Below are 72,089 nucleotides of genomic sequence, written 5' to 3'. Positions count from 1 at the left end.
CCCTAAAACATAGGATAAATTTCAAGAGTCGTTCCTGAACTTTACGTGTTGTAACAGAATTGTCCCTAAACTTAAAAATATACATAAAACCCCCTGAACATTAAAATTTTACACAGTAAAATCCTTCTAATTCTCAATAGTCAGTTTATGCAATCCAGAATAATAATAACATGAATAATTCTTTCTCCTTTATGTGATAGTGATAAAACCATATTGACAAAAAAAAAATTTTAGCCGTATGAAATAATAAAGCATTTGATGTATAACAGCTTATTAGAGAGACTTTGCCTTAACAAAACAACAACAATCGTTCACGTTATCGTTACTTTGGATTATCCACATTAGTGTGTTACTTATAAACCGGTTATTAGGAGCCAAAAGGATTTTACTATACAAAATTTTAAAGTTCAAAAAGTTTTATGTTACATTTTTTAGTTTAAGGATGACTTTGTTACAACCTCTAAAATTTAAGGACGGCTATTGAAAGTTATCCATAAAACATAACAACTCAATTTATTTTCCACTTCTTAAATTTATTACCATAAAGTTAGTATCATAAGAAAAAACAGAGCTACAAATGGTAAGTTTAATGGAGTAAAATCAGTTTATGCTGTGTGATTGCTTGAAATTTTTCTGCACCTAATGTTCTTCAAACTTTGTTCTTCCTAGCCATGGAAAGGAATGACGAGGGTTTCATGTTAACAGGGCTTCAACCTATAGAAAAATTAACTATCTTAACGTGTACCACTTGTACTTTGTTTGTAGTTAAGAATAAATCCTGCCCTGAACATACTTGTCTTGAATCCTTTATAACTGAAGACATTCTTCTTAGCAGGAAAGGGCTCCAGATAAGAGAATTGAATTAAGTTCTTCACAGGGACTCCCCAAATGGGCGTGGCAAATGCACGGTCAGGTTACTGCTACCCCAATGACATTGTTCTCTACTGCAGCATCATCAGGATTCTCATTTTCGGCTACGCCTCCCTCTGCTGCCATCCTTCCATCGAAACCTCTCATCCCAGCAGCCCACAATCTATGTTTTACTCCACCTGCCACCATGACTACCAGTGCGACTCACTTCTATTGTCCAGTGAAGCCCCCACAGGCTCCGCCATAACCCATTCCCTCTGCACTGGGTGGAGGTAGAAAAAAAATAAAACAATGGCATTCAAATTCATAATAATCAATTGAAAATATTGATTTGATATATGCTAATTTGTGCATTTTTCCTCTTTAATGAATTGTTACTCGGTTAGGTATGTGAAAAATACTATAATCCCATTTGCAAGTTTTTATGGAGCAACGGCAATGATCAACTTTTTTATTGTGTGATTTTATGTTCCTGAAGGAGGGGGAACTTTAAAGTTTGCAGCTCCTCTTGTGTAGTGGTGTTTGAACTCGTTTTCCGTATGCTTTTTCTGCTTTGTTTTGGTGCCTGTGTGATATTCTGCAGCTTGTATTAGTACTAGGAATAACAATGGGACGGGTCGGAGGGCGGTATTGCTCCTCCAGTCCCTGTCCAACAAGAGTTTGAGGTCAGGGCCTGGATTTCCCCACCCAGGAGGAGAGTTTTTTTTCAATATTTTCATTTTAATAGTTTTTTAACATTTTCATTTTAATTTACCATTTTTAAAAATTATAATATTTAAATACTTAAAAACATAAAAATAAATTAATTTTTAATAAAAAATAATAATAAATTATTGTGTGGAGGTGCCCCTGTCTTTGCCTCACACAACATTAGAAATAAGGTATGAAAAAAATTGATCGAGTTCAGTATGAGTTGAATTAGGTTAAGGAACTTTTTCCATCCTTACTTGGTATTATACAGTACCTCACAATACCTCATACTCGTAACACTAGCAAAAATATGCTCATCTAACTATGCAAAAAAAAAGTTTAAAAATATTATAAAAATTAAGGTATTGTTGAGAAAAATATTATATGAAACAATACTTTCCCAAATCGAGGGAGGTTAAAAAATTTTACTTTCTGAAGTTGATAGATTGGAAAAAGGCTCTCTCTCGTTTTCAAGACAGAGAATTTTCTCTTTCTTTTTTGCTTTGTTTCGGTTTTCTCTCTTGGACTTGTTGAGTGACTTGCCTTCCGTAGGCTGTCATTGCCCTTTTTGAGTAGGGAAAGGCTCTTCTCCGATCTTGTTCTCCCTCCCCATCTCGGGTTGGATTGTAAACAACCTTTTGTTTTGGTCTTTGGTTTTCAAATCTTGAAGCTTCACAAAGAGAGGACCTGTAGAAGATTTGCGTGTGTTTTCATCAATCGAAGGAGTCTCGAAGTCGACATGGTTGATTGCTTGGTCCTGCCCCATGGGAGGGTGCATGTAGCTACTGTGAGGAAGGTTACCTCAGAGGTGGCCTAGGGGTATGTGACCGTAGACTTGCTGTATTGGGTTGGTTTCTTTAGGGCCTGGGCTTGTATTTAAACCCATTTATAATGAACTTTTTATCTTTGACAAAAAAAAATTTAACAATTAGAAAATTTTGAATTCCAAATTAGTAGTTTTTTAATATAATATTTAAAATGTGACATTGGACATATTTAAGTCATTTGAGTTCAAATTATTTCAGATTACGAGTAATTTGAATCTCATCCTTTTGTATAATTTTATATCGAGTTATTTCTGATTGCATTGATAAATTAACTATTTGAAAATAACTCATATTTATAAATTAAAAGAACATAATGACGTCATATTTGACTATTGTTTGTTGTAGAAGTAATTGACTGGGTGGTAGCTTGAATTTGTGAGGGTACTAGATATTAGTATATAAATTATATTACACTTTTTTAATTTCTTAAATATACAATTATAAGAACCAGTTACAATAAAAGCAGTTTCACCGTAAATGAAATGTGAATGTAAAAGTAAATATGTTCTAGAAAAGAGGGTGTATTGATTGCTGAAAGTAATTGCAATGCTTTAAAAAATTAAAATGAGCTTGAGAATTTAAAATTGCCGGAATCTTGGATGATTAAATTGATTGATTGAGAAGTTGTGGGCCTTTTACATTGTAGAACATCCTCTGTTTATAAGCTCTTTAGAAATAAATGAATTGTCTCATTTTTCTTTATATGTACTGGAAGTAAGGATGGCAATGTGTAGGGCACTCGTAAAAATTACTCTATTCAAATATGATTAATATTCTCAAAACTCAAATTTGTCCCGAATCCAATTAAATTTTATTTTTAACTATCTAAACTCGTCTTAAACCTAATTATTATTACTCGAAAAATAACCGAATTCGTTTAATTTTACATATTTTAATTAATAATCTACATAAAAAGTTATTTTTTATTAATAATTTATATTTAATAATTTAATAATTTCATAAAATATTTAAATTCTATTTTATTTAAAATAAAATATATAAAAATTTATAAATATTATTATAAAATATATATATTTTTATATTTAATTAAGTGTTTACATAAATGAATTTAGATAATAGATACCCAATATTTAAAATTTGAATCCTATTCGAATCTATTATGAGTATTATTTTTTAAATTCGAACTTTTCTCAAACCCAATTATATATTATCCGAACTCGTCCTATTAAAATTCGATCGGATCAAATACCTGCAAAAATTTGACTTATTAGAATTCAATTTAGTCGAATATCTACAAAAATTCGACCCGTTAGTGTCCCAAGCTAAAAGTTACTGCCCACCACAACCATTTTTAACTCCCCACCTTTAGCCATCCGTCACATTCCACTTTCTCATAACTCCTCTACATCCTTATCTTGTTAACCACCAATAGTTAATTAAATAATTTTCAGGCATGTAGTAAAATTAATTATATGCAATGATCATATTATACATAAAGGTTTTGTTTGGTGTGACAAATAAAATAGATTAAAAATAGAATATCTATTCTACGATCATAGAATAGTTTAGATCACAATAGCTAATTTAAAAGTGTTCATTTATTTAATAATTATTATATATTTGAAAATTGAATGAAAATTTTGACATTATACGATAATTGTTTTATAGAATAGTGTATCATTTAAAATTTAAATAAAAATTTTTGAATGGTCATTCAGTATTAGGGGTTGTAAATAAGATAACTCCATGTTATTCAAATTATTTTAGGTTGCAGATTGATTTTGATTCACTGTAAAAGAAAATGTTAAATTTAGCAGCAATGATTTTTATTGTCAAACATATAAAAATTGTTGTTATCATCAGTTTATAACAGTAATATATGAATTGCTACATGTTGCAGATATAAAATTGTGACCGTACGTATTTTACAATAAAATTATAGTTGTCGCAAAAAAAAATTAATTAAAAAAAGTAATAATTATTGTTGTAAAAATTTTTTAATGTTAATTATAATCGCTGTCATATCTTTTTTATATACATCAACAGCTATTGTTCATGTCACTACTATATATTAAGTTTGTAAGTGACAAAATTAATATTATAATAAAATTTTTACTGTTAATTTTAATGTTTATTATAGTGATTATATATAAAATAATAATTTTATTCATATAGATTTTAGATCGAAATTTGGGTTGATTAAATTTGGAACATATCATACTGTTGGTTCAATTAATCCTCAATTGGATTCTTAGTTTTGTGAATCTTTTAATTAGGGTTGCCAACAAAGTGAAAAGGATGAAAAACACACTATGAGTGAGCAAGACAAACAACAAAGTGAATGGAAGGAAGCTTCATGCCAAAGCTAGGGCAAAGCACACGTCCAAAAGGGGCGGGAAGAACCTCTAGAATATGCAGAACTTAGATGTACTTATCGGAGTGTTAAACAACCAAATTAGGGCTGCCAAGACCCTTCCCACGTTCAGCTATGCTTAGGAGAAGTTCAGCCACCATTCTTGCTTCATAAGAATGAGTTTATGTGCTTTTCTTCCCTTGGAGCCCAAATACGAGTGAGAATCTGCCCATTTAAGTCTCCCAATTGCCTATGGAAAGCATTAATTTTCACTAGGAAGTAACAGAATAAAATCCTGCTCGAAGTCCTAAAAGTACCTTTGAAAAGTCAATCCTTGTAAAGTAAGGAGAACGATTTAATTAAGCTAGACCCTTGCATGCCACCCTAGCTGTTGTGATGTCATTGTGCATGCCACCTCCAATTTAATATTTTTCTAATTAAAAAAATTAAATTATAAAAAATAATAACATATATATATATATATATATGAATAATATGAACGTATGCTATTTATTTAATATATAATTAAATAATAAAGAATATTTTTATAAAAAATATTTTTAAAATTTTTTTAAAAAAAAATTATTTTTCATATATAATTTTTTTTTCTTAAAATAAACAGAGATTTAATGTACTTTTTATACCTAAGGTTCATTTAATACACTATATTGATATTGCTATACTAATGAAATACATTAAATAAATATTAATGGATACATGTTTACATCCATCGGAAAAGCCTTTGTTTCTTTTATCAATATGAGTCACCATTGAGTGGAGCTTAATGGTAACACCCTAGATCTCAATAGGGTATGGGACCACATGGTGGACCCAAACCCAGTTGGATTTATCAGACACCACCTTCATAACATTTCATAGAGGACCCACCTGCACTGCTATGCATGGCTATAGGAGAGGAATTTGGAGCTTGTGTTGTGAACTTGTGATTGAAAGTTTTTGGAATATTTAATATATGTGGCACTAAATGAAACCACTCCAATTGGTTGAGGATGTTTTGGGAGTTTGAGACAAAGTCTGCAACTTTTGTCTGCACCTTTGTCTTTGTCATTAGTCATAAATAATAATAATAATAATGGGTCATTAGGTCCCCCTTTCTAATGGCCACAACTAACCCAAATGGTATCTTTACTAGCTGGTAGTGACAAACTTTCAAGGATACCAAAATCCCAAAGCTATTGTCTAGCTGATTTGGCGCGTTTGCCATTGAGTTTGAAATAGCAAAACTGCCTTTTTTTTATTTACGTGTTGAGAAAAATGGAAAAAAAATTATTTTATTATTTTATTTTTTTTATAATTAAAATTTAATAAATTAAGTTTTAATTATTTTTAATACTTTATAATTAATTAATTTTTTTTTATAACATGTATTGCGTGTTTGGATTTGTTTTACATACGAAGTGATTAATTTTTTAAATAATTTTTTATTAGTTTTTAATAATAATAGAAAAAAATTAATAAAATTAAAAATATTAGCAAAAGATCCAAATTCTTGAGTTGATTACTTATTTTATCTAAATCTTTTAATTTTAGACAATTAAACTCAAATTTTTGTAATTGAAGAAATTTTATAAAATTGCAAATTTAAATTTTTGCCTTAAATATGTAGCTTAATTTGTATTTCTCAAAATATTGCATGACAAAGATACATGTAATTTTTCCAATTATAAATAATAAGTATAAAATATCCCATAAAATATTATGAGTCTATATACTTTGATGAAATTTCTGACATTAGAAATTTATGACAAACCAGTTCACTCGTTGATTTTTATTGATTTCATTATTTTCTAAATTTTTTTGAGGTGATCAATTCTTATATTGATCAACTAATAGTAAATTCGTGCCTTTAAAGAATATAAAGTGCAACAAATAAAAAAAATCAAGATGACTTATTATTCATGTTATCCCTATTTACACATGTTGTGTGTAACACTCTTACTGTAGGTAGTCCATACGTTCTACTGTTCGGACGATTAACGTCTGTTCGGATAGCTAGAATGTCTGAAATTATACTTAAACTAGGGTGATGAGACATAAATTGATTAAATAGAGATCAAGAAAAAATAAAAGAAATAGAATGTAACTAAGTTAAAGGAGCCAGAACCACGGCGATGGGTGACCATACCGGAAAGTCACTGCATAGACAGTTGACGATCCCAGACCTGTAAGGAATCCTAGGAAATAATTTTCGGGACTTAATTAAAAGTTTGCTGAGGTACAAATGACATTGAAAATGTCAAAGAAAATTTAGTTAATCGGTACAGATAAAAATAAAAATGAAATAGACAACATAAAATTAAAGGAATCGTCGGATCGAGAATTTAATCGGTATTATCAAAAAATGTTGACTATAAACAGAAGAGGGGCATTTTGGTCATTTGGAACTTAGAGTCGACTTTTGACCTAAATGTCCATTAAAATGAGTGATATTTAAATTTTGAAAATCCCATGAAAACATGAAACTATATGTAATGTAATTAAAGGAAACATAAGAGGGAAATATTAGGAATATTAAAACTTTAGGTATTGAAAGTAATAAAGAAAACTTAGTGGGATATAAATAGCCATAAGGTGACAAGATTATCCACTAACTTCATCTTTTTCTTCAATTGCTCTCAAATGGCCAAACCTTGTATTCCCATTTTCCTCCATGGATGCTTTCATGCAAGCTCCAAATCTCTCCCATTCACCATAATTCTCACAAGTTTCTTCACAAAAATTAATCACCACACCTTGGGAAGACTATAGGCAGCCAAGAAAGAAAGGATTTGTAACAACTCTGAAAAAAAAAAAAAAAAAAAAAATGATGCTGATGGGATTTTTGGCGTGTGGCAGTGGGTTTCCCACTGTCACAGCCAGCTTTTCTTTAAAAAAAAAAAAAAAAAAAAATCAAAACAAAAAACGGGAGGAAGCGCCCCATTTTCTCTTCTCTCCCTTTCCTTCCCTCTCTTCTTCTTCTTCCTTTCTCGCCGGCGACGTCCCAGCAGCTTCCACCGCCGGCGACCCTCGGGACCACGGCGGCAAGAGAGGAACACGAGACAGAAAACGCGCCTGATGGGCGGCGCGATTCCGACTTCGTCCGACGTCCGATCGAGGCGATTCCGGTGGCGTTGGAAAGCTTGTTCCGAGAGCTTTCTTTTGATACCAATTTTGAAGCAAATGGAGGTCGGATGAGTGAGATATGGAGGAGAGAAGTTTCGGGTTTTTCAAGCTTTTTCATCAGATCTACGACGATCCGAGACCACATATGGACTGAGGAAGAGGAGAGGAACATGGTGGTATGATCAGATTCGGCAAATGTCTGAGCTATGGAGATGGTTCAACTTTCAGAGGCTTCCTCATAAATTTTTGGAATTTTTGAGACACAGATAAATTTCGGGTAAGACAATTTTTATTATTTCTCTGTCTGTGGAGCATAAATACAGTGTTTCTTAAACAGGAAAAATTGGAGAAAAATTCTAAGAAAAATATATGATGAAAGTAAAATTATTTGGAGATATTCTATGGTGTTAGTTGAATTTTTGAGTGATTATAGAATATTTTTGAGAAATATGGATGGATTTTAATTAGATTTTTAGCATATGGGCATATAAGATTGTTTGAAATTTAGATAATTAAATTTTATATAATTGGTTGAAGCTTGAGGATGGAGGTTTAAATATGTGAATATTTAATTGTGTTGAATTAAGAATATGTTAGATGTTGGAAACTTAAGGAATCGAATAAAATTCTTGAATAAAATATTCATGGGTGATTAGAAAATTTCAATTCATTTTGTAATAGCCTTATAATATTATTAAGGATCATGGGCAAAATTTTAGAATTTTTAGAGCTTGTTTGAGTGGATTTTTGAAAAATGTCAATTATAGGGACTAAAACGTAATTTTTAAGATTTTGAGTATTGTCTGATTTGGAGGGCCCAGGAGGGGCCATGTGATATTGATGAGATGTGATTGTGGGAATTGAGAATTTAGAAGTGTTATTTGAGCATTTTTGCAGGTTGGGTAGGTCCCAGGTATAGAGGAGAGGATTTTCGGCATGAATTATCTATTGCCTCTTTAGAGTTTTATCTTAACTTAGTACTAATAAATTTATAATTTAATTATTAGGTGATCGAGGTCACTATTTTACAATAGTCATCGTGAGTAGAATATTAATTTTAATTGTAATTTCGATATTATTATATGTTCAAGCATGCCCATGCATCACTTATATGCATATATTTATGTAGTTAAACTCTAGGCACGATTTATGTTGCATTCATAACTGTTGATGTGCCATGGATGTTGTTGTGGTAATTTGGAGCAGTGTGCGTGCGTTGGCGTGCGTGTGATGTGGTGTGGACTATGGATAGGACGGGTAGACACGGCTTGAGTTCTTCGCTGGGACCCGGTCCTTCGGGGTAGACACGGCTTGAGTTCTGGGACCCGATTTGGTATTTAAGTGGAAGTCCGAAATGAGTTCTTGTTGGATTTAAGAGAGCTGTATAGGGGATCAGCTCCCATATATTATGATTGATGTTACAGGGTGCGTGAGTGCTCCAAATTACCTTTTTGATGTTATGATGTGAATTTATTGCTGATGTTGCATTTCACTCTACAGGGTGCATTAGTTTTAGATAGTTATAGAGATTATGGTTAAAATTGATATTTTACTCTCTGAGTCGAACGCTCATTCCTGTTCAATATTTTTTTCCAGGCCACAGGAGGAGTTATTTTACAGAGCAACCTGTTTTCTTCCTCGCAGGTTTAACGTCGATTATTTAATTGTTTTACTATCTTTTTTAAATTAAAAATCTAGAACTCCGCATGTGTTAGTAATAGTGTGGACCTTGTTAGAGATTGTGTTAATTTAAAATTTTGAGACTAATAAATGAAGATTTATATGGTATTTAAACAGTTTGTAAATGAGGTAACAGGGTTGAGCGAGGCTCCCCTTATTTCAGTTTTCGATGGCTATCGGGTTGGGTTGACCCAAATAAAAATATTTTATTTAATTGTATTTACATGTTGGACCTAAGTTTTTGGGCCTTGGTTATGGATTTGAGAATAGTAAGGCTTACTACGGGCCTCGGGGGCTTTATGCCGGCCTAGGTCCTAGTGTCGGTCCGGCCCATAGGTTGGGTCGTGACAGGATTGGTGAAGTTTTAGTAACTTGAAGAATTATCCATTCAAGGTTAGTGCAAGTTTTTTTCTCCTTTCCTTGTTAAATCTTAAATTTAGGTTGAAAAGAGTAATTATGACATGAAATTGGAAGAAAATGATTAGTAATCTAGAACCCTAGATTTCGGCAGCTTTGAGATATATGAGAGTTTAATATTTTCATGCATGTAAATGGTGTTTAGTGATGTTAATGGATGTGTAGATGAAGTTATATGTGTGAGAAATTGATTGCAGGTATATATTGTGATTGATAAATTGGAGTTAAGGTTTTGACCTAATTGTTGGAGACTCATGTTGTTGCTAGAATTTGATAGTGTTAAGATGAATTGATGATATTAGAAGTGCCATGAATGTTAAATTGTAGTTTGGGAGTTGAAGGAATGAAATTAGAAGTGTAAATTTCTTTGCAAGTTGAGAATTATTGAATCCAGTATGTGTTTTAAGCCATAACCGAAATTGTGTTACTCCAATTGGTATAAGGCCAATTGAAAATGAAATTAGACCTAAAATGCTTTATTTTTCATGAAGAAATCATGCTCAAATTCTATCCAAAACTTAACCTAATTGTTATTCCAATCCGGATGACCAAATGATGAATATAGAAAATTGACCAAATGAACTGTACACATTCATTTGGCCATAACTCCCACTAGACAGGTCCAAATAACCTGAATTTCATACCATTGGAAAGCTTAGATATAGGACTACAACTTTCATGAAGACCACAGAGCCCATAAATGACTTAAACTAATCCAAATTATTAGCCCAAGTTAGGTCATAAAACTGTCCAGAACCATATTGCCCAGAAATTGTTAGATATAGACTTACTTGACCAATTATGGCAAAGAGGTCATAACTTGGTCTACAGAAATCCAAATGCAATGAAACCAGTGGAAAAATGTTCACAAGACATCAACCTATAATATTAGTATTTTGACCAAAACTCAGAAAGTAAGAGAACTAGGTCAATTGGCTAGGTCAAGTTAGCATACCAATTCTGGAAATTTGCCTAAGTGACCATTGACTATAGAACAGTCTTCAAGTCATATCTCCCACTAGGAAACTCCAATTAGGATGAGTCATATTGTTCTGGTAACCTGAGAAATAGAGCTCCAACTTTGTTTTAGACACTTTCCTCAAATTATAAATGTAAGAATCTCAAAGGTTGAGTCAAATCTACTGACCTGAACTAGGATCCTATTGGCATAGGGCACTTGAGTCCAGGCCAGTGATTTGATTATAAGTAATTCTACAAAACTTAAAAAATTACAATCCAAAATTCTAAGTAACCATAAGACATAGGGAAATAAACTCTATGAAGAATACTAAGCCTAAAAGTGACTGTAACATGTCCAATTAAATTAGTAAAGTGTAATTCCAAAATCTGCCTAGCTAAGGATCCAGAATTAGGAAATGAACCAGTTATGGTTATTTGACCATAACTTGAGTTCCAAAAATTCAAATGACATGATTCAAAAAGGGAAAACAAAGACAAGACATTGAGAAACAACTTTCATGAAGAAAGTATGGCCAAATAGTTGCCACAAGGTGATCAAATTGATAGGTAAAGTTAAGACACTAAAACTGAACCTAAAGAAAAGTTCACAAAACAAGCTATTTTATGGTAGGGTTTTAACCCTAATATATTACTAAACACTGAATTATATGAAATAGGTATGTGGAACCACTTTTCCACTATAAAGTGACATGAAATTTCAAATAAGTAATTGATAATGCTTAATTGCCCAAAGTAAACCTAGGCTTATGTATACAGTTTGGATCGATTGGTATACCAATTAGGGACTACAGATAGCAGTACTGCCTACATGAATAATCATTGATTGATAAAATATGTCTGATATGATTATTCTATAGGCTATATGTCTACCCGTTGGCCATTGAGCCTAATTTCATTTCCGGCTTTGAAAGCCTGCCCGCTGGCCTTGTGCCTGACATGACAATTGTATACAGGGTAGACATATGGTTATCTAATCAGTATACTCCTGTGTATCCAGGCTTTATAGTCCGTTATAGGTTACTTGAGCACTGATATAATTTTAAAGAGACTGAAAATGAAATAAATGCACAGAGAAGATCCTGATAAATAAATTGATCCAAAAGTCAAATAAATCTGTAAAGACTTAGAATTTATAAAATTAGTCAAGAATTATTATTTTTAATTATTCAGTTATTTTTTTCTTTTAAAGTTATGCACCACTAAGCAATTCGCTTAGCACGTTGGTTTTCCATTGCGTAGGTACTGGAGACCGTGCATAGCGCGGCGGCAGCGACAATGCCACGGCAGATTTGATCAGATCGGCGATTATGCGCTAGTCACCTCAGCAGAGTAGTTTTGTTAGGGCCTATGTATATTTAGTTTTACATTTTGTTTATTGTACATAAGTAAATAATGTAAATCTTTTTGAGATATGTAACTTATTTTGAACTTTATAAATAATTTGTAATTATATTTTGGATTGTAAATAAAGCTGTAAGCTTTTGTATGTAAATTTTCATATGAATGAGTTTTATTATTTTCTTGAAATTATATGAAAATTTGTGAATGATATGATATAATATATAGATATATGAGATACATATGAAATTGTTTTTAACAGGTGAATAGTGAAATCTGTCAGATGTTAATAAAACAGAGGAGGCTCTGTCCGGGTATCCACATAAATGAATTGTGATTAAAAAAAAAAAAAAATTTTTTATCACATGATTTCTATGAAGTTTAAAAGTAACAATGAACAGGATAAGGTAAGATAGGGTGCTCCGGCACCGAATGTGGCATGCTTTACTTGGCTACACTGTAGACGGGTAAAGGTTATCACATTTAGTGGTATCAGAGCAAAGGTTTGGGAAGTCCTAGACTTAGATAGATAGAAAGAAATAGTTTGCATCACATGCATGGGCCTTTAAATAGAGTCGAGGTGACACTAATACATATCTGTTCTTTGTTTGTTTTATAGGATCAATGGCATCTGATCCTTCAGAGCACGGGTCTCCTGGACCTATTGAGGAGGAGGTAGAGAGTCACGCACCCGCACCTGCTCTTAGTAGGGAGCGAAGCATCATAGCCGAGTCATCTATGAGTGCTGCGGGTAGAGCCCAACAGGCCTTCCTGGAACAGATGACACAGCTGCTCCGTTAGGTCACCGGAGCCATACCTCAGCCACAGCCTTAGCCACAGCCACCGCCACTTGTACAGCCACCAGCACCCCTACAGCCGCAACCCGTACACAGGTCCCCATTTCAAAGACTGTGAAAATATGGGGCAGTTGACTTCAAGGGTAAGAAGAAGGATGATCCAGCTGCCGCAGAGTATTGGCTGGAGAGGACAGAGAGGGTTTTGCAGTAGCTCCACTTCACCCTAGAGTAGCAGTTGGAGTGTGCTATATCATTACTTTAGGAAGATGCATATCGATGGTGGGTGACAGTATCGAGGGTAGTATAGCCTGCACAGATCACCTGGGATTTCTTTTTAGCAGAATTCAGAAAGAAATATGTCAGCTATGTGTATTTAGAGGCCAGAAGGAGAGAATTCCTAGCATTGAAACAGAGGCAGCTTACAGTCTTCGAAAATGAGCTAGAATTCGTGAGACTTAGTAGATATGCATTGGAGATAATGCCCACAGAGGTTGATAAATGTAGGAGATTTAAGGATGGATTGAATGACAACATCAGATTGATAGTTACTTCTCATTGCTTTACAGACTTCTCTTTGTTAGTAGCATCAGCTCTTGATGTTGAGAGAGTCAGAGATGATGAATAGTCTAGGAGAGACAGACAACGTAAGAGAGGTCCTGGACAGGGCCTGTTTAGTGCACCAGCTACTAGTAGTAAGAAGCCTAAGGGTTCACAAAGTCAGACACAAGGCCAGAGGGGCCAGTCTGGAGTATCTATAGCTAGTTCCCCAAGTACAGTAACAAGGGAATCAATTACAGTGCCATAATGTACCCACTGTGGTAGGAGACACAGAGGGGAGTGTCGATTATTGACTAGGGGATGTTTCAGATGTGGATCTACAGATCATTTCTTACGAGGTTGTCCACAGAGGAGTGCTCCCACTGCTCTACCACCGACTGAGAGGTCTGCCCCGACAATGCAGAGGGGTAGAAGACCTGTGAGGCCTGAGACAGTTGGTACATCACAAAGGGTTTCTGACACTATAGAACGGCCCAAGTCTGGAGTAGCACCTCGTGTGTACGCTATGGCTCGGGAGGAGCCAAATCCGGTAGACGTTATCAGAGGTACATTTTCTATTTATAATACCTTTATACATGTATTGATAGACCCTAATTATATTCACCCCTATATATGCATTGTACCTCCTATTGAAAGAGGATACTGATAGATGGGTTAGAAGATAACATACTTGTTAGCAACCCTGTAGGCCATAAGGTGATGGTAGATTATCAATCGAAAAGGATCGTATTAAAGATAATGGATAAAAATAAGAAAGAGACTGTATATGAGATGAAAGAAAATGGGTGCAGAACTGATTGAGGATAAGTATAGGAAAAAAAATCTGATCTATTGGGATATACTGTGATAACTACGCAATGTTCTCAATGTTTATGATGTAAGCTGCAGATTACAGTACCGACTTGAGACTATTGTGTAGAGCTATGTATTTTCGATAGTAAATCAAGATGAGGATATGATTGTAGAGCTAGATCTACTAAGACAGACTAAAGAGAAAGTGAAGTATTATAACACGAAAAAGCGGAGAGACAAGGAGATAGTGGTTCCTCGATTATTTACACTGGATAAATTTTGAGGATGAAATTTTTATTTAGAGAGAAAGAATTGTAACGCCCTCACTGTAGGTAGTCCGTATGTTCTACTGTTCTGACGACTAACGTCTGTTCGGACAGCTAGAATGTCTGAAACTACACTTAAACTAGGGTGAGGAGACATAAATTAATGAAATAAAGACCAAGAAAAATTAAGAAAAAATAAAAAACTAGGTTAAAGGAGTCGAAACCACGGCGATGGGTGACCATATCGGGAAGTCCCTGCATAGACAGTTGACGATCCCAGACCTACAAGGAACCCTAGGAAATAATTTTCGAGACTTAATCAAAAGCTTATTGAGGTACAAATGACATTGAAAATGTCAAAAAAAATTTAGTTAGTCAGTACAGATGAAAATAAAATGAAATAAACAGTATAAAATTTAAAAAATCGTCGAATTGAGAATTTAGTAGGTATTACCAAAAAAGGTTGACTATAACCCGAATAGGGGCATTTTGGTCATTTGGCACCTAGAGTCGACTTTTGACCTAAATGTCCATTAAAATGAGTGATATTTAAATTTTGAAAATCCCATAAAAACATGAAACTATATGTAATGTAATTAAAGGAAACATAAGGGGGAAATATTAGGAATATTAAAACTTTAGGTATTGAAATTAATAAACAAAACTTAGTGGGATATAAATAGCCATAAGGTGATAAGATTATCCACTAACTTCATCTTCTTCTTCAATTGCTCTCAAATGGCCAAACCTTGTATTCCCATTTTCCTCCATGGATGCTTTCATGCAAGCTCCAAATCTCTCCCATTCTTACCATAATTCTCACAAGTTTCTTCACAAAAATTAATCGCCACACCTTGGGAAGACTATAGGCAGCCAAGAAAGAAAGGATTGGTGAAGTTTTAGCAACTTGAAGAATTGTCCATTCAAGATTAGTGCAGGTTTTCTTCTCCTCTCCTTGTTAAATCTTAAATTGAGGTTGAAAAGAGTAATTATGATATGAAATTGGAAGAAAATGATTAGTAATCTAGAACCCTAGATTTCGGCAGCTTTGAGATATATGGGAGTTTAATGTTTTCATGCATGTAAATGGTGTTTAGTGATGTTAATGGATGTGTAGATGAAGTTATATATGTGAGACATTAATTGCATGTATATATTGTGATTGATAAATTAGAGTTAGGGTTTTAACCTAATTGTTGGAGACTAGTGTTGTTGCTAGAATTTGATAGTGTTTAGATGAATTGATGATATTAGAAGTGCCATGAATGTTAAATTGTAGTTTGGGAGTTGGAGGAATGAAATTAGAAGTGTAAATTTCTTTACAGGTTGAGAATTATTGAATCGAGTATGTGTTTTAAGCCATAACCGAAATTGTGTTACTCCAATTGGTATAAGGCCCATTGGAGATGAAACTAGACCTAAAATGCTTCATTTTTCATGAAGAAATCATGCTTAAATTCTATCCAAAACTTGACCTAATTGTTATCCCAATCTGGATAACCAAATGATGAACCCAGAAAATTGACCAAATGAACAGTACATATTCATTTGGCCATAACTCCCACTAGACACGTCCAAATGACCTGAATTTTATACCATTGGAAAGCTTAGATATAGAACTACAACTTTCATGAAGACCATAGAGCCCAGAAATGACTTAAACCAATCCAAATTATTGGCCCAAGTTAGGTCACAAAACTACCCAGAACCATATTGCTCAGAAATTATTAGATATAGGCTTACTTGACTAGTTATGGCAAAGAGGCCATAACTTGGTCTACAGAAATACAAATGCAATGAAACCAGTGGAAAAATGTTCACAATACATCAATCTACAATATTAGTATTTTGACCAAAACGCAGAAAGTAAGGAAACTAGGTCAATTGGCTAGGTCAAGTTAGCATACCAATTCTGGAAATTTGCCTAAATGACCATTGACTACAGAACAGTCTTCAAGTCATATCTCCACTAGGAAACTCCAATTGGGATGAGCCATATTGTTCTGAAAACTTGAGAAATAGAGCTCCAACTTTTTTTTAAACACTTTCCTCAAATTATAAATGTAAGAATCTCAAAGGTTGAGTCAAAGCTATTGACCTGAACTAGGATCCTATTGGCACAGGTTACTTGAGTCTAGGCCAGTGATTTGGCTATAAGTAATTCTATAAAACTTGAAAAATTACAATCCAAAATTCTGAGTGACCATAAGACATAGGGCAATAAACTCTATGAAGAATACTAAGCTTAAAAGTGACTGCAACATGTCCAATTAAATTGGTAAAGTGTAATTTCAAAATCTGCCTAGCTAAGGATCCAGAATTAGGAAATGAACCAGTTATGGTTATTTGATCATAACTTGGGTTCCAAAAATCCAAATGCCATGATTCAAAAAGGGAAAACAAAGACAAAACATTGAGGAACAACTTCCATGAAGAAACAATGGCCAAACAGTAGCCACAAGGTGATCAAATTTATAGGTAAAATTAAGACACTAAAGCTGAACCTAATGAAAAATTCACAAAACAAGCTATTTTATGGTAGGGTTTTAACCCTAACATATTACTAAACACTGAATTACATGAAATAAGTATGTGGAACCCACTTTTCCAAAATAAAGTGACATGAAATTTCAAATAAGTAATTGATAATGCTTAATTGCCCGAAGTAAACCTAGGCTTATGTATACAGTTTGGATTGATTGGTATACCAATTAGGGATTACAGATAGCAATACTGCCTACATAAATAATCATTTATTGACAAAATATGTCTGATATGATTATTCTACAGGCTATATGCCTGCCTGTTGGCCATTTAGCCTAATTTCATTTTTGGCTTTGAAAGCCTACCTGCTGGCCTTGTGCCTAACATGACAATTGTATAGATGGTAGACATATAATTGTCTAACCAGTATACTCCCATGTATCCAACCTTTATAGTCTGTTATAGGTTACTTGAGCACTGATATAATTTTAAAGAGACTGAAAATGAAATAAATGCACAGAGAAGATCCTGATAAATAAATTGATCCCAAAGTCAAATAAATCTGTAAAGACTTAGAATTTATGAAATTAGTCAAGAATTATTATTTTTAATTGTTCAGTTATTTTTTCCTTTTAAAGTTATGCACCACTAAGCAATTCGCTTAGCTCGTTGGTTTTCCATCACGTAGGTAATGGAGACCAGGCACAGCCACAGCAACAACCACAGCAGTAGTGCCCTAACAGAGATTTGATCAGATCTGACAGTGTCTGCTAGTCACCTCAGCATAGTAGTTTTGGTAGGGCCCATGTATATTTAGTTTTAAATTTTGTTTATTGTACATAAGTAAATAATGTAAATCTTTTTGAGATATGTAACTTATTTTGAACTTTGTAAATAATTTGTAATTATATTTTGGATAGTAAATAAAACTGTAAGCTTTTATATATAAATTTTCATATGAATAAGTTTTATTATTTACTTGAAATTACATGAAAATTTGTGAATGATATGATATGACATATAGATATATGAGATACATATGAAATTATTTTTAACATGTGTATAGTAAAACCCGCCAGATGTTAATAAAACAGATGAGGCTCTGCCCGGATATCCACAGAAATGAATTATGATTAAAAAAAAAATTTATCACGTGTTTTCTATGAAGTTTAAAAGTAATAATGGGCAGGAAAAGATAAGATAGGGTGCTCCGGCATCGAATGTGGCACGCTTTACTCGGCTACACTGTAGACGAGTAAGGGGTATCACATTGTGTATATACAATGACTAGCATAAACATTAGTCTACAAGTTCACAATACCATCTCATCCTCCTTTCCAATCTTCTCTCATCATTTGAAAAAAAAATAATAAATGATAAACAACTCTAAACTATAATGTGCATTATACATACAAAAATCACCATTACCTCTTTAACCTCCACATTAGGGCCATATCTTCCCTGCATCTTCTTTGATGGCCTTTCAACGCCTCTCTTCTCCACGCTCTTTTCTAGTACCTCTTCCCATAGAGTTCATGGAACTATAGCTTGGAGTTCACAATCAGCAAGACTTTCTAGTGAAAGTTTTTTGCACAAAATAATTGCATTGTTAATCTCCAAAGAATTTTTTTAATACAAATAAAGTGGACCCCTTCATCAAGCTTATATTGAATCATTTGATAAAAATTTATATGCTACCGAATCACCCTCTTGCACCTTTCAAATTCCTACAAAATAAATGGTTTATGTAAGCATATAACTGATTTTCTAGCTATAGTTCTATTTTCATAAAATTATTCAAGTTTTCAAAAAAAAAATGCAATTACTAGAAATAAGTTTAACATTTAAGATCTTTTTTCCCTCAAAAATTTTTTTGAGCTCTCTCTCTCTCTCTCTCTCTCTCTCTCTCTCTCTCTCTCTCTCTCTTTTTTCCCTCAAAAATTTTTTTGATCTCTCTCTCTCTCTCTCTCTCTCTCTCTCTCTCTCTCTCTCTCTCTCTCTCTATATATATATATATATATATAAAGCAGGAAGGTATTCCCTTGGTGCTGACATGTGGCATTGTGCTCCATTATATTGCCACATGGTGTCCTCTATTTAATTCTTTTTTCTTCTCCTTTTAATTATATTATTATTATTATTATTATTATTATTATTATTATTATTATTACTACTAAATTTTTTACTATATAAATGATTATTTTTTTTAAAACTCAAATTTTTTTATTAAATTTATTATTTACAAATTATCATTTTACTTTTTAATGAAAAATAAAAATAATATTATTTTTATTTAATTAAATCTTTAAATTACATATTATCATTTACTATTAATAAAATTGTTTATGAGTTAAGATTTTTATCTATATAAATATTTTTTGAAATAAGATTTATAATAAGACTAAGATTTTAATATGTTATTTATTATTTATTTTAAATTAAAAAATTATAAAATAATTTTATCATTTCAAAAAAAAATTTATTCATATTATTTATTATATAAATACTAAAATTAATTTAAATAATAAAATATAATTATAATTAATTTAAAAAATAAAGAATATTTTAAAAAAAAAGCCACTTTTTTCTCTTCCCACATTTACATAAATTATAAATATATTTAAAAAACCAATAACAGTTTTAAGCAATGCCAAATATTTAAAGGAGGTGAAGTGATCTTATGTACTTCTTTTCTTTGTCTTTCTCTTTTTTTCACTTATCTATGAAAGTGAAGGGTTGTTTGGTGGTCTCCTTGTTTTTAAACATTGAATTTAAAATAGCTTCAAAGAGCATAGTACCATGTTGCAGCTTTCAAAAAATGTCTTTGTTGGGCTTTTCCCAATTCAGAATATTGGGCTTAGCAGATTTTTATTTTAATTGAACAAATCAAATCAATTTTATTTTATTTGTTTATTTTTTAATTTTTTATTTTGGGTAGGGCTTAGCAGATTTTTTTTTTTTTTTTTAAAGAATATGTGCAAAGTAGGATTAAGTATTATTCTTGCATTTTTAATGAGACAGAATTGTTTTGCAGTTAAAATTCAGCTAGATTTTTTTTTTTTTAAAGAATCTATATATTTTATACTAAAATGGACCATTTTTCTTTTCAAAAACGACAGAATCCAATCAATTTTTTTTTTCCGGATTCTATCCTTAATTTTAGCTCGGTTTAGTTTTAGTTTATATATTTTAAAATTTTAATTATTTAATTTTTACAATTTTAATTCAGAACCAAATATATTGTTATGATAAAATACAATTTAATTTTATTAAAAAAATTAATTGAAACCATTTTATAACTAAATATATTTTTATAATAATTTAATTCCATTTAAAAAAACTAATTTAATTAAGTTCATTAAAAAAAATTCATTCGCTTGAAGTATTTTTTGTTGCTCGTATCTTCGAGGAAAAAGAAGAAAAATTTGGGCTTTTGCAGCATATCATCCATCATATATGGTTGAATTTTCAAATGTAATTAAGAATAATTAAACAATTGACAATTTTTTTAATAGCATCAATGCCATGAAAAAATGGATTAAGACTTCCCCCTCCCCCTCAGACCGATAGAGCCTTTTTTAGCTTTTCCTCTCCTTTATATAAACTCCAAACAAAGATCTACCATATTTTTTTCATAATGAGAAAACCGTATAAATGACACTTTCTAATAAAAGATCGACGGATCTACATTCCACCGTAATAATTTCTTTATTCTCTTTTTTTTTTCACCTTTTGGTTTTTATTTTCAGGAAACAAAAATGTATATCACGTACCAAAAAAACTTGGAATCATATTGAATGTAACAAACTCATTGTAATTTTCAACTCTAAAACTTCGTTCATATGAACACTAAAGAGGCAGTAGGCAGCATCGGAATCACCCAAAAGGCAAAATGAAGAAATGAAAAAGGGACAAGGACGTTTCAAACTTCATCTATTTAGCTGTGAGAGTAGCAACCAAAATTTACTCTTTCCTATATAACAAGGAGCAAAACAATCAACCGACTAGAGGATCAACCCGCCAGTTTCACATTATACATCATTTCACAATACAATCTTCATATCAAATGTAGGTTGCAGCTTCGTCCACCTGTAAAGGGCCAATATACACAAGAAAAGCAAAACTAATTAATGATGCAATCTTGTCCCCATTTTGACAAGTACATGCTTCCCACGCATGTTACCTTTCCCTTTCCCGAGTCACCATGCAACTTCTATTTTTTTTCACATACATGCTTGTATAAGCAATTACAAGTTAGCCAAAGCTCCAACAATTATTTCCACAATGCACTAGAAACTACTAGTCACAAGGAAACACACAAAAAGATTATCATTACCTGCTGCCTTCAAGACCCCGATTTTCGGGAGTTTATCCTTCATTAGGCTGCCCAAAGAGACCATTGATGAGTCCGTCCCATACTTCAGTACAAGGCCACATAATTGCATATAGATCATTTATGCTTCTCGATTGGCCATTGCTGCCAGGTACAAAAAATGTCATTCCAACAGTGTTCACATCTCAAATGTTCTGTTATACAAGTCTCCTGAGCTTGGCATTCGAAACTTAGAATCTTCATACCCAGCATTGTAGAACTCGTTCAATCCCAGTCTCTCATTACGCAGGAGTTCTGCGACACCAAGATTGTTTCCACCCTGAAACTCATTCCAGCCATCCCAGTGCCCATTTGACATAAGCCCATTCCTAGAATGCTGAAGGGACATTTGCATGAAAGGAGATAGATTGCTTATTTGTGATTGATCCACAAGCCTAGAGGAAATGCCATAAGAATCAGTAAGAGCAGAAAAGCTATTCCCAATTTCAGTATATCTCAGGTTCTGGTGTGGTGAGAGAGATCGTTGCATCAATAACTGAAGCCTTGCCTCATTATCATAGGCACTTAGCTGTTGTGGGAAATTCGGTCTCATGTCTAAGCCTGGATTGTTAAGCCCACCTTGAAGTCTCCCTTTACCAACTGCCAGAATTGCAGGATCCATGAACTCAATATCCCCACTGCCACTAATATTTCCAGTTGAAGCTGGCTGATATGAATTTCTCAGCATGGAAGAAGAGTCGAACAAATGACTCCCTACGAAAAGGGAAAAAAAATTGATAACTATGATGTAAACCAAGAATCTTGCTGGATGATGAATATGAAACTAACCAGATATGGTATCAAAGATCTGGTCCATCCTCTCATGAGAAGAAAAGCCTGGAGGTGGAGCTCTGTTGGGAACAGAAAATCCAGGAGGGGCAGAAATTTGGGCTCTTGAAACTGCTAAATAGCAAAATTAATGTTCAATATAATACCCAGCACAAAAAACCAATTTGTTCAATCCAAAAGGCGAATAACAAAAAAATAGAAATAAAACCTCCACCCTTTGCAGAAAGATGAAACTAAATAAGTGTTCAAGGAACCAGACATGATTGCATTTGAATTTTAAAAAACGATGCTAATATAGTATATAAATATTAATTAAAAATATTTAGTTCCAAAACACCTAATCACCTGTCAAATTATAATGGTTTCCAATCAAATGTCCTATGTAAATAATACTTCAACCTATGAACTTGAAGCATCCATTCTGCCAACTAGGTCGTAAGTTGCCCTCAATTATTGGATATAGCCCAGATTTTCACATTACCAACAACACCAGAAAACCAATACTAATTCATTCCAGGGAATTCAATGTCCTCACTTTCCCAACTTTTCCATCCCAGAAAGGAAGTTGAACAAGTATAAAAGACAAAGAAGGTTAGCACAGGTTATCAGCATTCTGGGCTTGCTACCAAAAGTGTTCAAAAAATATTAACCCTCCAACTCCAGCCAGTAGTAAACAGGAATGTGGCACAATGATGTAGACAACACAATAGAATTAAAATCCAACTGCCTACCCAATAAAAATGACATTAAAGTTTGATGAATCTCACACAACCAACCAAACTCACCCCCATTACCATTGCATATATTAATGTTATACTAAGGTCAGTAATCAAATTTAGCAATCAAGAAATGAGAATGGGAATAGTCCCTGTTCGTAATTTCATATCTCATGCACAAGCTACATATACAGATGAAAATCAAGTAATGAAATTTCTTATTTTCACTGGAGTTTACAAGTTAACAAATATACCAATGCAAGAGAAATGAATGCCTATACTCGGTTCAAGAAACCCAGTAGAGCCTATACTCGGCTCAAGAAACCCAGTAGAGCTTTAAACAAAAAGACAAGTTAGACAACTCAGTAACTAAATATAGAAAGAAAACATATACTCACCAGAAGGCTTATTAGAAGAGAAAACCGAAGGACCACTAGTGAAATTTTCAGATTCCTCAAAATTACTGGTAGAGAAACCATTACTCATCCCAACCCTACCCAAATACGAATTTCTTTTTTCTGAAAAATCCTGACTAAATGAAAGATTCTCTGTCAACTTCCCAAAAACATTAAAAGATGGATCAACATCAACTAAATGACTTCTCGATTCCTCCTGTCTTGCAAAAGAGAACCTAGACTGACTGTTATTTTGAACTTTCCAAGAACCCGACATTTTGATAGAGTTAGGCTGTTTATCAGTTTCACCCAACAGATTAGCCAAATTCTGAGGTGAAGTTAATGGGTCATCCCATCCATCAAGGTCAAGTGATAATATATTTGAAATTATGCTGCTCTCACCCACATCCAAGGCTGCTGTATCTTCTTGAAATCTTCCCATTTGTTTCCCCCCGTCCCCTTCATTTAGAAGAGAGAAGGAATGCTCCATGTTTCTGTCCAAACCAGCAGAACTGCTGTATAACTTCTCTGGATATCCATTTGGCATTACATTATAGTTAGACGCATGCACAAGTGAGCGGTCACCAACTCTATTATCCATGAATAAAGGATCCGAATTTACATTAACAGCACTGAAAGGCTCATTATGTTGCAAGGAATGAGACCTAGAATGATTTGAAACATGGAGTGAATTAGCTGAATTTGGAAGATATGAAGTACGATTTACAACTTCTGGATCCTTGAGTCTCTGATTATCAAATGATATTATATCCTCCTCCACTTCAGAAACACTATTTGTAACTGCTTGAATTTGACGATCAGTTCTCCAATCAGGCTGTTCTCTTGGACCATAAATTTTTTCACTTCCTGGTGAGGCTACAGGTTCTCTAAATTGATCAGGATATGATTGCTCTAATCCTAGACTCCCAGGTGACAAAGCCAATTTTATCACACTATGATCTGTAAGTGAACTACTAGTTCTCATTAAACCAGAAAGTTCGCTTCTAAAATTATTGTCAGCATTTATTGATTCTTTATCAGTAGCAGTAATTCCCACCTTTTCAGGCCCAGAAGATGGCACAGCATGAAGAAAGGTGTTTGGACCATTTGACACCAAAGCAGGGCCCCAGTCACTGTGCTTAGATGGAGGACTACATGACTGATTACTCGATGTTTCAGTAACAGTACAATCAATTGTGGCTAGCTTATCTGGCACATTGGCTTGAAAATCTTCAGCATTTTGCTTAAAATATTTCAATGGATCTTGTTTGCCTTTACCATTGGTAGTTTGACCGTCTCCATTCCATGTTGCCCTTTTTCCGACATCACTATGCAAAGTAGAAGACTGAGTTGTACTTGCAACTGTTGTTGAGAATCCCAATGTGCCATTAACCGTGTCTGGTTTTGGTTTAGTAAGTCCATTCAAAGATGCTGAACTAGCAGCAGGTTGAGGTTGAGTAGCAGGACGCATCCCCCTGATACAACAGTTACTCAGGAATGCTGACAAACAAAAAATTAAAACTACTTACAAGTGATTGACATACCATGAAGCTGCTGCAGGAAGTGCAATAGGCCTACCAGAGCTTCCATTTGGTGGAGAACCCTTGCCTGTACTCATTGTACCCTGCAAGATAAAAACAAACAGTTAAAACCACTGCCAGCTACAGGGATGTGTATCTCAGGGTTTTGTCATGCACACAGCCTTTCAGTATCTATTTTTTCTTAGTCAAGAAAAAGGTGAAGTGGAGAGGAAATTAATAAATCCCATTGTGCACTTACTTAAATGCAAAAGGGAAATGGAGATACTATAAGAGGAACTATCAGTTATCATCCCACTATTTATTTCTTCCCAAAAAAAGAGACCTGTTGCATAATTTATTTCACAAACAACAAAATCTTACATTTGAAGTATTTTTGACAATAGGTTTTGCGACGGAAGCAGAAGTATTGCTGCTATAATCATCTATAGGTGGAGGCAACATACTCCCTGAACGCCGCAGCATATTGTTTGTTGCACCAGTAATTTGTTGAACTCTACTCCTTGAAAACAATAATGAGTTAATTTCAATTAAAAAAAAAAAAAAAAAAAAAAAACCTAAGCAATACAATGCCAACACATCAGTCATCAGCTATAAGCAAAAATAATAACACAGTAAAAGCAATGCACATTCACCATTTATTATAGGAGAAAGATAAGGGTAAAGCAGACAAACTGGAAATTTAAATTTCATTTAGAAAATAAACATCAACTCACAAGGGCCCAAACAAAACAAAACAAAACAAAAAATAGGCTGCAATTTCAAACAAAGAACACAAATAACATCTATTTGCTTACTCAACTATTAGGTATAACAAATCACAATATTTCAATGTTCTACCTACTACATGGGATGGAATATTATTGAAAAAAGGGAATTACAACTAGTGATTATATAAGAAGAAAGCCCAAGAATTATCCTTCTAAATATCTATTCTCAAGCCAACAGAAATCTATTTTCCCATTCCTAACAGAGTAATCAACTGAAAAACAAATATACCTGGTGTATGCTGATATTATCTCATCCTTTGTAAAACTGTCTTCTTGAGAACCTATCTCATGCAAGTATAGACAATCCGGATTGGTGCAAGGCTGAAAACAAAAAAAAAATTTCATTCCCAATTAAAATATATTCTAATAATCTCTTTTCTTCCAGAACATATGAAAAAGCAATCCATACATCCAATGAAAGAACAAAGATTTAACCATGGACCATACCACATTTCTCAGCCATGCATGACAATATTTTGTAGTCCCAAAGCATGCCCTGACATTCCCCAAAATTATTAGCACATATAAATCCTTGAACCTATAAGTCATAAGAAGTTTTTACAGATGTAACGTTGCACATACTTCAAAGATCTACCATCCAAGACAAATCCATGTACAGACTGAATACAACGAACCGCTTCTTCCTCCTTTAAGTAAGTTATATATCTGCAAATAAATTTTAAAAAAATAATAAAATAAAAGTGAGAAACCCTTTAAGAAAGAGGGACAACAATAGCATCAACTGAATAGGAAAGTATAAATAAAAACGAGAGGGGGAAAAAAACCATAACTTTGTAGAATAATACATAAAATAAACAAAGGAAAAAACGAGGTTAGGAAAATTGTCAGTACTTCTACTGTTCTTAAAACTCACAAGAATCAATAACTTAAGATTAGGAGTCCAACTGCCCTGTAGGAATTTCAATGAAGAAGCCCCATCAACCATGGTAAAAAAAAGCATCAATCAAACAGTCAAAAAGACTTAAAGCAAGGACATGGTGTAGGCATTTACACTTACACGCTACAAGTATTGTTTGGAAACTGTTGAATGACACCAGCTGCTGTTCGAGACATAGACACTTTCAGGACCTTCCCATACTGACCAAAATACTCTCTGCGCTGGAGAAGCTGTCCAAAAAATTATAAAAAAAAAATAGAACCTTCAGAAAGTGATCTAGATAGAGAAAGATGAAACAATTAACCCAGTGAGTGATTGAGAGAGCAGGATTACATCTTCATCTGCCATATTGAGAGGCAACCCAACTATGTACACAAGGTTCCGTTGGATCACCCGCACACTGCTGAGTTGCTTTCTTCCTTCAGAAGGTTTTGTCTTTGCCTTCTGTGACTTCTTTCGCTCACTATTAATTTCAGCCACCAATCTTTGGAAAGGAAAGTCGGATATCAATATAATCTTGTGATAAATAACCAATAAATAGAATCAGTTAATGCAAAAACAACCTTTCACAGCTAGCAGCCATCCCTACTATCTTCTCCTTATCATAAGGAACCCGACATGCTGGGCACCGCCCCTCTGTATCATCCTTCTCTGCCATGTCCATGATGTGATGCCAACACCAAACGCATATCTGCCATGAAGCAAAAAGAGACCGCAATATGTGTAAATCAGCTATTCAAGATTAAAAAGAGCAACGAAGCAAATGCCAATGATTCGCAAATTAGGACATTAGAAAGCTAACAAAAAGAACAAAAACAGTATAATAGCATCTTTTCCCTCTCTCATTCTCTCAACGCAACATATAGACCACCAAAAGATGGCTTGTAACACTTCCTAGCGGAAGAGTGACAAAAATTAGGCAAAATGCAACTAATAACACATGCTACTCCTACAGCAAATAGCATTGATCAAAATCAAACCATAGATGTCATATTACACAGTGCAACATATAGAAATAATACATACACACACAAGAGGACAAACTATGATTGTCCTAAACTGCCATAACAATTACCTAAGGCTAGCCTGGACTAAAAAAAAAAAAGTCACAGACCTCGTAACCACATTTGCAAGGCTTCAATTGCTGATCAGTCAAGTCCATCTCCTCTGCGCAAAGTGGGCAGGTCTTTTCTCCTTCGTCGCTCATGGTTGCCCTGAAAAGAACAGTTGTAGAGAACAACAGATGCAAAATTTAGCGAAAAAAATATAGGTCCAAACTAGCAGTTGTTCCCAAAACCAAAAAGAAACCAAATACACAATCAATCCAATAAACCAGACAGCAAACAAAAGTATAAAACCCTTCACAGAACTTTTAAGTGAACTCTAAACTTTAATAGCTTAAAAACAATTGATTCAATAGTTCTATTATATCTTACTGTTCTTGTTTTTGACAATAAACAGCAACCCGACAGCCATCACTATAATGTGTGGTATAAGGGTCCCGCATTCACGTTACAGCGATCGCAACCAACACAAAAATAAAAATAAAATTTTTTAACAAATTAAAAACATTTTCATAAACCTGCAAAAATGCCCAATCGAATCGAGTGCACTCAATTTCAACTAACAATTGTCTCGACAAATCAGAGAGATCAAACGCTATATAGCCCTATTTGCTTCAATTCTATCTATCACAAATAATAATAATAATTACTAACCCAAAAAAATGACAAAACGTAATCCGCAGCTCAATCGCAGATCAAGATAATCGATTCGCACAAAATCAAGAAAAATTAAACCTCAAAATCCAAATCGGTTGCATGCAACACATAAAAATCAAAAACAAACATATCAAACAAACACATCAATAACAAAAATGACAGGAAATTATTTAGATTGGACGCAAATATTAGGGATCAAGAACATAAGACGAAGATCGAGGGGTAAGATTGGAAAAATAAGGGCTTTTCGAGACTTACAGTTTCGGGATCGAGATGAGAGAGAGAGAGAGAAAGAATCTGTGACGATGAGGTAGAGAAATGAATAAACGCAAGGCAGAGAGAGAGAGAGAGAGAGAGAGAGAGAAAAGAAGAGAAAACCACAAGGGAAGCTTTTAAAGGTGCAGAGAGAGAGAAGGCTCTGTTGTTTGTTTGGATGGCTTTTTTGGCTGCTGGTTTTCGCTTATCTCTGCGTCGCTGTCGTTTAAATATTATCCTCTTCCTCTCGCTGCCCTCTGATTTTCATTTATTTGCCGATATTGCCCCCTCCAACTCCGAGTTGGGGCAACTTCTCCAAGTTTATGGATTCTCTCTCTCCAGTTTGGGAATCATCTGTGGCAGTTCCTGCAAGTGCCGCGTGGATGGCTTTTAAGATCCTACGGTTGAGATTGGTTTTTGTGGTCTTCATTTTCGGCCTTTGATTTGCACCTGACTCTTTGTCATTGGGGCCTGTGGTGGATCACAATGCCACGTGTGCACTTCTTTCTGAATCGGATGGCTGATATTGAAAAATAAAAGAATCTTGTCATATGAAAAATAGTACCCAACCTTCCAAATAATCAAAAGATTAATGATAAATTAGTAGAAAATCCAATTATGATTATACAATACATAATTAATCAAATAAATTATATTCTACAAAATAAACAAGTAAATTAAAAAATCAGCAAACAATTAAATATAATCAAAATTATATTATTTACTTTTAAAAATATGTTGTATTAATTTTTTTATTAAAAATTTAAATTAATAATGATAATTTTAATTTGATAATACTAAAATAATCTATATGATTATGAGATTTCAACTTTAAATTTCAATTGAAGTTAATTTATTAATAGATACTAATATTTTTTATATAAAATATTGGCATGATAATATTTAATTTGTTTGCAATATAACTTTTGTAACATCCATAATTTTCAAATAATTATTATATATATATATATATATTATTCTAATTCTGGTATTGTGGATTTCGCGTATATACTTTAATTTCATAGAAATTCGATCGTCGGCCGAATTTGTAATTTTGGGCCGAGCAGATAAGCTGTTAGAACCAGTTCAAAACCGGATCAAGATTATAGGCTACCTCACTGTTGTCAGACGTCCCGAACGCGTTCCCGAGGTCGGAATCGGCATAGGTAAACTCGAACCTTACTTTTTCTTAATTATCTAGTGATTGAATGGGATTAAAAATCCATAAAATATTTGTGGTAGCTTAGAAAATTATAATTCATTTTACATTAGCTTAGTAATAATGCTAATGACTGCGGGGCAAAATTTTAAAATTTTTAAAACTCATTTGGGTAATTTTTGTAAAAAGGGTTAATTATAATGACTAAATTATAATTTTTCATATTGTGATTATTGACTGTTTGGATGGGCCTAGGAGAGGCTATGTGATGTAATTGAGTTGTGAGAGTGTGGTTTGTGGATATAGAAGTGTGTTTTAAGTCATTTTACAGGTTAGGTAGGTCCTAGGTATAGGGGAGAGTCTGCTGGATTTTCGGCACGACTTAGGACATCTTTGATCTTTTCTTAGTTTATATTGAGTCAAATGTATTAAATAATTGTAATAAAATAGTCAGTGAGCCGAGACAGCCTTCCTCCTCCACCCAGCCACCACAGTGACTTCGGTTGAATTTGTGAGTAAAATATTAATTTTAATTGTAATTTTAATATTACTATATGTTCAAGCATGCCCATGCATCGCTTATAAATATGTATATATGTAGTTAAATACTAGGCACATTTTATATTGCATTCATAAATGTTGAAGTGCCATGGATGTTGTTTGTGGTAATTTAGAGCAGTGTGTATGCGTGGCGTGCGTCTGATGTGGTATTGCATATGGACAGGACGGGTAGACACGGCTTGAGAGACACTCGCTGGGACCCTGTATTTGATTTATTAAGCGAAAGTCGGGCTTGAGAAACACTCACTGGCAGAGGTTGGATTAAGAGGGTTGTATAGGGGATCAGCTTCCATATATGTATTGTTTGACAGTGTTGGGTGTGTGAGTGCTCAAAATTGCCTCATGAAACTTATGACGATGTTGCATTTCACTTCACATGGTGCATTAGCTTTAGATAGCTATAGAAATTATAGTTAAATTTGATATTTTACTCTCTGAGTCGAACTCTCACTCCTGTTCATCTATTTTTCCATGCTATAGGAGTATTATTTGTTGTGACTAACCTACTATTCTTCTTCGCAGGTCATTTGATAGTATTTTGTATAATTGAGTTAAATTTTTAGACTCCGCATATGTTATAAGTACTTATTTTATTTGGGTCTGTATTATAAAAGTTATGTTGGACCTATAAGATTAATAACTGTATACATAATGGAATTTGATGAGGGAGCTGGGCTCCCATTTGAGTTATGACTTTTTGATCATGTAGAGAGTGAGCTGAACTCTCCAATTTATTATATATTGTGTTTACAGGTTGGGCGAGTCAAAAACTCTCTGTTAAATTGTCCATTTTATAGTCGGACTCTATCCGATTGAATTCTTGAAATTGGGACCAAATGAGCCTTAGAGTTGGGTTGAGGAATAGTTAGGCTTACTACAAGTATCGAGACCTTTAGGCTGGTTCAGGTCCTAATGCCGGTTCTGCTCATAGGTTGGGTTGTGACAACTTTTTGAAAATATAACATAATAATTTAATTTTTATAATTGATAATAATATTTTTTATTCTAAAAAATATATTAGATTATATATGTGTCAGATTTTATACGATAATAGCAAAATAATAAGAGGATAAAAAATAAGAAATTAAAGATAATTTATTGCATTTGAAAAATTAAATACGATAATCATGAAAAAAAAAACATAAATGTAAAAATAAATAAATTGTCACATTAGTAAATAGAACATTTTAAATAAGTATTTTATTTAATTTTTCTTTTCCTTGATTTTGATGTTTTGCAGTAAGAAAAAAAAAAGTATAGGGGAAGGAATAAAAAAGTAATTTTATTATTTTATCAAAAGAAAAAACAAAGAAAAATTAAAAATTTAATTCCCTTATTTTGTAACAATAAAAGGAAAAAAAATTTGTGATGATTTATGTGACAAATGCTCTGAGTTATTTTATTTTTTTAATCAAAATTGCTAAAAAACTGGAAAAAATGTTAATTTTTTTAAAATATCTTTTGTCCTCAAATAGTTATTTCTTAATATAATTTTATTTATTTAATATAGTATAGTAATAAATGTGTAATAATTTTCTCTTTCAACTTTCCTTTAGTTTTTCTATATAAAGGATTTACAATGAAAATAATAATTTCCCTTTTCCTTAGACTTGTAAAAAAAGAAAGTTGAAGAAAGAAAAACGAATAAAATTATAAATAAAGTAAAAGCTCGATAAAAAGAAAAAATATTATTGTTTTCTCGAATCTTTCTTATAAGGAAATAAAATAAAATGAAGTAAACTATTTATTTGTATATTTTTAGGAAAATAAATGAAAAAATAAAAATTATTATATTTTTATTATTATGTTCATGTTAAATAAATAAAATTTATTAAAAAAATAACTATTTGAGGCTGAAAATGGCACAAAGAAAAATCATAGAAGTTAACATTATTTTTCTACTATTTTCTACCCAATTTGGATGGAAAATCATAAAAGTTAACATTATTTTCTATTATTTTCTACCCAATTTAGATGAAAAATAAAATAACTCAAAATGTTTTTTTCCATACAAATTATTACAATTTTTTCCTTTTTCCTTTCCCCTTTTTCTTTTTTACAAAACGGAAAAATTAGACTTTTAATTTTTTTTTATTTCAACAAAATAAGGGAAATTATTTTTTCTTTCCTTATAATTTTTCTCTTCCTTTTCCTCAATATAAAACAGGTCCATAGGAATTTTACTTTCTTTTATAATTTCACCCGTTTTTCCTTTTTTTCTTTCTATAAAATAACAAATTATATAAATACAAGTAAAAAGTAAAAAGAAATTTTGATTATTTGTTTTGCACCCACTTGTAATTTTTTAGAGGAAAAATTATTATTTAATTTTTATATTTTAATAAAATTAATTATTTAATTCATATATTTTAAAAAAATATACTATTTAATCAATGCATTTTACTTCAGTTAAACTATTTAGTTATTTCATCAATTTTTTTATTATTTGTACTATTTATTTTTTTTATTTTAAGTAAATTAATTAGTTGATCCTTATATTTTAAAAAATAATATTATTTAATTCTTCTATTTTAGTGAAACTAATAAATTAGTCTATATACTATTAAAAATATAGTATTTTAAAAATATATTATTGGATAAAAATAAAAATTTTGTATAAATTTATATTTTTTCAAATTTATAATTCTTTTGACATTATTTTGGTGTTTTCTCTACTAAATTTTTTTTTCATTTATTACTTAGAAATTTAAAAAAAATTAATTTTTTTTGTGTAAACAGCTTGTGCCATTTTATTAGCGAATGAAAATAAAAAAAGAATGAAGAAGAGAAGAGTGTGAGTGTAAAAGAGAAAAAATATAAAAAGCAAAAAATAAGAAAAAATAAGAGATAAATAAATGGGAGAGAATTATAATAGTTTATATATAAAAAATAATTATGAAATTAAATAGTTAATAGAGTTAAATTATATATATTAACTAATATATTTTTTTAAAATATGAGAATTAACCAATTATTTTTATTAAAATAGATGGACTAAATAATAATTTGATCAATTTATCAATAAAAAATTTGATAAAAATATTAAATAATTTAATAAAAATAAAATATAAAAATTAAATAATATATTTTTAAAATATAAATATTAAATAATTAATTTTGTTGAAATTCAGAAATTAAATAATAATTTTTTTATTTTTTAATATCCAATCAAAAGACTTCTTTGGAAATAGTAAAATTTGAGCTCCAATCTATGCAGATAAGATTTGAATAGTGTATAAAAAATTAACCTGTGACACACTAATTTTTTATTTTTATGCAAAAATTAATTTTTCATATTAAATATCATCTTTTATTTTAAGATTTTTAAATTTCAAATCTAAATTATTATCTCAGAAATAAAAATAATTATTATTTAAAATTATATTTTAAAATTTTAAAATTTAAAATTTAAAATTTATAATTTCAAATATTATAAAACACTCGATATTTTATATATCCTTAAAATAATCATTTTTTAATTAACTTTTGATTAGATTAGAATAATAGTGAATTATTTTATAAATATTATATTATATATATATAAACAATTATTTATAAAATTTATTTGTAAAACATTTTTTATATTTAAAGTATAAAAATTTTAATAATGATATTTTAAAAATCGCCATATTTGTATTTTTTTTCTATTTTTTATTATTTTATTAATATATGTCAATTAATTTAAAAAATATTTTATCAATCAATTTATTTATTTATTATTATTTAAAATAAAATTATAATTAATTAAAAATTTTATCATTAACCTAATATGATTATAAAATATAAATATATATATATTATTAAAATAAAATAATAAATAATTCACGTAATATATGAATAAAATAACTAGTTAAAAATAATAATAGAAGATATCTTTAATAGTATTCAGCTTTAGTTTAAATTTAATTAATAATTTTAATATTTAAATTCAATCTTAACCTAATTAAAGTTTATTTTCAATTATATTCGTTTCAAGTATAATTATTATTGTCTTAGTATTATCTATATCTATTTAATTTTTTATTATATAAAAATAAAAAATTTATACTTTAAAATTTAAATAATTCGATAGAATGTCTAATTTTTCTTTATTTAAAATATAATATTACAAAAAATGTGCAAATATTTTAAATAAATAATATTTTATTTATATAATTTATTTTAAATAAATAAATAATATTTGCACAGGTGCCTGGTCAAGGATCTCTTCTTGCCTTCGGCTATGGAGTAGAGTACCCCACTGGGGGTTGCTGTTGTCAGAGAGTAGCGAGATTGAGGCTAGGGTTTTATTTTGTTGGGTTATGGGCTCTACATGGGGGCTTTGAGTAGAGTAGGCTACTGCTTGCCTGTTGGGCTGACCTTGTGGGCTTAGGCCTTATAATGTAATGGACTAGACTCCTTATCAATGAATAATATTTGACAATATATATATAATTGATTATTATGAATATATTTCCTCCCTTATGGATGGAAGAATGGGCCAATTGATAGACAAGGGCCTAGGCTATGACCCATTAAGGCCTGGCCCAGAGTATCTATGGGCCTTAGCTCAACTAGACAATAATGAAAATTGGTACCTTTTTTGTCACTTGGTATACAAGCTACACTAACTACCCATGAAACCAAGTTCATGGATTTATAGGAGATTAAAATCTTAAATTTCAATAGTATATTTTATTTTAAAATTTAGGTGTTTAACTTGTGATGTAAGATATTTAAATTAAAGAATTATTATAGTCTTATTATCTTTATCAAATTGTATGACAATATATTTAAAAATAAATATATTTTTTTATAATAATCATATCAAACATCAAGTGAAGGACAAATGTAATTGTCTAATTATTTTAGAGGTAAAATTTTAATCATGGGTGCAATCAAGTGTAAAGAAATAACCTAGATTTTAAAAATTTAATTAATGCTCCCTAAATTATATTACTTTGCCTAAATTAAAATTTAAAAATTTGGCCATTAACCTTGCCACAAATTTTGAAGAGTTAATATTATATATTCAAAAATACCATAATAGAGTATAATTAAACTGTAATAACCTGGATTTTTTTAAAATATAAGATTTATAAATTTTAATAATAATTTAATATTACTTTAATATTATTTTAATTAATTTACAACTTCATAATATATTAGTACTATTATTTTTATTAAGGTTTTAGTTAAATTTAATTTTTAAATGTGATAAATTAGATTTGGATTTAGTTGAAGAGAATGTTGGACTTAGTTGGAAAATTTTGAAAGTTAAAGGACTTAAATGAAATTTTTATTAAAAGGTCAAAAAAGGACAGGGTACACTGATGGGACGTCCAAGGAAAAAAAATATTTTAATAAAATAATATATTTATTTTAAAAGAATTAAAAGTATTATTTCCCTCTTCTCTCCGCACCCGTTTCTTCCCTTTTCTTCTTTTTCTTTTCGGCGATCACCTCCTCACGTCAGCCAGTGACTCCTGCACTGATCGGCGACATCACCAGCGGTAGGGGGGTCCAATATCCGGCCAGCAGTAGGCGGCAGAAAGGGAGAGAATATATATATATATATATATATATATATATAAACAATATATTAAATTTTATATTATTATATTTGTAAAGTTAAATATCTCCATTAATTATAATCCAAAATATCGTTTTTGTTACAAATTTTGACACGATTAGCACAAAACCTCAATTTTTTGTGATGAACAACACTATTATTAAAAAAAAAAAAAATTATCCCACAAGGTAAAAAAAAAATATATATATATTAATTTATATATTATTAAAAAATATATATTAAAAATATTTTTCTCAAATATTGACAATAATATCAAATAAATTCTAACTTTTTAAGTGGAATTAACGTCGATTAATCTTTTTTTTTTTTGGATTATTGAGAATTGAATAGGCTGCTAGCAAACATTTTTTTTAAGTGGATTACAACGCTATCTTGAAATTTTATTTTTGTTTTTAGAAGCAGAAAAAGGCATTGGATCTTCCTTCGCCACCTTTCACCATGAATATTTTGAAAATTATGAGGCTAATTACATGCATATTTATTTAATTATTTTGTTAATTATTCAATTCTTTCATCTCAATATGAAAAATTTACCAATAATTTATAGACTTAATGATTAATGATAAGGTGGGTATGAGAAAGATCCCGAATTTAAAATTGAGGGCCGTAAGTGTATCATTTGACTCGAAATTTTATAACTCGCTATCTGACTTTTGTGATTTACAGACTATTACGAAAATTCACAAAGTGATTAGTTTGATTGGCTTAACAATTAGAATATACCTCTGCCGATAAAAAAAAAAATTTTGAAAAATTTACAACAGAAATTTTTAAAGCACCTCTTAAATCACTCAAAAGGCCAATCTCAAATGAAAATATTCAAAACACATGCCAAAGATTTTAGTCTCCATTGTCCATAGTCAATCAACCATCCATGGTCTATGCTTCTCCGAGGTCACCTACCAATTCGGTGACAAAAAACGTAATGTGAATGGGATAAAAGATGCCCGAAGACAAAATTTTGGGATAGATTTTGCTATTAATTTAAGGGGAAAAAAATCAAATAAATCATTTTATTTTTAATTGAGAGTCTAGTAAATCTAAAATCAAGTTTTTTATTAAATTAGGATGGAAATTTTTAAAAAGGTCAAATATACTTGATTTTTAATAAAAATAAATATTATTTTTCTAATTATGTTTTTTATTTAAAATCATATTAATATTTAAAATTTTAAAAACAATATTTTGTTATTAAAAAAATATTTTATTAATTGAGAACTTATTCAGCTTTAATTAAATAATTTTGTCATTATTTGACAAAAATTTGTTTTTAAATTTATTTGACCATCTACTAATAATGCATAGACCTATTTGATATTTTATTCGTTAATTTAATACTAACTCATTTGATTAAGCAGGGAACAACATAGTTTAATAATAATTACATATTTCATATAAAATTTAAAATGGTCAAAATTCAAATAATTCAATTTACATTTAACCTGTTTAAATTAACTTAATTAACTCAAATTTTGATGTGAATATTAAAATAATAAAATATATTTTAAATAAAAAATATTATTTTAATTTGCAAACATTGGTTTCCTCGTTCAATTTTGTAATCCTTGGAAAATCGATGCCTTTTTGGTTAGAGGAAACCTGCCTAACTATGTGGGCCTTTTAAGATAATTAATTTTATTTTCTTGTCTTGGAATTTCTCGTACGTCTTTGCAATTTGAATTCAATATATAATGTATGATAAAAATTATATATATAAATATGTTAAGATTTTCATTCAGTTTAGTGGACTTTATTTGTTTATTTATTTATTATAATTAAAAAAAGAAATTACATTAATTAAAAAATATTAGGTGCAATAATACAATTAAAAAAAATTCCTAAAAGAACGTCAAGTTCCCTTTCACTTGTTTTTTGTTGGATGTTGAGGGAACATAAAAGGAAAAAAAATATTTTTAAATAGTATAATTATTACAAGATAAAATAGCAGATATCTATAGAGATGTTACAAATTATATATATATATATATATAATTATTAATGAAAATTACGTGTTAAAAAATTTTTGTGTATAGCATTGATTATATTTATATTAGATGTAAATTATAATTTAATTTTTTAATATATTTTTAAAAATTAAAATATTTATTTATCTCTAAAAATATTTAATTAAATTCTAAAAATTTGAAAATTTTATTTAATATTTTTTAAAAAGTTAAAGAGTTTAATTAGACCTCAAAACATTTTAATCAATAATTTGTCAGCTTCAATATGTGGACCATAACCATAGAAAAAAAGAAAATCTTTCCTCATATCGTACAAGGTCATGAACGGAAGCTTCTAACACTTATTATTTTCTTCTATTTACTTCAATTAATTGGTTTATATTGAAATGGGTTTTCCTTTGTTTGATTTTCAATTCATTCCTGGGACTTGGATGATTGGTCGATGAAGTTGATTTGTTCATTTTAATTTTGATAGCTTTATTTGTATATGATTTATGATTTTCCATTTCTCTTGAAATGGATTTGATTATTGTTCGAATAATAATAATAATAATAATAATAATAATAATAATAATAATAATAATAATAATAATAATAATAATAAAATTTAAGTAATTTATAATAAATTTTAATTGATTTATAATAAATTTTAAATTAAGGGATAATAATTTTTATGATAATAATTAAAATTTATTATAAATTATTTAAAATTATAATTTTATGATAATCCATTTATTGTTATCCTTTAGGGCTGTGCACGATTCTAGAGGAACGAAACCGAACCAAAGAACTGTACCGAATAGAATTTATTTTGATAATTTAGTTCGGTTCTAATTATTTACCAATAATCGAACCGGAATTGTATTGAAATCGAATTGAGAATCGAATTTATATATATATTTTCTATTTTTTATATATATTATATATTTTCAATATAAATATATTTTTAATAATTTTAGTTACAAATATATTAAATTATCTTATAATTCTTAATTATAAATATACTATTATCTTATATATATATATATATATATATATATATTCTTAATTATATTTATATCTTATAGTTAAATATTATATGATTAATAAATAATTAAAATATATAGTATATGATATACTTATGATATTATATTGTATAATATATTTAATCCTAAATTATATATACACTTTAGGTATAGCTAAAAGATGTATTATATGATATATTATGTATTAATAATCTAATTTAAAATTTAAATACTAATTTAAAAATGACTTTTTAAGGAAATAATGATATAAAATTATTTTAATAACTGAGAATTGAATCAGAATTATACCAAACCAAAATTAAAAATTAGTACCGAACCAGAACCGAAAAACAATACTAAATCAAAATCGAAAATAATGAATAACTAAATTGAAACCGTACCAAAATTTCAATTCTATTTGGTTCCAGTTCCTATCAAAACTCCGAACCGAACCGAAACCGAACACCTCTATTATCCTTATCATTAAAAAAAAAAAAGGAAAGAATATATAAAATATTTTGTAAGTGAAATCATATCAATTATTCATAGGAAAATAATATGCTGTCAAATATATGCTGAAACATAAAGAGAAAACAATTAAAGAGAAAAAAAAAAAGTTAATTTAGAAAAAAAAAATTCATATGCACATGTATCTTAATTTTCTTTCCATAATTAAATGGATTAATTTGAAGCCACTCAGAAACACCAGCTAAGCTTTGCACCTGCTTCTTGTTTCCATTTGGCTTAATTATTCATTAATTGGCTATTAAACCTAGGTTGTATCATTGTCTCCGAATAAGTCAATTCTGACGCACTCTCTAACTCAACTCAACTAAGCCTTTATCCCAAAAATTTGGGGTCGGCTATATGGATTCGCTTTTTCCACTCTGAACGATTTTGGGTTATTATATTTAAATTCTCCTTTTTAAATTTAAATTCTCCTTTTTAATAAATATAATAATTAAATTAATTATTTATATAGCTTGAATTTGGCAAATTTTTTTTCAACTTTTGAAATAAAAAGTGAGATTAGATTATCCCAATTTTATCATACAGAATTTTTGGATATTGAGTTTAATATATATATTTTTTTATAGAATAAATTGCTATTTAGTTTATTAATATTAAAATTAACAATTTTATTATTATATTTTTAAAAATATTCGTTTTAGTCTCTCATATTTTTCATTGATATTTGATCACTCCTTCCATTTTTTTATCAATTTAACTATTAGTCAAAAAGGTTAAAAGAGGTTTAGTGAAAAATACTTAGGGATGAAAATGTTTTAATGGTAAAATCTTAAGAACGAAAATATTTATCATTAATAGAAAAAAAGTTGAGGAAATGGATAATGAGATGAAATGTACGACATAACTAAAATTTAGAGGTTAATTAATTAATTTAAAAAAATATAAAAAGTTAAATTATTAATCTCGATATAATATAAGGGTTAAATAGTAAGAGTTAGCAATATTTAATTTGAACATAATAAATCAAATTGAACTTTTTTAATTTGATAATTCTATTTAGTTTTTAAGATAATTTAGTTCAGTTCGATTTTATATTTTAAAAATTTTAATCATTTAAGTTTGGTTCGATTTTAGAGAGAAAAAATCGGTTGAACTAAACTGAATCGAATTACTTTATTAAATTTTCAATTGATTTAATTTTATAAAAAAATTATAAATTATATGTAATATATATATAAATTATTTAATTTCATTAATTAATAATTATCATATTCAAACTAAGACTAAAATCAGATCAAATAACTTGAAAATCAAGTTTAAATTAAAAAACTAATCAAAACTAAAAAACCTATAGATCCAAACCGAATCAAATCGAAATAGAATGATTTGATTTGATTTGATTTTTTATTTAGTTCGGTTTGAATCGAAAATTCAATCTTACTAAATAGTACTTTTTGAAAAGCTACTTTATATTTTTTATAAAAAAAGTTTATATGAATAGAGACTATTTAATTCATAAAAAAATTATAATAAAATTTAAGTAAAATTTTCTTTTGAGAATGCAAATGGACAAAATTTACATATCATTAATTAATAAAGACGATTTTAAGAATCAAATTTTTAATTTAATAAAAGTATTGATTGAATTTTATCCACTGAATTAACTCTCATGCCAACAAAATAACTTTCTTAATTTTGAATAGAAATCCCTTGTTGATCTAAAAAAGAAATTATTATCTTTGAGTTAAAAATTCTTCCTTTTAAAAAAGGCAAGACCCCATTTATTTAAAAAAAAAAAAAAGAAAAGACCTAATTAATTTATTAACAACCTTTTATTTAGGGGTGTGCAGTTTTCGGTTTAAACTGAAAAATCGAACTGAACCGATTAATTCGGTTCAATCAATTCGGTTTTAAAATTTAATCGGTTCGATTCGATTTATAATTTTGATAATTTCGGTTAATCGGTTTGGTTTGATTATTTTCATAAAAAAAATCAAAAAAATTAAATCAAACCGAAATTATTAATATATATAGGAAATCAAAAAAATCGAATCAAATTGAATCGAACCGAACCGAAATAAAAAAAACCGAACTGAACCTAAAGATTTTTAGTTTTGATTTCTAATTTTTTTTGTTTTTATGTTTTTATTATTTAGATTTAATGTTAAAAATATGAAATTTTATAAATCTCGATTTGATCGGTTTAAAATCAAACCGAATCAAAATTTATCGATTCGATTCGATTCTATTTTCTCTTATCAATCAGTTTAATTTTTAAAATTTTCAATTTTTAATTTTCAATTTTATCAATTCGATTCGATTCGAAATCGAACCGACCATTAGCACACCACTACTTCTATTTTTAATCAATGGAGCGTGCAAGTGGCACAGAACAAGCGCTAAGTGCGTTGCTAGTTGCAAGTTCCCCATCCCAAAGAAACGTCAGTCAAGTTCTGCGATTCCACGTGGTAGGTTTCTATTGGCTTGTGTTAGCTCCGCATCCAATGAATTTGCAAATTGCAGTTTAAATAATCAAAATGGGACGGGGAAGTTGAGCATGCCATGTGCCTGTGCGGACCAATCAGATCAGGAGGGTGAAGAGAAAATACCATGCTTTGACAGGTGATGTTATGATAGCTCAGCATGGAATCTTCGGTTGCGAAATGCATTCACACAGGGACGTGGACATTTTTGAACGTTTTCAAAAGTTACCCACACTACTGATCGTACATCTAATTGCGTTAACTTAATCTTAACCGTCCATTTTTAAAACTATTTACAGCCACACGATCAATCAACATCCAACGGCTTGAGAGAAAATTACGATGACCTTTTCATCCTCCAAATCCCCTATATAACTTTCTTGCTCTATGAGCTTGTGCTAAGCTCGTGGCTGTCTCGCGCTAGGGTTTTAATTCTCCCATTTCAAGTTTCTAAAAGCTCAGGTCAATTTCATACTCTTGTTTCTCTGATCTCTTTGAAATCTTCCGCTTTTGATATTTTTTGGCTTCGATTTTGGGGTCAAATGCCGTATCTGGTTGGAAGCATAGCTTCGTAGATCTGTTTCTGAAATATGGAAATGTATTTGTTTGATCGATATTTAGATCAGTGTTATTCATTGATTTTCTGATCTGCGATCTGATATTGAAGTGTTTTTGTTCCCTGTTACAGAATCGCAGAAGGAAAAATGACGAAGAACTACCCAAAAGTTAGTGAAGAGTACCAGAAGGCCATTGATAAGGCCAAGAGGAAGCTCAGGGGTTTCATCGCTGAGAAGGGCTGTGCTCCTCTCATGCTCCGTATCGCGTATGTTCTCTCTCTTTCACTTTCTCTATGTGTATTAGATGTTCATACGCGAGATATTTGAATGGAAATGGTATCGTGATGTGCAGATGGCACTCAGCTGGAACTTACGACGCGAACACCAAGACTGGAGGTCCATTTGGAACCATGAGGCACGCAGCGGAGCAGGCCCATGCTGCTAACAATGGGCTGGATATTGCTGTCAGACTCCTTGAGCCCATCAAGCAGCAGTTCCCTATCCTCTCCTATGCTGACTTCTATCAGGTAATGTGATAAAATAATTATATGATTTTAGGATCGGTTTCTTACTGATTGATTGATCGGTTAATTTGTTGATTTTTGATTTGATGTCGATATGTGTAGCTTGCTGGTGTTGTTGCCGTTGAGATCACTGGTGGGCCTGAGATCCCATTCCACCCTGGCAGAGAGGTCAGTCTATTGCTCTAATCGTTGCCCTTTATTTTAGATATTTCGATTTATGCTCCTTTGCCCTTTTTTAATGCAAGTTTTGCTGAATAACGATGTTGGCAATTAGTTTTACTGGGTAATTAGGAACACTAAGAAGAGGCAAAAAAAAGTGTTAGTTTGGTTATGCCCATCCAACCAGTGCTGAAAATTGAATTGGAGAAAATTTTAAGCCTTCGCATAGTGGATTAATTGTGTTTTTATCAATTTATGTTGTATGATTTTTTTGTAACCATATGTTGCAATGCTTTATCCTTGAAAAAAAAAAAGGCCAATGATATGCTGAATTAAGATTCACAAAACGGGCAATGTTGGTATTGTCTATTTTGCTTGATGATACTCGTTTTGAGTTGTGTCGGCTCCAATGTGTTTCCCTTATTTAGTTTCCCCGGACATAGAGAATCTGATGTCTGTGTTTTAATCACTTGAGTTATGCTGGATGTCAAAATTGATAATTTGAATGAATTATGTTTTAATCACAATGGTGTTGCTACCACGATGTCTAATCTGATGTAGGACTGCCTGTAGGTCTTATAATGAATGTTAAAATTTGAGGATAAATGACCAGGAATTTAGGTGGAGAATTAGGGTTTGTGAGAAGACGGAATTAAGAAGGGAATTGAGTTTTTGGCTTCACATCTAAATTTTCTTGGGCATCACTGTCAAGGTTACATAGGCACCGCACCTAGGGTAAAATTGCATTATAGGAGTCAAAGGATAATTGTTAGAAGTTGTGCTAATAAGAAACTTGGAAACAACATTAAACCATAGATTTTTATAGATTCAAGTAGTGCTATAGGTTCAAATCACGATAACACCCATCATCTTTACGAATTTCTGAAGTACCAAAAAAGAAAAAAGATCCATATATCGATTTCCTTGTAGAGTTTTCTAAAGTCATTTCTTTCTCTCTCCTTCTGTGTGCGCAAGTGTATGGATTTTATTTTTCAGCTGTTACTAACAGTGACCTCACTATCTCAGGACAAGCCTGAACCACCTCCAGAAGGTCGTCTGCCTAATGCTACTAAAGGTTAACTTCTTCCACAATGATATGTCTATAATTGAAATTAGGAGCATGTTTGTGGTTTGGCTGTTTATGTATGGGGTTGATTAAACTGAGGAATTGTTGTTTCAGGTGCTGATCACTTGAGGGAGGTCTTTGGCAAAACCATGGGTCTCAGTGACAAGGATATCGTTGTTCTCTCTGGTGGCCACACCCTGGTTAGTGTTGAATTTCGAATCTACCTGGTTCTGTTGTTGATAATTGATAAATATCTGAAGGCTGTTCCCAATATGTTTTTCCTCTGATTCCTACATGTCTTGGCGGGAATGTCAATTGCAGGGAAGGTGCCACAAGGAGCGCTCTGGTTTTGACGGGCCCTGGACTGCTAACCCACTTATCTTTGACAATTCTTTCTTCACGTGAGTTATCTGTCTTGTTAGCAGCCATACTTACTCTGCTAATAGTAACTAGAAAATTGTGTTGTCTTGTGTTGTGTTTATGGTTGAATTAGTAATTGACACTCTGCATTCTTAAATATGATTAGGGAGCTCTTGGCTGGACAGACGGAAGGCCTTCTACAATTGCCAACTGACACGGTTCTTGTTACCGATCCTGTCTTCCGCCCATATGTTGAAAAATATGCTGCTGTATGTATTTTTATTTTAAAACCAAGTTGAAGTGCTGATGATGCTAAAAATCAAACATTTGACAATTGCTAATTGCTGGGAGCTGATACTATCACTAATTCTGTGCGCAGGATGAAGATGCATTCTTTGCTGATTATGCTGAGGCCCATGTGAAGCTCTCCGAGCTGGGGTATCTTCAATTCTGAATTCTACAGTTTCTACCTCAGTCTGCTTGACTACATCAATCTGTTACTTGTTGGACTTCTTCACTGTGCTTATCCTGTGTATTGTTGTGCAGGTTTGCTGAGGCTTAAGCCTTTGGATGTAGAGGATGGTGCTGACAACCTGCGCGCTTTTCAGTTTTTGTGTATTTTTCATTACTGGGAAATTTGCAGTGGTTTGGTTGTTGATGGAATAGGTGTGGTCTTTGCTTCTTTAGTTGCGTGTGATGATGATCGGAAGTTGGATTAGAATGTTCTGTGCTTGTCCTTTTATGATTAAATAATAGCAGTTCATTAAACTGTGCATGTAATTCTGTTTCCCTCGTCACCCATCTTCTGCATCATCGACTGTACGTTTTTGTAACCTCTATGGTTGGTAAGTTACATTTTCTAACGAATATGCGGCTGTGAAGTCGGGAAACTAACTTGTTAATCTCCACATGTTAATGATTGGAAGATTGCATGATTTTTAATGCACCAAAAGGTGCATTAAATAATATCTGGGACCAAGTTGGCATGTCGGCCTCAGATTTGTGGTGGTGTTGCCTCAATTTTTGAACACTTGAAACCTGCCATGGGTATCTATGATATTTCTAATTTCGAACCTGTGGGAGCAATTTGACCCATGTTGTGTTGGCAAATCGATGTTATACGGTATTGCGGAAGCTTTTGAATCAAATAAAATTAATATATAAAATATTAATAATTATGTGGTTCTTGGGCATGCCGGCTTTCACTTTTATCACGCCGGCTTTCACTTTCATTTGAGTCATTTCTTTCACTCGTATCATTTGAATAATAAATAAGAGATATTATTCTGTGTAACTGGGTAAAAATGTCTATTGGGAGATATTTTACTAATAGTTTCTATAATTATCACTTAAACTAAGTAGTTTTGTGTATGTTGCTCGAATTATTTAGTATTTTATTATAATAATATAATTTAATATATATATTTTTTATTTTTTATATTTTCATAATTATATTGTAAAATTTTGTTAAGGAAAAAATTTTTAATTGTAATTTTATTTCAGTTATTAATAAATAAATAAATTAGTTATTATATTATTTTCATTATTTTCAAACTATTTAATATATACCAGCAAAAGCATAAATAAGGTAGAAAAAAAAATTCTCCCTTTTTCTAGTTTAATTGAAAATTTAATTAAAAAAATTGATTTTTAGAGATATAATATGACAAGTATAGTTTTATAATGAAAAAATTTTAGATAATTTTTTTAGGTAAGATTTTTATAGTTGAACTTTAAAAATATTAATTTTTTTTATTAAATACATATTGCACATTTTTCATACTCGTTATATGTATATATAATTTAATATTTTTATATATAATTTTATTATAATATATTAATTATTATTATAATATTATAATATTTTTCATTTTTCATTATATGCACGTTATATGTGTATTATTTTTAGATTAAGTTAATGAAAAAAAAATATCAATAAAAATAAGAAATTATAGAAGTAAAATTTAAAAAAATTTTACCGTTATAATATAATTTTATAATTGAAAGTATTTTATAAATATATAAATTTAAATATTTGTTATTTGTTGATTCATATATTGTCATGTTAAATACTTTAATATAAAATATTAAATTTATCGAGACATTAATTATTAGCATTTTATAATTTTTATAAAATATATATAATTAGCGTGAAAAAATTAAATTTTTTCTAATACTATTTAAAAGTTTATACATATAATAGTAAAATAAATTTAATTTGGTATAGTTTTATATGGTATTGATCTTTTTTATTTCTAATTATTATTTATTTATTTTTTTAATTTCATTTAATAAAATTAACTATGCACTCTCATATCAATAAGTATCAATATTATTAATTTTTATTTGACATATAATTTACATAATTTCATATTTTTTAATGATATGAAGAAAAATTTTAAAAATAAGATTAATAAATATATTAATTAATAATTTATTTATAAATAATAAATTAATAACTAAAATTTTCCTTTTATATAAAAAATAGAAAATATTGGCATTCATATCTTATTATTTTTTAATTGGAATAATTATAGTAAAAGCGTAAAGAAAATTATTTAGTTTATAGTAAAACTATTTGTCAAATTAATATATAACGAATTTTTAAAGTTTTTATAATTATTTTTATGAAGTAAATATCAAATTTCAATAGAAAATTTATTAGACTATATTATGCTTGCATTCATATGAAAATTGTAGTATTTTTTAAATTAAAACATTACTTTGTGTTTATATTTAAATATAAACTTTTAAATTGAAAAAATAATTTTATATTCAAAGTATAATTTCTAATTCCTTTTGTAAGTATTCACTATATGTTAAGTCAGAATAATATTAAAAAATCAAAATCATTATATTTTTATATATATATACAAATTAATATTTTTAAACTTTTAATAATATACCATTTTAAAATAAAAAATCAATATTATAAATTCTAATCATTATATTAATTATATTAATTTTATAATTAATTTCAAGCCTGTTATTAATTTTTTAAATATCATATATTTATCTATTTAAATTTTTTATCATATATAATTTATTTTATATGCTTTGTATAATAATTACGTATTATTTAAAAATTTTATATTTGTATAATTTTATTATATATTGCATATTAATTAAATTAATATATATATGTGTTAGACTTACAAATTTAATTTTAATTAGAATTAATTTATATATTAAAGCAATAATAAAGAATTTTTTAAATATATATAACTAAAAAATATATTTATTTTATGAAATATTTTTTAATAAAAATAATTTAAAAGAAAGCTTAAAAAAATTAATAAAAAAAATTCATATATTTGGTTAAAAAAATTAATTTTTCTTTCTTGTTTTTCCACTTAAATTCAAATATAATAGTTTTAAAATATTTTTACATAAATAATTATGAGTAGAGATAGAAATAGAAATCCATTATAATTAATTAAAAAAGTAATTTATATAAATAAAATGCCTTCTGATTTTTATAAATAATATAAATTATGAAGTTATTTATAAAATTTTATTTTAAATTATATTATATTAAAATTTTAATTAATTAGAATTTAAATACAAATAGTACAAAGAATTTTATATTTATATAAACTCTAAAATTATATAGACAATTAAATTTTAAGTTATAAAAATTTTAAATTTATATAAGTTTGAAATTAAACTAAATAATAAAAAATATAATTACAAATACTATAAATAATAAATGATAATTTGAGTAAAGTCAATGTTTCTCCCCCTCTTTATATATTTATATGTATATATATATTTAAAACATACATTTATATATTATATATATAGATTTAGATAAAAATCGATATTTAATATGTTAAGATAATTTTTTTTATATAAAAATAAAGATAAAAAAAATAAAATATCACATAACGATTTTTTATTTACTCTTATTAAATCACATGGCGCACTTTATAAAATCATTTTTAAGTCTTAATTTTAATATGTCTATAATATATATAAATGAGTAATAAGAAACACTCGGTTTGACAAATGTACCCATTGATTTATTATAATGACAATAAAGAAATATTTTAAAAATATTTTAATGAATTTATAGGATTCCTCAAATAAAAGTGAAAGAGCATTAGTGTTGTATATTAAGTAATTTATAAAATATTTTTTTGTGTTTTTATTTTTTTATTATCTTTTAATAATTTTTAGATTTGTAGTACCATTTTTAGAACAAATATTGAAAATTTATTCTCAAATCTATTTTTTTAATAGATTTTAATTTTATTTTTTTCAATTTTTATAATTGTTCTTCATATTATAATAGTTTGGTTTTTAATTATTATAAATAATAATATGATCTTTGGTTTTATTTAATTAGAGATTTTAGATTTTAATTCGTAAATATGAATTTTTTACCAATAGAATATGATAGTGTGACATATTTTTATACTAATATGTAGCGATTTAAACTCATATGTGTACATTATATGCATCAAGTTCCTGAAAAAACAATTAATAATTGAAAGATTCAAATTTATTATTTTTAGACTTGAGCATTTGATTCAAATTGAATTGAATCGTACTAAATCATCAAAACTGAATTATCATATTTTAGTAACCAAATCGAATAAAAATGAATGAAAAATCGAACGAATCAAACCACTCTATTTGGATTTTGTTTGGTTTGAACTGATCAATTTTGAGTTTGATAATTTTTTAATTTAAATTTAATTTTTAAGTTATTTGGTCTGATTTTAATTTTAGTTTAAACCTAATAATCTTTAATTAATGAAATTAAAGAATTTACATATATAACATTACATATGATTCTTAAATTTCCTATAAAAATAAATCAATTTAAAAATCAATAACATAATTTGATTTGATTTTGTTCAACTAATTTTTTTTTTCAAAACTAAATCGAAATAACTAAAATTTTTAAAATATAAAATCAAATCAAATTAAGACGGTTCGATTTAATTTATTTGATTCAAACTGAATAGTACTTACTCCTAATTATTTTATCATTCAAATCAAACAAAAAATCAATGAGTACTTAAAAAATTTATATCTTTTGCCCATATCATTTTTAAGCAAAAATATTCAATATCATTATATCAAAAAAATTAGTGAATTTTATTGTCTACATAAGTGGGGATTGTTCTTCCTATAATTATTTGTAATGCTTAAAGTTTTGATATTATTAATGAATTTATATTTTTTTAAAAGAACTTTAAATAAATATAAGTATACTGGTTTAAATAATTTCATATTTTTATGTTTTAAAATATTAACATAATTTCATATAATATACTTCAAATGATATAAAATATTTTTAATATCATAAATCAAATAATAATAAATGCAGTATTTCATATAGTACCATATTTTAACTTTTTAGTGAAATATTATTATTATTATTATTATTAATTTTTCTCTTTCTATTATACTTGTATTATCTCTGATAAATTACAATTAATTTAAAAAATCCACTAAAATTTGTGCTAATTATTTTGTTTTATTAGCTATAATATTTATTTTGATTTAAACAAACAAGGCTCCAATAGCAAATACAGTGAAAAGGCTCAACACCTCGCCAAGAGAAAAGAATGCGAAATCCGTCCCACATCGAAGTAATCGAAACGTTTTGCATAAGTATAACCAAGCTTTCAGTGGTCCACCGATGTAGTGCTCGGTGACGTGAGTTTGTGATCTAACTGGAGGCATCAAGATGATGGGACCTAATCCTGGCCCAGCCAGGTCGGACTCTATACTACGACAGTTTCTCGGTCCGCCCGTTCCAAGGTAAGAGTGAACCAAGTTATCTTTACGAAGGCTCGGATGGCTTGGTTCCTAAACCAGAGGACACCGCGTGAGGCGGATCAGGTGTCGTTGGAGTCCATATGGCTGAATGGGCTTGAACGGTGATCGTGAAACGAAGGTTTGGTGGTCTAAGAGTGGTGCTCTCTCTCTCTCTCTCTCCATCGAGCAAAAGACCTACCCAAATCTAATGGTATCCATCCATATTTTCAGAGATTACACAACAAAAAGAGATACAAAAAGCAGATCGCTGTCAATAGGAAGAAATGTACAAAAGATGGTATAGAATGGGATATATCCCACATTCAACTTGCATTAAAAAATTATTTCTTATTTGCTAGATACTGATTGTAAGAATCAAATTCAGAATGATCAATCAGAATTAATAAAGTGTTCATTTAGTTGAGAATTTGAGAGAAAACTTCTATTTTATTTTTAAGTTTTTAATAATTGATTTGGATTCTTCAGCAAGCATATTTTTTTTTAATTATTTTTTTGAAATTAATGATCAATAATTTAAAATCATAATTATATTAATAAATGTAAAAATTTGTAATTATTAATTCTTGACTTCTTAATTATCAATGGATGGCCACTAATATTTGATTATTGATCATCAACAATTAATTAAAATGTTCATTCGGATCTCACATCAAATATAAAGTATACATGTATAAAGATTATATAAAACAAGATTTTATTAAAATCATTATGATTTTAACAGCGGTTGATTTCTATTACTATAACTCGTGTTTTATTTATTAATAAAAAAAGAAAGACATTTGAGTGAAAATAAACAAGAGTTGAGTATCCCGATGTGACCCTAATTGAAATCCGCAAATGAGTTATGCTCGGAGACTCGCCTTTTGGAATAGAATGTGCGTATATGAATTATCATAAAAAAAAAATTGATTAAAATAATTTAACTTAATAGGCTCAAACTCAGTTACCACTTAAAATAATTTTCATTATTAACATTTGAAATATCTTAAAATTATATGGACATTTTTAAAGTAAATTTAATTTTGTAATTTTTTTTTCCCTTGGTTATTAAGGAAGAGATATTTTATTTTCAAGATTCCAACTTGGGTACTTGATTTAGAACTCTTTATATCATTGATTTCAAATCTCAATAATAATTTATTGTGATTGAATTAATAATTAAATAATTAATTATTTGTCTAATAATTTAAAAGGTCAAAAACCATATAAATATGTTGAAGAAAATGTACTTGAATGAAAAAAAAAATAATTAAATTCATTATCAAAAACTAAGTGAAAAGGAAAAAAAAAATTAAAGACACTAATTGGTCACTAATATCGATAATTTAAAAGACTAAGTGAGTCCACAATAACGATAGTTAAGTAAGCATTAGAAAAAGTGATTTCCTAATCTTGAAATAGAAAATTATTTTTTTAAATTTAAACCTTATTTTTTATTATTAAAAAAAAATAATTTCTTTATAATATTTTTATTTTTTAATTTTAAATAATAAATATTTTTCAAAAAAATATTTTAACCCAGTTATCTAAATAAAACATATTTGCATGTAAGACTACTTTTTTTTTTTTTTTTAATTCTATAGTGAAAGTGGTAGGAAATTGTCATCATGATGCATTTGATGAACAAATTATGCATAGAAAGTGAAGGCTAAATGCTAATGAAAAAAAAATAAAAATAAAAATCCCATCTATAATAATCTTATTTTGACAAAAGATTTCTACTTTTCATTAAGCTTGGCTTCCCTTAGTTGACCTTTCTATTTTAACACCGTAATTTTCTTTAAATTATCCATATGTCACGCAATTTCAATTCAGTCCAAATTGACATCCAACGTGACATTGAAAAGACCCATAATTTTATTTATTTATTTTTTCTTTTGTAAAGTATGAAATGTGTTTTGGGCTTTGACAATTTGGCTTCTCAAGGAAAGTCCATAGAAACATCCTTTAGAGACTTTCTTACTTCTTAATTTTCTTTCCTTGTGCCAAAGTTTACTTATTTTCTATGGAAACCATGCGAGTGGAAATTATGTTCAAGATTTGATAGCTTATATGATGATAATAATAATTTTTTATTGGAATTTCTATTGTTGACTTACAAAGACAACCTCTACATTTAAGTGGTGTCAAGTGCTTAAGGTTGTTGAGCTTTTAATATCTATAATTCATTTTTGGCATCATGAAATCATCCTTCATTATTTTGCCTATATAAATAACACAACAAGATATCATTTTTTGCCTTTTTTTTATTATTATTTTTTTATTTTAATTACGTTGTATTTATATTTGAATAAGAAGTAATATTCAAGTAAAATTCTTCAAATAAAAATGATTTTAAACTTTACGGTTAAAATTTTCTTGAAAGTTAATTTCATTGCTTATGGTAATTTTTGCCTTTTTTAAATACTTTTCGTTGAAGACAAATTGGAAATAATATTCAGGTAAAATTTTTTTAATAAAAATAATTTCAAAATTTAAACTTTTGACCTTATAATTAAAATTTTCCTGAAAAGTAGTTCAATGCCACTTGTTGGTATTTTTTTGCCTTTTTTTAATTACTTTTTATTGAAGACAACAAGATATAATTCCTCATATATTTTAAGTATGCTTTTAATATATCCCTAAAGTTTTATATTAAAAAAAATAAAATTAAAAATAAATAAGGTTAATAATAAACAAAAATTCATGTATCTTTTGAAAATTGTAATTGCATCCAGCCATTTTAATTTTATTAATTATATAAATCATGTATTAACATGTAAGATTTTTTTAATAACAAACATGTAATGCTAACAATTAAGGGTTTTAGTAAATTCTTTTAAATTTGACTGAAATTAACAAAAATTTAAAATATTGTGTAAAAGATTTTAAAAAATTAAATATAATTATAATTTTGATAAAAATTTAGATTTTTTTTTTTTTTTTTTTATCATTAACCCAATTAAGGTAGAAGCAACTTGAAGATATTCTTATTGACAAGTGAGGCAATGTGCAAAACCACAGAATGAAGAATAACTATGCCGTAAGGGAGAGGAAATGGAAGATGACATATACTCTTATGAATATCCAAGTGGAATATGTAATATCCCACGTCCGTATAAGAGTAATGTGACCTTATACTATTTTGGACGTTACCTTCTTTTTTGAATTGACTTTTGAGAATAAGTTAAATATGTTTTAAGTATTTTATTCGGCTCTAAATATTTTCGAATTTATCTCTTTTTATATTAATTTTTGAGATAAGTTAAATTTAATTATTTTTTTTAATATTAATATTTCAAAAATAAATAGTTAAGTATTTAAATAAATTAAAATTTATTATTTTTATATTTAAGATATAAAAAATGAAAATTAAAAATTAAATAGTGTTAAAATAAAAGAAAAAAAAAAAAGAAATGGACAACTCAAGTATTTATGGGCAAATGCAAACAAAACCTTGGTTGCCAAATGGCATGGAACACCTAATACTGTTGTTTGACATCTCATCCAATAATTGAGCTTCTCTAATTCATTTCAATTACAGATGCCTCATTAATACAGCTTACCGCTTGCATCTTCCACAATTGAAAATGCCCTCTCTTTTTTTTTTTAATCCATTTCCAGTATTCTAAAAACAGATAAACTTTCAATTTAATGCGAGTACTGATTAAATTTTATTAATTTTATTAATAAATAAAATAATATTTTTATAAAATAATATTTTATTAATATATTTATTTTATATTACTAATAAAATTATGAATATCATCATTTACATTTAAATAATTTGATCGTCACCATTGATTTAAAATAATATTATTTAGATATCGCTTTTACTTAATGACAAAATTATTTTCCAAATTTCTTTAAACTGGGCCCATTTCACATTTAACTAAATAGACATGTTTCTTGCTCATCCCCAAGATTAGAAGGCCGTTGAAAAATTGAACAAATATTAACCGTCGGTCAGAGGCGGCTGTAATCTAGGCCGTCCATCACCTCCACAACGTGTCCCAGACTCTTTAATCTTGTTTCTCGCCCGTTTTCCTTTCTCCTTCCTAGCATCTTCTCCGAACTCAAACAGGCAGCACTCTCAAAGTCACAAATCCTTTATTTATTTATTTTTTTCATTATTCGAAAATAGAAATAAATATTAATAAAGTCAAAATGAGAAACTAAGTCTCCTCTTTCACTTGTATAAATTTCATAGGAGTCTCAGCAGAGAGAGATATACACAAATAGAAAGAGAGAGAGACATATAGAGGAAGGAAATGGCTGACGGCGAATTTCCGGCGGTTCCAACTCACGGAGGCCAGTTTGTCCAATACAACATTTTCGGTAATCTTTTCGAAATCACGTCGAAATATCGGCCTCCTATCATGCCGATCGGCCGTGGCGCTTATGGTATTGTCTGGTATGGGATTTAAATTCATGAATTGGCATGTGTGATCTCTGTTTAATTGTTTTATTGGTGTTGAGAGATTTGGTGGTTCTATTTTTTTAAGTTCGGTGTTGAATTCGGAGACGAATGAGATGGTAGCGATAAAGAAGATAGCTAACGCTTTTGAAAATCATATGGACGCCAAACGCACGCTTCGAGAGATTAAGTTGCTTCGCCATTTTGATCACGAGAACGTGAGTATCTCTTCTTCTTTATGCGTTTCCTTTTTTATTTTTTTTGGTTTATTGATTGGATACCTCAATTTGTTTTCAGTGGTCTAAGTCGGCCGAACTCATCTGTTGGTGCCATTGGCCGGATGGATGCTTAATCTCTTTGTAGTTGGGCATGTGATCTGATCATTTGGATAATTTTGCTTCCTAATCTAGACGCCTTTAGTAGTTTTGATGCATAATGGCTAGCTGCAAATTCAGTACATGAATTTGAAATGATGGTTATTTTGGATGTGTTTATAGTGAAAGATTCATAGAATTTCAACGTATGTTAAATTCAAATACCTCATCTTTTTGAAATCCATATGTATCCAAATGGAGCCTGTGGGAATTTAGAAGATGAAGAAATGTTATGTCAGTTGCTGTTGTTTCTATTAATTTTGCTATCATTTCATTAATTAGCATAACTGCATACTGTTATTGAGTCCTGGCTGGGCAGTAGACCAGTGGTCATTATACTTGCCCTTGAATATTGGCAATAGTTTTAAGGTTGAGGTCCTACAAACAACAGTTTGAAGGTGTTATTCTCACTCATGTCAGGTTCTTATTCAGGTGATATCTGGTTGTTTATTTGATTATTTGTGCAAATATACTTTCTCATTGGCTAATTGTATATTGTATGCATAGGTAGTCTGAGATTTAATTTTTGTCTCCTTATTTCTTCCTTTATATTTTTCTTTGAAGGAAAAAAAGAGTTCTGCTGTTTTGGCATGTTGTTGATGCTAGAAAATATTGTACAAGTCAAATTGTTAATTATTGATAATAGCAGAGGTTTACTGGCTATCAATTGTTAAATCCTGTAATAATTTTAATAGAAATGTGAACTGTGTATTCTGCATGTTATGTCTAAGCTTGGTTTTTTTGCTATTGAGATGTTCGTTTTATTAGAGCGTTGAATTATGTGCTTACTTTATAGTTGATTAACCTCATCTTGAGGCCAAGTTCTGGAATGAAATTTAGAGTTGTATTCTATTGGTATTGGCTTCAGAGAGCTAAGAACCCTTTGCATGTCAAACAGGTTGTAGCTATCAGAGATGTAATTCCTCCACCTTTACGAAGAGAATTTACTGATGTCTACATTGCCACAGAGCTCATGGACACTGATCTTCATCAGATTATACGCTCCAACCAAAGTTTGTCAGAGGAGCATTGTCAGGTAGTGCACTTTCAATTTGATTTCAACCTTCTAATAATTAAATAGGCTAATTTTTGAGATTGATTTTTGTTTTTGTTCTTGTATGCTCTACAGTACTTCCTGTATCAGATTCTTCGAGGGCTGAAATACATACACTCTGCTAATATTATTCATAGAGATCTAAAACCCAGTAATTTGCTGTTAAATGCAAATTGCGACTTAAAGATATGTGATTTTGGTTTAGCTCGGCCAACTTCAGAGAATGAATTTATGACAGAATATGTTGTTACCAGATGGTATAGAGCACCTGAGCTTTTGCTTAACTCTTCAGACTACACTGCTGCAATAGATGTGTGGTCTGTGGGTTGCATCTTTATGGAACTTATGAACAGAAAGCCTTTATTTCCAGGCAAAGATCATGTGCATCAGTTGCGCCTATTAACAGAGGTAAGGTGATGCTCAAGTAAATAAAACGTGCAATTCAAGTTTTAAGTGATTCAATTTTGTACATAGAATATCTCTTTATTTAGGATCTAAATTTTAGAAGAACAGTTGACTCTTATGAACACTAGTACACTGCAACCTCATAAAAAAGAGGTTAAAACATAATCCCATTTCTTAGTTCAGTTTTAGTGCTGTCATTGGAATAAATGTATGCTTCAATTGCAGCCAAGGAAATTGTTAACAGCGCAAAATATCGTGTTGATCATACCTATTGTTTTATTTATTTATTGGCACTCTGATACAACTTTTGGAATTGTTATAAGACAAGTGGGAAAATGATGCTCTCGTAGTTGGTTTTGCTTCTGCTCTTAACAATCTATACTTCTGTTTAACTTTATACCACCATAGATGTTGTAAAGTACTCAGATTCCATAGCAAGTTTGCATAATCAATTTTTTAATTTGTTTCTAGAGCAATGTACTTGTTGAAAGAATGCTTATGGATGCTTTTTTTTCTCCTTGTCTCTCTAGCTTCTTGGCACGCCAACTGAAGCAGATCTTGGGTTTGTCAAGAGTGAAGATGCTAGAAGATACATCCGACAACTAAGTCAATATCCTCGTCAGCCTTTAGCCCAAGTTTTCCCTCATGTTCATCCTTTGGCCATTGATCTTATTGATCGAATGTTAACATTTGATCCCACAAGAAGAATTACTGGTAAGTCTTTAAACCCCCATTTTGAAATTTTTTTGGACATAAGACATCAGACATATTAATTATTTTTTTTCCATTTATGTTGTTAGTTGATGGTAAAGTCACTGGTAAATCAATTTAGGCATGTAATGTGTCAATTGTTTACAAGTAAAAAACCTATTGAGAAAGCCCTGTGGGCTTTTTAAGCATGCAACATTTTCCTTCTCAAAACCTACAAAATCATTTGCAAGTTCCATAATTCACTTAGTGGCATTTAACTAAAAATGAATATTTTGTGACTCAGTTGGATATGTATTCAACTACTAGGATTGTTTTGCACTTGATAATCACAAACTCCCTCCAGGAAAAAGTTTATGCTCTGCTGAAGAGTCTTGATATGCTTGCTATCACTTAAAGCTAAAATATAATTGTGTATTTTTAACTAAAATGTTCATATTGTTGCCTTCTTTCTAAACAAAAGCTTTGTCTGTGGCAGTTGAAGAAGCATTAGCGCATCCCTATCTGGCAAGGTTACATGACATAGCTGATGAACCAGTGTGCCCAGTGCCATTCTCTTTTGATTTTGAGCAACAGCCCTTGGTAGAAGAGCAGATGAAGGAAATGATTTACAGAGAGGCCTTGGCACTCAATCCTGAGTATGCATAATGGAGAAAGTAGATTTGTTACCCAGTATTATATTCATTTATTGTCTGATAACCCTACGAGCTCAAATGTTGTTTGATAGCAAAGATTGCTGTAGATGAAACAATGCAACCATAAGAGAAATTATGTTGAACAACAATACAGGTCACAGATCAGACAAGTCAAATCACTCCGTTTGATTGTCTTCTGTATCCGTGATGTTTTTGGTGGGCATGCTGATTGTGCTTCCATCACTGCCCATCAGTTGTACACTGCCTTCAATCTTTGTGAGGTTAGTCACCTTGCAATCTCTGTAAACCTTGCAACCTTCATATGACTGAGAATTTCTTTTTCTCCTTTTCCCCTTCCTCCGAAAGTTACTTCCCCTTGTAAAATGTGCTGATTTGTGTGTTTTTTTTAATTGGAATTTATTCTCAATGTAATTCATGCTTTTTTTTTTTTAATAATTTTATAATTGATTCTGATTAAGCCTTATGGCCGGTTTACAACTAAACACTCCTGGAGTGAGTGCTACTAATTGCTTAGGGCCTGTTTGGTATTACTGTTGAAATTGTTGTTAAAAAAATTATTTTTTTTAAATATACATGTAGATAGTGTTAAAAAATAATTAAAAATTAATTTGATCAGTTTTAGTCATCAGAATACTAAAATAACAAAATAACTTTTTCTAAATTATTTTTTTCAAGAGCATTTAAAATAATATTTTTATTTAAAAAAATAGTTTCATACTCTATAATTCAATGTCAAACAGGAGCTTAGACATTTTTTGCGCTTGGCGCAAGGGTACCTTGGGCTTTCTGGGTCCTGTGAAAAAATTATTTTATCTTGTGTTTGGATGTTTGAATTGGAAAATTTGAAACATGAGATTCAAATTTGATGAAAATATGCTATTAGAGTTATGAATATATATAAGGCTCATAAATGTAGTAAATTTTTGTCTTTAGTGTGAATTTGAAATAATTTATAAAATTGTGTTATTTCAAATCTATTCTAAAAAGTTTTTAACAAAATTTACTATTAATAAATAATTTATACTAAAATTAAATTTAAACCTCTTATTTTAAATTATAATATCTAAACATAATATTGTAATATTTATAATTTTTATATTAAAAAATAAAATTTGAGCTAGGTAGGACATAAACAAGGCTTTTTAAGCGAATAATTATATAGTAAAACGACACTATTCTACATGCAATCACAATTCAAAGTTTTAGGCCGACCAGAGCCTGTCCCATCCCACCTAATGATCATATTTGCTTTCCGAGCGAAATCCTTACTTTGTGTATGAGTAGACAATTATCAAGCTAGACACGCAATAATTTTAGCTTAATGTGACATTTTCATTCATCAATCAGTGCCATCTCATCGCATTGAGGCTTTTGCAGAGTGAGCATGGTTGATTCAGTTGAATTTAATTTGAAAATTTTAAGAACTGAATAAATTAAAATTTATAATAAATTAAATTAAATTAAATTAGAGAGAAAAATGGATTAAGTTAGTTTGATTCAATTCAAATCAATTTATTAGTTCTTGGGAAAAAAAATCAATTTATTAATTTAAATTTTATTATAAGTTTTTTTAACTTATTTAGATTAATTTTAAATTTAATTTTAATTATATTTTTATTTTTACCTCTAATTTTAAATTTAATAATAATTAATTAAAAAAATAAACTATTTAATTTAACTCAATTGATTTTTCCTTTAAAAAATTTGAATACAATTTAATAAATTTAATTTTTTAATTTAAAAAATTAAACTAATTAACTTATAAATTAAATTTTTAAATTAAATCGATGCGAGATGATATTAATAAATAATGTAATTTATATATAAATATTTAATTAAATAATTATTAATTTCATTTTTATATAATCTTGAACTTTCTATAGCGAAATCCTAAAGATGAATTAGCGGAATGTATTAAAGTTGAATTTAAGTAACATTGATCCATAAATATATTGAATTTTTTTTTAACGTATTGAAAATTTCTTAACTTCAATACTATAATAAGAAAAAGGCATCGATATTTTATTATTTATTTAATTTTAGTATTAGAGGCCAGGGAGTCTATGGATTACTTTACATTATTTTAACTAATATATCTTTTCGAACCAGTCTAAGAATATATTCTACATCATGATAAAAAAAAATAATAATAAACTATAAACAAAAAGACATCAAATGAAATGTCAGAAGAAAAATTATATAATAAAATGATGATTCCATGTGAAATATATATATATATATATATATATATATATATATGAGTTTCAATGAGTGAATCACAGTGATACTATATGATTTCTCAGGAGACTTAACAAGCATACACTACTACATTATTCTTGAATCTTCATCTACTATTTGTTTTAATGGCCATGCCAGATTTGTGTAATGGAAAATCCACTTTTCATATCTCAATGGGAATGCATTGTGTTTGTTTTCCATGGAAAATTATTGAGTGAATACGGAATATTAAATTTTAGCAAGTTTTATAATAATATTACGAGAAGTGGATCCACATGAAGAAGAATATTAAAAAATCTCAAAATGTCACTCTACTCACTAAATAATGTCTATGTCACACTCACCACCAAGGTCTCTGCATTTATTCCACCAAGGTATGCAACATGATGGATATATCACTCTCAGCTGACCCAGAATCAAAAATATCAAGAAAAAGAGGCAGCTGGATCTATCTCCTAGCTCTTGATCTCTTTTCTCAAAATTACATATGTTTTACTTTTTGATCCATATATATATATATATATATATATATATCAGGTGCTCAATGGGTACTTTGGCTTTAAGCAGTGATTGTTACGTACCTGCTTGACACTTGCGGGTGCAGGATGAGCATTCGATCACATTGTTTATCTTATTAATAGGAATTCAATGTGAAGAGCATTGATGCTGCCCAGATTTCCAATGTCGTTAATGGTGGCCCCATTTTAGTTCCTATAGTTGGAGGGATATATTGTTGCTGACACTTTCTTCTGCTCTCTTCGTCATCATCATCATATCTTCTTGCGTCTCTTCTGTGGTAATATAGTCGACCTTTTTTTGTTGTTGGACTCTCATCAGGGTTTGAATTCAGAATCTCACAGTTTTGAAGCTAAACTCATTGGTTACACTAGCTCTTTTTTACTTCTAACTTCTGTAAAAAGCATGCTTGTTCTGTTAACTTATATGTTTCTTATTTCCGCATCCAGGGATTGGCGCTTTGGCCTTAACTGCACGACTCGACACCCTCCCTGATGCCTGAACCCTGTGAAGTTGGATCGAGCTTGTGCCAGACCCCATCTACAGGCCTGGAGGATAAACTTTATCAACCGTGGAAGCAAACCAGTTTGATAAAATCAGAGGATCAGGGTGCGTAAAAAAATGGAATGAATTAATTGCTGGTGGGTTCGCCCAATAGAAGTCTGCACAATACAATTTTCAATTAATATTTTTTTTTAATTTACAGTCTTTTATGTAATATAATGCTTAATTTATGAAATTTATTATAGGAAAAAAAAATAAAAAATGAAAATCCCAATAAAATAGGTTCAAACCAATAAATCATATTGGAAATTTTAAATTCAATTCAATTTGATACAATTTCTTCATTTGGTTCGGTTATTATTATTTAAATTTTACACCTAGCAATGGTGCTTTCTGGTTTTTCAAACCAGTGTCTGTGCTAGGAGTTTGCTTTAGTCAGAAGCTGAATTACAGGCACTGTTCTTATCAACATCTACTCGAAATCTTTTGTCTTGTCTTTGGTGAAATACATTAGTAGGCTTTTCAAAAGAATCAATGATTAGTAGAGATGAAATAATCGCGTCATTTAGGCTCTGTTTGGACAGGATAAGAGAAAAATAATCATTGTCAATTATTAGAATAAAATCGTTAAACGGTTATATTGAATAAAATGAATATTTCTAAGAACCATTTGAAATCCCCACAATTATAATTTCTTTTTTCATAATTATTTCCCACAAATTCTAATGTTACAGAACATGAAATTAGTTAATGAATAAAATTTAAGCATCTTCTTCAGTAGCCATCAATAAAATTTTGCTTGTGAATGAAAAAAAGCTAATATAAAGATACTAATTTTTTGAGTAATGAAGGGTAAAATTGATGACTTTATGTGGTATCTCATTCCAAACAGCTAATATTAAGATACTAAAGTGAGAATAGAACTTCTGCTGAATGAGAATCTGTTGCAGGATTTATGTGTTAATTGTGAAGAGTCAGACATTAGCAACTCACTCTATTAGCAAAAATGGCAGAAACTGAGCTCCAACATTTGAGTTGCAATGAAGACAATCCTTTACCCCACAATGGAGAGATGCAAAGATCAGATACACCAAGCATATTGCAATTAAAGTTTGTGCAGCATTGCAACATGTCAAATCTTTTCCAGAAAGGAACTTGCAGAAGTAAGCTTGTCATGATTTTCATGTCAAATGATTTTTAGAATGAAAAAAATGAATTCATGTCTAATAGTGTAACATGTAAATCCCCATCTCTCATTCATATCCAGAACATATGGCACCAATTGATTTTGGCTTCTGCATAAAAAAACAGGACACTGGTGGGCTTGACGCTGGCAATAGCTGGATCAATGACGAACTTGGTAGTGCATTTGACTTAAAAATTTCATGTGAAAAGCATCACTGCTACTCAGATTTACAACACTGTGTATGGAAGCACCTGTCTGCTACCAGTAATTGCTGCCATTATTGCTGACTCCTTTCTATGATGTTTTTCTGTCATCTGGATATCTTCTTTCTTTTCTTTGATGGTAAAAGCCTCAATCCCCTGTTCCAAACATACTACATGCACACACATCACAAGAACACCATCTCGTAGTCTTCACTTTATGTATTCTGCATCGGACACTAGTTAGTTGAATGCTCAAAAATAATCAATCAACAATTCACTATCTACACACTTCCAGGGCGAAGTCCTTCTAACCCTTACATCAGTGCTGCATTCCTTGAGGCCACAACCATGTGAAAATGGATCAAGCTTCTGCACAACTCGATCAGATTTACAATTTGCTGTCTTGTACTTGGGTGTTGCTTGAGTATCAATAGATTTAGGACGACCGCACTTTTACAATGGCAGCAATGGGAGCAAACCAATTCAACAGTGTGAAGGATCAAGAGGCTTTTATTAATTGGTATGTGATCATTTCGTATGGCTCTACAGTGACAGGTGCCACAATTGTTGTCTATACTGAGGATAATGTAAGTTGGGCACTTGGGTTCGGCCTATCTGCTGTCGCTAACATTGTTGGCTTAGCAGTTTTCTTCTTGGGAAGTCATTACTATCATCAGATTAAGCTGCAGGGGAGCCCATTTACAAACTTAGCTCGCGTCATCATTGCAGCAATTCGAAAAAGGAAAGTTCCACTTTCTTCCAAAATAGAAGATTACTACTGTGGGCACAAGGCAGTGCAAATAGAGGTTTTGGCACCAACTAAAAGCTTGAGGTAAAATAACTATTGATATCACACTAAAGTGTTTTCATAAAAGATTGATCCGTCAATCATTTTACAAATAAAAACATCTTTAGTTTTTAGTAATAGTGACTTATATGAAATTATATTGAAATTCGGTGAATTTTAAAAAAAAAAATAAAATTAAGTGATTTTTATAAAAATATTCAACAGTCGTGTGATATTTATTCCAATATTTTACTATAATTTTATGAGGAAATAAAAGGCCTCGTATATTGTTGCCTGTCTAGTCACTTCATATTGATTTTGGTTACTCTGTTATTTCAGAACTGTGGATACTCTGTAAACTCCTTTTTATTAATTAATGCAGGTACCTTAATCATGCAGCTTTAAAGATAGAAGGAGAAACCCGATCGGATGGCTCCATTGCAAAACCATGGAGCCTTTGTTCAACACAGAAAGTGGAGGACCTCAAAACCTTCTTGAGGATTTTCCGTTGTTGTCAAGTGCCATTTTCTTAAGCACTCCAATTGCAGTCCTAAGTAGTTTGACAATCCTCCAAGCTCTTACTATGGACCGTCACCTTGGACCACATTTCAAAATTCCAGCAGGGTCAATGATAGTCTTTATATTAGCCTCTACTGCAGTATTTCTTGCTTTCATTGATTGACTGGTATACACAATTTGGCAGAAACTGAATCATTGATCACCAACTCCAGGCCATGTGTTCAATGTGTTAGGCATGGCTGTTGCAGGTCTGTTTGAGTCAAAAAGGCTTAAAGTAGCACAAACCCACCACCTTGTAAACCAGACTGGTTGTGTTGTTCCCATGTCAGTCTTCCGGCTGGTGCTGCAGTTGGCTGTGATTGGGTTTGGAGAAGCATTCCATTATCCAGGACAAGTAACATTATACTACCAAGAATTTCCAAAATCACTACGAAGCACAGCAACTGCTATGATTTCACTGATTATGGGAATTGCATACTATGTAAGCACTGCATTCGTTGATCTATTGCAGAAGATTACAGCATGGTTACCAGACAACATAAACAAAGGCAGGCTAGATTATGTCTATTGGATGTTCCCTCTGCTAGGGGCACTGAACTTCGGTTATTTTCTAATACGTACCAAGTTTTACAAGTAGCAGAATGTGTCAAAAGGGAATGATGGTTACAACTCCAATAGATGAGGTAAGATTTGGATGGGCTTATATATATATATCTGAAGTTGTGGAGCTCCAAATTACCATTTGCTAGTGTGTCAGCAACTTATTTCATAATATCAAAGCACAAACAACTTATGTGAGGATTAATCTCAAGGGATTTTCCATTATCCATCTTCATCCAAAACCACTACTTTCTATCATAACTCTGAACTATATGTCATTATTTATGTCTGCACTGTAGTATGATCAGTCAAAGCATAATACATCTGGCTGTGAAGCTTTTATAAATTACCTTTTCTTTCAACCTTTTATCCATTTGTTTTCTTACTTTATTTTCATATTGTCTAATGGCACAAAATGTGGAATGGATACTCTAACTACTAAACTAACAAGATTCTTCTTATGTCCTGCTTAGCAATATTAGTTATTCTAGCAGCTGTTAGCTGTTTTAGTAGTTGTCAACTGTTTTACTAGTGATTAGCTATTTATAACTAGTTGTTAGCTGTTTATATAGTGATTTAAAGCAGAAGTGTTCATAAAAATAGTAGTATCATCTTGTTGACTCCTCTCACTCAAGATAGGAGAGGAGAGGTAGCTTTCATGAACCACTCCTTCAACCTTAAACATTACTGTAAATAATATATCATCAAAATGTTCTGACTATGGTCAAAATATTAAAGGCTACCTTAGAATTATCAATACAAAATTTGAGCAAGTCTCATTGTTAATCATTTAGTATTCCTATCTATGTCAAAAGTAGTTTTCTACTTCACTATTTCACTATTGAAGCAAAAGAAAGTAAAGATCATATAATATACTATATTTCTGTGATAACTTTATACAAAATATAAATTAGCTAGAAGCATATCCAACTTCAACAAGATTAGGCTATTTCTACAACTGACCTGCTGCTATAGCGACCTAGAGATTGGTTCATCCTGTTTTGGAACAAAGCGTCTAGCCCAAACATCTTTGCCATTAACTCTGAATTTCAATATATCCTTCCCCCCTAGAATTTTTTCCATTGCTGAGACAGACTTAAGGACTACACGAGCAAACAGTGGCTGTGGTTGAATTCTCATATGGATAGCTTCTACACAATTACCAAATTTCCTGTACCCATGAACAACAAGAAACAATATCAGAATACAATAATGATTGCAAATAACTATCTGTCCATCCTCGAAGAATCAATCAAGAGGTCTCAAGTTTGAATCTTGTTAGGTGAGGCAAAAGGGTTATGGAAAGGGGATAGAACTCATACACTCACACAACCCAAACCCCCACCCCACCCCACCCCACCCCACCCCACCGCGCCCCGCGCCCCGCGTCCCAAACCACCCAACCCCTACCCCTCTGGGGGCCCGGCAACCCGAAAAAAATATCATATTAATAAGATTGAGAGTACCTTGTCATTAGATCTCTAAGTTCTGTTTTTGAGGTGGGATGGCCTTTAGAGAAGGTAACAAACAAAGTTCGATCATTATGGCAAACACTAGTCACTGTGTCTTCTTGGCCAGCTACCATCTGTGAATGGCATCCATTTACTTTACAGTGAGGATTTTTGGGTACTTGAGATTCTTCTCCATGAGTCATCGTAGGTTGAACTTGAAACCCATTAACGAAATTTGTTGGGAATATATCAGCAAATACCCCACAAGTATCCTTCAAAAATCTTTCTATTCTTAGTACAGCTCTTTCTCTATTAGCGTATACTTCTCCAAGAGAGAAATCTTGGCTAACAAGGCAACGCATCAATGGGATATTTCTATCAAAATCAACAAAACCTTTAGGAGACCATTCTTTGTTCAAACAATCTAAGCACGTCATTGCCTCCATGGCAAAAGCTTTAAGCAATAAATTAGGCAACGGTAGCATATTCTTTATGAAGTCATTGTAGCCTTCTCTTTCAAGCCAATACCAAAAGGCAACAATTTTCTTGGCTTGGTTAGAATCCAAGCCTAGCTCAATCACCAATCGAGCATAAACTCCACGATCAATAGAGTGAAAATAAACAAATTGCTGCAAGGTAACCCAGAAAGCCATTTAAGGGTTCAAGAGAAGAAATTGGTTTTGTGTTGTATCTTGAAATTTGAATGCGGTTTTAGGGTTTTAGAGGGGTTTGGGTTCAAGAATTAGGTTTCTTGGCATTCGGGCATACAAGATTTTCTGTGATTATGAGTTGGAAAGGCGACATGATTTATTTAAACAGCCGGCTAATTAATATATAGCTTTTATTTTTTTTTCCTGAAAAAATTATTATTAAATATTAATTATTCAGTTTGTGTGTTTAAATAGATCACTGTCTCATATATATATATATATATATATATATGAACACCCAGCTTTAAAATCTAAATTTTAAAAAATAAATTATTTAATTTTTAAATTTTATATTATATTATATTTTAATTTTTAAATTTTAACAAATAAATTATTTAATTTTAACATGTAAAATAATTTAATTTTTATAATTTTAATATTTATAATAATTTAATTTATTGATAATATGTTGCTTTGAGAGTGTCGGTAGCCAGTTTCTAATCGGTTGCCTGTAATGTCAAGAGCCTCCTCGTCTATATAAGGAGTTGCTCTCTTCAGTTGTAATCAGACTTAGTTTCCTTTCAATAATATCCTCTGAAGTTCTCTTCTATGGCTTTCTAAACTCTTCTCTTTCTCTCCGAAAACCTTTGAATGTGTATCATACTCTTATAATCAGAGATACGTATGCTCTACACTTGCCTCTTTAAGAGGATTCTGTGTATCAGAAATATCTTTGTTTTGACATTAAGGTGCGACGGTCCCGTTATCACATGTATAATGGACAAAAGGGCACAGCCAGAGAGTACCTATGGAGAGGGAAGAGGCATAGCATGAGTTCATTATATGTGTGGTAAGGGCTCCCGGCTTATCTTGGTATCAGAGCCTGGTTATGTTTGTATTATACATACTTCATTGGTAAGTAGGGGAGAAATCTTCAAACTCTTGTATTTCTCTTAATTTCTGTATCACTGTTTTCTGCCATCTTCTCTTACCTTGGTATATCGGCTGGAAACCAGTAACTGCTTAACTCCTTCTTAGAAGGTAGAGCGATCTCTGGCCACAACGCCACGTACCAAATATGGCTTGTCAAACACCTAACCCTGTTTCTGAAACTCATCTCCAAACCCCTTCTCCCTCGGAGATTGTTAACCTCACTTCTTCTCTTTCTTTCTCTTCACCACTTCGGAGAACACTATCCTCCAGAATTGATAATCTCGTAGAAATATCCACTTTACCTGAAGATGCTCAGATTGGAGAATCTCTCCTTCCTCTTCTCAGTCCATACAACATCTATAGACGATCTGGATCTTTAACCAGATCTATCAGATCTCTCATTTCATCTCGAAGATCTTTGTCAAAAGAATATGTTCAGGCCTCCAGAATGGACCAATGCTCTCTCCAGAGTTCATCTGCTGAACAATATGTGACGTTAGAAATCCCTCCTCAGCTCATCCCCAGATGGAGACAAGAAGGGTTTTCTCATCTTCACTTTGGAGCTGTACGACTTATCCTCAGTCTACATGGGAGACGAGGTCTTCCAGTTACAGCTAGAGTGTCTCTCCTTGATACACGATTCTTGCAGTATGAACATGCGGTTATAGGAACCTGCCTCACCACTTTGCATGCTGGGAGTGTGGTGTTGACATTCTTCCCAAACTATAATCTCTCGCTAAGAGATCCACATCTTAGCACTGCCCTTAAAGTTCAGGTTCAACTCACTGGCGCTGCTCAGGTGACCTCTTCGATGATGGCCACCTTACACCATCAAATTATCTACAGATTGCAAGATCATGCTGTAGATCTTTCACAGCCATCTGTCTCCAATGATGCTCTGCTTGTATTGGCTGATACTGAAACCACCCCAACAATTGTTCAGATACCTAGGCAACTGCCTAGAAATGAGCTTGAACAGCTCATTCCAAAGGATTGGTTAACCAATTACGAAAGGCTTCATTCAACCTCTCAGCCAATCCAGATTACTGAGTCTTCTTTCAGAAGAAACCCTGATGGAACGGTGCAGACCACGTTTCAACCTCCTCGGCATTCTACAGGCTCTTTGCCTGTATTCCAGACCATGATGGTCCAGCCATTAGAAAAGGAGCAAGACTACTATCCCATTGGAGCAGTAACACCAGACAATCATTACATCTATCCTCAGAAAATAGATGGTCACTGCCCCTGGGATCTCCCAGGTTCTGGAGCATGCGATGAAGATTGTGATTGTCAAGACAATTACTGGGAAAATGAGTATGACCATCCCCTGTCTGATAAAAATTGGAGGAAGCTCACCAAACAAACAAGAAGAGCCTCTTGCAAGCCACAACAAGTTCTCAGCAGAGACTATCCAGATAGTAGCCCATGGATTGGTATCCATGAGGAAACTAAATAGAAGAAGCCTCTTCCCATCTATGAGCTTGCCCTTGAGATCATCAGAAAGGAAGGAAAGAAACTACCCCCACTTAAACCAGTTTCTTCTCCTCCTCCTGCACTTCCCCTAGTACAACCTTGTATGATGTTCTCACCTGCCTCCTATAAAGCAGATTTTCCTCCATTAGCACAACAGACCGACCAACAGACCAAGATCTCCACCAGACCTTTCATTCACTCAACTAAGGTTGATAGTGAAGGTCAGACAACCCCGATCACTCAAGCTGAAGAAGTTTTAAACTGGCAAACCAAGAATGCTGCTGTCCAGAATAAAACACTACAGCGTATTGATTCCAAGATTGACCAGGTCCTCACCAGGACTCAGCATGTTGATCAAAAGATTGACTCCTTCACTGCTTTTGCCCAAAACATGTACAAGGACTTACAAAGCAGAATTACCCAGCTTGATAGAGATCTGAAGGCTTTAATCCAACAGCGAAGATTTGGGATGGAATTCAACCAAAAGGAACAGGAGATAAGAAGGCTGAAAAAACAGTTGGCCCAAGTTGAGGCAGACTTGCATAAGCCCACGGAAGCTCCAGTCTCTTTCAGCCCATTCAGCCCTTTCTCTACTCAAACAACTCCTAACCCTTTCCTTCCTACATCTGAACCTGCTTACTCTCCTTTTGGACCTTTTAACTATTCATATGAACCACCTCCAACATATCACCCATCTCCTTTGTTCAAACCTACTCCAACACCCGCCAGGTATGAGCAAAAGAGTCCATCTTCCTCAGACGAATCCCATCCTCCAAAAAGGAACATTGATAAAGGGAAGGACAAAATGTATCCTGATCCTCCTCCACAGCATATGGTGTCCATACCCTCTGAGCCAGAACCAGAAGAAGATTCTTCTGAAGACTCGTCTGATGATAGTGAGGACGGACGAATGAATATCACGACACTGCTCATGGCTGATCCTCAGCCAACAGCCTCCCAAACAGGTCCTTCACCAACCACAGATTCTACCAGTGGCACTACAGGCCCTACAGGGCCTCCTCAAGACCCCCATGTTGAAATTCCTGATGATGAACCAATTCTAGACTTTGGGCTACCAGGCACTCCACAACAGGCCAGGCCCAGTTCAGGCCCATGGTTCACCTTGGATGATATTCCCCCATCAAGATGGAGAGACCGTCTTGCAGAATTTAAAGCTTCGCTTGATGTCCAAATGCTCCGGGAAGGAGCTGACTCCCATGCTATACTCAGAGAATTCATCTCTCGAACAGTTGGCACACTACAAGACTGGTTTTCCTCCATTGGAGAATATCAGAAAGCTCAATTTTGCCACCTGACTCCCTTACAAGCAATCAACGCTCTCTTTGCTGAGTTTCTGGGAGATGCATCCTTATACAGCAAGCAGTTAAGACAAGAGTTCTTTGATATGCGCTGCTGTTCTTTGAAAAGATCAGACATTGAGAAACACTACCAGCGCATGACTCAACGTTATTATTTGCTTAATGGTTACAATGATGTCAACCTCCGGCATACCTATATTGCCTCCCTGCCAGAAGCATTGCAACCAGAACTCCATAGAAGTATTGCTGCTACCAGAAGAGCGATGAATGCTATCACCATAGGAGAAATCCATCAAATGACTCTGGCTTGTCTGGATAAAATGTGTGAACAACAGAAGCTGTTCAAAGATATCATTGATAACAGTAAAGCTTTGAAGAATGTATGCCAGAAGTCTCACCTTGCCATTAAATGCAAGGAAAAGAATTGTGAATGCAAGACAAAGAAGAAAGCACATTACAAGAAGCATCCTTCTGGGTTCAAACCCCCTTTCAAGCAAAAGAAAGGAAGAAGGTCAGTCAGATACTTTCGAAAGAAAAGAACGGGTACAAAGAAGTCTGAAGGTGTTATATCCGTGGCAATCGAGGTCATTATGCCAAGAATCGCCAAGAAACCCTAATAAGGCGCTTAAGCTATTACAACACATACAAGCAGCTTCTCACATCTCCTCGAACATGATGATGTTGAATCCTGTTTCCGAACAGATGAGCTCGATGAAAATACGTCTTTGCCCTTGGAGTAGACATCGGATCGAAGGAGATTACTCATTCACTTCGTAAGAATCCGTTCGAATCAAGCCCATTACCCGCCTTACCCGCCCAACATATCCAATCCTCCCAATCCACCTATGGCGGACACTATTCCAATTCCTTTAGTCCCGATCCATATTCTTCCCAGTAAGTATGAACGGCCCATTAGTGTCATTGGCTTCCTGGATACCGGGGCTCACAAAAGCATGATGAACCCAGCCATCTTACCCTCAGAATACTGGGTCCCTCATGAAGAATACTTTAAGGCTGCAGATGGAAATGTTTTCAAAACTAGCCTTATCACTAAGCACCCAATTGGAATCCAGTTCTTCCCCACTTGTATCCTTTGGACTAGGGTCATCGGGTCGGATCTTCCTGACAAGGATCTATTGATAGGCTTTGACTTGTACCAACAAAGTAAGCATTTGAAGATCCTCCCCACAGGATTGAAATATAAGAGGAGCTTTCAGCCATTTACTTCTGTCCCAAGGTTATATTCTCTGGCTGATGCCTCAGCTGAGTTCCAAGAACACAAGGAGCTGCTCTTGCGGTCCTGCGCTGATTCCCATGCACATTTTCATCATCGCCACCCCCTGTGGCAGAATCCAGATTTCTTTGTCAGTCTTCCGTTCAAGCTTAATGAAGATATCAATCCGACAAAGGCATCACACCCGGGGATGAACCCTACTGACTTTTCTCTAGCCCAAGAAGAATGCAACAGCTCCTCCAAAGAAGGTCTCATAGAACCCACTTCTTCTCAGTGGGCCTGCCAGGCCTTTTATGTTGAAAAAAGATCTGAGCGATTAAGAGGAAAGAAACGGCTTATCATTGACTACAAGCCCCTCAACCACTTCCTTCAAGATGACAAATTCCCGTTACCAAAGCCTGAGGCCTTGTTCACTCAACTGCACGAAGCCCATATCTTCTCAAAGTTTGATCTCAAAGCTGGTTTTTGGCAATTGGGTATTAACCCCTCTGATATGCCCAAGATCGCTTTTTGCATTCCTACGCCCAATACCAATGGGCAGTCCTTCCATTCGCCTTAAGACGGCCCCATCGCTTTTCCAAAAGCCATGACAAGGATATTCGAGCACATCGCATAGTGC

At 31.1% G+C, this 72,089-nt stretch overlaps 7 protein-coding genes across 17 annotated transcripts in view; 5 read left to right on the top strand and 2 right to left on the bottom strand.

The window, feature by feature from the left end:
• Nucleotides 1–1,324, top strand: part of LOC110671984 (ethylene-responsive transcription factor RAP2-7) — a 4,923-nt gene extending 3,599 nt beyond the window's left edge. For 2 of the 3 annotated variants that reach the window (XM_021834629.2, XM_021834627.2), the window contains one exon: nt 833–1,324. In XM_021834629.2, the coding sequence (XP_021690321.2) occupies nt 833–1,117 (285 nt within the window). In that variant the 3' untranslated portion in view covers nt 1,118–1,324. The remainder of the gene's footprint in view (nt 1–832) is intronic. The other variant, XM_021834628.2, reaches the window with a different exon arrangement.
• Nucleotides 1,325–20,907: 19,583 nt separating this feature from the next.
• Nucleotides 20,908–28,803, bottom strand: LOC110671981 (uncharacterized). 6 transcript variants are annotated; one of them, XR_002498187.2, is made up of 14 exons: nt 28,595–28,803; nt 27,730–27,829; nt 27,179–27,306; nt 26,949–27,099; nt 26,736–26,845; nt 26,300–26,383; nt 26,165–26,213; nt 25,947–26,038; nt 25,311–25,449; nt 24,954–25,033; nt 23,413–24,884; nt 22,299–22,412; nt 21,474–22,223; nt 20,908–21,226 (listed from the first exon to the last, which is right to left on the bottom strand). XR_002498187.2 is itself a non-coding variant. In XM_021834621.2 (13 exons), exons 2-13 carry the CDS (start codon nt 27,820–27,822, stop codon nt 21,649–21,651), a joined length of 3,084 nt encoding a protein of 1,027 aa, XP_021690313.2. In that variant the 5' UTR covers nt 27,823–27,829; nt 28,595–28,803; the 3' UTR covers nt 20,908–21,648. The 6 variants fall into 6 exon arrangements, 3 of the variants coding, with proteins under 3 accessions (XP_021690313.2, XP_021690314.2, XP_021690315.2); XR_009147135.1 differs by having other exon boundaries at nt 22,299–22,409; XR_009147136.1 differs by having other exon boundaries at nt 22,299–22,409; nt 25,311–25,443.
• A 13,308-nt stretch (nt 28,804–42,111) lies between these two features.
• LOC110652862 (L-ascorbate peroxidase, cytosolic) lies at nt 42,112–45,338 on the top strand. 2 transcript variants are annotated; one of them, XM_021808476.2, is made up of 10 exons: nt 42,112–42,267; nt 42,494–42,628; nt 42,715–42,889; nt 42,989–43,054; nt 44,072–44,120; nt 44,226–44,311; nt 44,433–44,512; nt 44,638–44,740; nt 44,851–44,909; nt 45,018–45,338. In XM_021808476.2, the coding sequence occupies exons 2-10, from the start codon at nt 42,510–42,512 to the stop codon at nt 45,031–45,033; spliced, it is 753 nt and encodes a 250-aa protein (XP_021664168.2). In that variant the 5' UTR covers nt 42,112–42,267; nt 42,494–42,509; the 3' UTR covers nt 45,034–45,338. The 2 variants fall into 2 exon arrangements, with proteins under 2 accessions (XP_021664168.2, XP_021664167.2); XM_021808475.2 differs by lacking the exon at nt 42,112–42,267 and adding an exon at nt 42,381–42,403.
• An 8,994-nt stretch (nt 45,339–54,332) lies between these two features.
• On the top strand, nt 54,333–58,268 carry LOC110646528 (mitogen-activated protein kinase 3). The gene is made up of 6 exons (XM_021800000.2): nt 54,333–54,657; nt 54,749–54,878; nt 55,933–56,070; nt 56,164–56,496; nt 57,024–57,207; nt 57,680–58,268. Exons 1-6 carry the CDS (start codon nt 54,515–54,517, stop codon nt 57,847–57,849), a joined length of 1,098 nt encoding a protein of 365 aa, XP_021655692.2. The 5' UTR covers nt 54,333–54,514; the 3' UTR covers nt 57,850–58,268.
• Nucleotides 58,269–62,962: 4,694 nt separating this feature from the next.
• On the top strand, nt 62,963–64,772 carry LOC110646520 (putative protein NRT1/ PTR FAMILY 2.2). Its single transcript, XM_021799984.2, has 2 exons — nt 62,963–63,336; nt 63,674–64,772. Exons 1-2 carry the CDS (start codon nt 62,963–62,965, stop codon nt 63,822–63,824), a joined length of 525 nt encoding a protein of 174 aa, XP_021655676.2. The 3' UTR covers nt 63,825–64,772.
• On the bottom strand, nt 63,058–66,668 carry LOC110646519 (uncharacterized). Of its 3 annotated transcripts, none has more exons than XM_058143159.1 (3): nt 65,877–66,668; nt 65,374–65,581; nt 63,058–63,187 (listed from the first exon to the last, which is right to left on the bottom strand). In XM_058143159.1, exons 1-2 carry the CDS (start codon nt 66,512–66,514, stop codon nt 65,380–65,382), a joined length of 840 nt encoding a protein of 279 aa, XP_057999142.1. In that variant the 5' UTR covers nt 66,515–66,668; the 3' UTR covers nt 63,058–63,187; nt 65,374–65,379. The 3 variants fall into 3 exon arrangements, with proteins under 3 accessions (XP_057999142.1, XP_057999135.1, XP_021655675.2); XM_058143152.1 differs by lacking the exon at nt 63,058–63,187 and adding an exon at nt 64,031–64,163; XM_021799983.2 differs by lacking the exon at nt 63,058–63,187 and having other exon boundaries at nt 65,256–65,581.
• On the top strand, nt 64,046–64,772 carry LOC131177977 (protein NRT1/ PTR FAMILY 2.6-like). Its single transcript, XM_058143165.1, has one exon. The coding sequence runs from the start codon at nt 64,046–64,048 to the stop codon at nt 64,445–64,447; it is 402 nt and encodes a 133-aa protein (XP_057999148.1). The 3' UTR covers nt 64,448–64,772.
• Nucleotides 66,669–72,089: the final 5,421 nt, after the last annotated feature.

This window comes from Hevea brasiliensis, chromosome 1, assembly GCF_030052815.1.
Source record: "Hevea brasiliensis isolate MT/VB/25A 57/8 chromosome 1, ASM3005281v1, whole genome shotgun sequence".
Taxonomy (NCBI): domain Eukaryota; kingdom Viridiplantae; phylum Streptophyta; class Magnoliopsida; order Malpighiales; family Euphorbiaceae; genus Hevea; species Hevea brasiliensis.
The sequence above is the reverse complement of the archived record's forward strand: the minus strand, read 5'-3'. Positions and strand labels throughout refer to the sequence as shown.

Excerpts from the sequence above, each read along its gene's own strand:
- LOC110671981 (XM_021834621.2), bottom strand. The coding sequence starts at position 27,822 with ATGAGCGACGAAGGAGAAAAGACCTGCCCACTTTGCGCAGAGGAGATG. Across the intron at positions 26,384-26,735 it reads CCAAACAATACTTGTAGCGT|ATATATAACTTACTTAAAGG; the intron begins GTAAGTGTAAAT and ends ATTTATTTGCAG. Across the intron at positions 25,450-25,946 it reads ATAATATCAGCATACACCAG|GAGTAGAGTTCAACAAATTA; the intron begins GTATATTTGTTT and ends ATTGTTTTCAAG.
- LOC110652862 (XM_021808475.2), top strand. Across the intron at positions 43,055-44,071 it reads CATTCCACCCTGGCAGAGAG|GACAAGCCTGAACCACCTCC; the intron begins GTCAGTCTATTG and ends TCACTATCTCAG. Across the intron at positions 44,741-44,850 it reads ATGTTGAAAAATATGCTGCT|GATGAAGATGCATTCTTTGC; the intron begins GTATGTATTTTT and ends TTCTGTGCGCAG.
- LOC110646528 (XM_021800000.2), top strand. The coding sequence starts at position 54,515 with ATGGCTGACGGCGAATTTCCGGCGGTTCCAACTCACGGAGGCCAGTTT. Across the intron at positions 56,497-57,023 it reads AGTTGCGCCTATTAACAGAG|CTTCTTGGCACGCCAACTGA; the intron begins GTAAGGTGATGC and ends TTGTCTCTCTAG. Across the intron at positions 57,208-57,679 it reads TCCCACAAGAAGAATTACTG|TTGAAGAAGCATTAGCGCAT; the intron begins GTAAGTCTTTAA and ends TGTCTGTGGCAG.
- LOC110646520 (XM_021799984.2), top strand. The coding sequence starts at position 62,963 with ATGGCAGCAATGGGAGCAAACCAATTCAACAGTGTGAAGGATCAAGAG. Across the intron at positions 63,337-63,673 it reads GCACCAACTAAAAGCTTGAG|GTACCTTAATCATGCAGCTT; the intron begins GTAAAATAACTA and ends TAATTAATGCAG.
- LOC131177977 (XM_058143165.1), top strand. The coding sequence starts at position 64,046 with ATGGCTGTTGCAGGTCTGTTTGAGTCAAAAAGGCTTAAAGTAGCACAA.
- LOC110646519 (XM_058143159.1), bottom strand. The coding sequence starts at position 66,514 with ATGGCTTTCTGGGTTACCTTGCAGCAATTTGTTTATTTTCACTCTATT. Across the intron at positions 65,582-65,876 it reads CTTAGAGATCTAATGACAAG|GAAATTTGGTAATTGTGTAG; the intron begins GTACTCTCAATC and ends TCATGGGTACAG.